Raw genomic sequence first — 72,089 nt, 5'->3', positions numbered from 1 at the left:
AATTGGTCCCCAAAATAATACATGATAAAAGTTTATCAAAATCATTCCTTAAGAAATGTATAGTTTCATTTCATATCAAAACCTCGGGATGTCATGTTCTGATACAGATCAAAAGCATAAACAAGACATTATAAACCTTTCAACAGTTATTTACAACTACTGGCCTATAATCAAAAATCTCTCATCATCTTCTGACTATGCTCGGGGTCCACTACCTGTAATCATAAAAACTGAGTGGGTCAGGCTTGGGAGCCTGGTGAGCATATAGGGTTTTCAACCCACATTAATAATATACTTATTAAGTTCACCAATCAACAATAACCCTGATTACCCATTCCCGTTGTCCTCACTTTACGTCCCTAAACACCTATCACAAGGGACCTAGCCTAAGGAATATCATCGGGATGGACACTACTGCAAAGGGGTTTCCTCAGCCATACATGTCCTAAAGGCAACCATGAAGGGGATGGAGTACGCCAATGAACATTTAATTCATCAACACCTACAAGTTGCGAACCTGCTATGTTCCACTAGACTATCTATAAAGGTATGTGGTCGTCATCTATACTCCGCTAGATGACTACAATAACAACAACAGCATCGATGCCTCTCACCATTTTAACACACATCAACTATTTCATCTACCCATGTTCTACCCAACATATTTTGTAGATAAAATACATATACAGTTTAAAACTTGTATAAAACATTTATTCAACAGTCACCTCAAATAAACACTTAATATGATTACACATAGCACGTATTTTATAGAAAATACTTCATATCTAGGTGTAAGATGAAAGTGACTACACACTCACATGATTTGATGATAATCGGGCAGCAATTCGTTGCTTAAAACGATCGTTTCTAATAAAACCGGGAGTTTTATTGAGAAATCGGGCTCTGCAAAGGCCGGGCTTCGAAACCGAAAAGATAAATTTTACGGGCTTCTCAGGCACTTCGTGGAGTATTCTGGGGCTTATAGTCGATACCGGGCATTTGGGGGATGTTAATATGAAGAAAATATGGAAAAGGGGGTTAAAAGTGGCAAATTTCCAAAGTTACCTGGGAGGTCTCGCACCCTTCTATTCATAGGGGAGAGGCTTCTAATCCAACGGCTGAGAGGAAGCCACGCGTCGCAGATCTAAAGGCACGCAGGGGGTGGCTCGCACACGGTCTGCGCATGCGAGGGGCTCGCTGGCAGTCTATGATTGGACCAAGGTCTAGGTCCGAAGTAGGGTGGGTTCGTGGCGGCTTGCGAGGGCTCGGTCTCATACAAGAGGGTACGTGTCGCCTTCTCAGTGGACCACTTCGGATAAGGCTAGGTGGTCGGATGACTCAGCATCTCGGATGACTCAGCAGGACACGTGGCGCGTTTTGAGCGAGGGTGACATGGCAACTCGTAACTATGCGAATTTTCTCGATTTTCGCGCCAAAACTTCTAAAAACCATAACTTTCGCATACGAGCTCCGTTTTTGACATTCTTTATATGCACGTGTAGCTAAAATTACGCTCTAAAACTTCCGTTTAGACTTTGTCAGCTAATTTTGACTTTAAGTTTTTTATTATTATTTTTAACAGACCGGGACAGGAAATCCGTTAAAAATTCATAACTTCTTCATCCGACGTTCGTTTTCATCAGACTTTTTACCGTTGTGCTACTAATGACGAGACCTTCAATTCTCGTTTAGTTTGTGTCGGCTAAAAATCACTCGATCTAAAATTCGAGTTTTTAGCTGTCTACCGCTAAGCTGAAACTTCGAAAAATCATAACTTCCTCATACGAAGTTAGATTTTGGGCGTTCTTTTTATCGAACTTCTCGGTTTAACGAATACTACGACTTTCGTTTAGATCACTAAGGCTAAAAAGTAGTTTATCAAAAACTCACTTTTTACGACACTCGGCACCGTGCCAGTTTAACGCGAAACTTCGACAAGTCATAACTTCTTCGTTATAATTCGGATTTTGGTATTCTTTATATCCCCGAAATCCTTGTTTCGACCACTACAACTTTATGTAAAGATATCAGCTTTATCTCACACTTTAATTTTGACGCTTATTTTTATTCTTAATTAATTAAACCCTAATAATTAAGCATAAAACACATAATTCACATAATATTCACAAAATTCCTTTTCATTTCTTCAAAATGAGTTACAAAGGTTAACCTAGACTATCACCTCAATATAAATGCCTAGGCTAGAAAAACGAGTGTTACAGTTGATATCTTTGAAGTTGAGGTGCGAAAGTCTATGATGCCACAACCAACATCCGTCTAATGAATCTTTCGTGAGCAGACATATAACTGGCATCCCTATAATGGGTTTCAGATCAAGAGGGAACATCTCTCCTTTTCGTTTTGATCTGATGATAATGTTCTTTGTTTTCTTCTCAATAATTTTAGATCCTTCATCATCAAATTGTGTTGTGTTGAGGTCCTTCCACATATGCCACCTTGCGAATTGAGAATTCGCCATTTGTGATCATTCCATAACCTCTGATTGTGCAAAGAGTATTGTTTCCAAACTTTACTCTCCCTCCATCTTTCATCATAAAGTTCGAGGATAGGTATTTATTCGTTTTAAAAATACCTTATAGGCGAGTGCCACTGATAAACATATCATCAACATAAAGACATATTACTACTATGTAATCAGATGTGTATTTGGAATAAATACACTTGTCAGCACTGTTGTGTTGAAATCCGAAAGCAGTCATAATGGTCTCAAATCTCGCATGCCACTATTTGGGAGCTTGCCTCAACCCGTATAAGGATTTAACAAGTCTACAAAATTTATTTTCCCTATGTACTCACCAGGTTTCCCAACCTGACCCACTCAGTTTATTTGTATCACAGATGTCGATACAAAGCTACATTACACTGAGAGATTAAAAGAGATGTAGATTAGTAGTGTAAATGAATGTAAGTTCTGTTTATGCTTATGTTTCTGTATTGACGATGACACCCCAATGTTTTAATATAAACAAAATACATTTATTCGGAAATGCTTTGATAATATATTTATCGTGTTTTTCTGGGAACAAATTTGTACCATCCCCAAAAATACAGCCTAAAAATTTCATTTTTAAATCATTAATAAATTGTAATTATCATAGGCCAAGTATCTTAAAATAAAGTAATATCTACCATCATATCAAAATATAATATCAAGTATCAGAGTAAGTCCCCCAGGCTAGCAAATTATGGTGTGTGCCATGCGATCATCCCGAGCCCTTCTCTTTGCTAACTGAAGTACCTGAAACCAAAACTAAGCACGAAGCTTAGTGAGCTCCCCCAAACTACCACAAATCATACAAGGCACATATAACAAATAACATAACTCTGGGACTACTCCCAATTGCATCGAGACGAATCCCAGCATCGGCTTACCCGACATCGGATTCCTCTCCGACATCGGGCTCACCCCAGCATCCGACCACATTGGGCATCGGGCTCACCCAGGCATCGGGCTTGCCTCGGCATCGGGCTTACCCCAGCACATACACAACATAACACATATCATAAACACATAACATAATCACATAATCTGCATCAGGCTTGCCCCGGCATCGGACCAAAGCCCAGAACATATAACATATCACATAATCACATAATTTGCATCCGGATTGCCCCGAAACATATAATACATAGTATAATATCTTACATACATCGGGCTTGCCCTGACATCGAGCTTACCCCGAAACACATAACACATAACATGTAACTAACATACATCGGGCTTGCCACGACATCAGACCGAATCCCGGAACACTTAACACATATCATATAACATGCATGAATCACAAAGACATCACACATACTTAACGACTTCTCGAGACCGCCCCGGCATCGGACCGAAGTCCGAAAACATATAAACTGCATCAGGCTAAACCAGGACATCGGGCTTACCCCGACATATTGTACTACTTAAATGAGCCGGCATTGGCGCCTTTGACCCATTCCTACTGGAGGAAAAACTCATCTCACACTATTGAAGTCCTGCTGATGAAACCATAGCTGCTGGATGATGGATTCTCGATTTGTCAATATCAAAATAACACCCAATTAATAATTGGGTTCCATCAAATATCCATAATCCCATACTTGGGGTAAAATACTACTTTAACCCCTTATCTTAGCTTGACTCAAGAACAGGGCCCAATCCAAGGCCCAAAAGTCTAATAATGAACCAAGGCCCAATTATGGCCCAATTTTCCAAATTGGGCCCAAACTCTACATGGTCTTGTCTTAAGGCCCAATCATTTATTCTTTGTCCAACACTTAACATTCTAATGGTCCAACATCTCATAATCATCAAGGCCCAAACTATCGCCTTTCTATGGCCCAAATTTCTAAATTGGGCCCAAACCCTCACATGGGCCTTACCCTAAAGCCATTAAATCATTCTAGTCCATTTGATTGTTCTTGGATAACCCATTATTGGCCCCAAAACCAGAGCCCAATAGAAAGGCACAACACAAAGCCCAAGTGAAATTAGGGTTTCACATAAAATGACAACTAGGGTTAAGTGTTTCTCACTTAACCCATTAAGGACTTAATCCATTAAGTCCATTACTCTACTAAATAAATGATATGGAGTAGTTGGGCTTAATATACAACCCAATCCCAATGGCCCAAAAGTGGGTCCCAATAAGTCTAAGGCCCACATATCTAAAATTAGGGTTTTCTAAACCCTATTTAGGGTTTGCTAGTGGAGCACCACCCACTACCACCTCGGGTAGTGGTGGTCAATGGCGCTTCTCGGTGGCGGCCACCACCTTATGCTGGTGGTTATGGTTCTTTTCATTACTCTTTTGCTAATTACAATTGCAAGCTTTTAATCCACAAATAAACACACACATACACACTAACTACTCTAACACACACACACACAACCACCCTAGTAGTGGCCGGCGGTGGCTCGTGGCGGCAGCCACCACCTCACGATGGTGGCGGTGGCCTTCTTGATCTATCCGACCAACAAACCCAATCATACATCACTAAAATAATACACACCCACTATTATGCTCGGAATAGTAACACAGCCACCCACCTGTGGCGTTTGGCGGCGACAAAATCCCCAAAGAGGCGGCAACAGCGGCGACTTTTGCGATAACAGCCACCACCTCACGGTGGTGGCGACAATTTCACATGGACATCAACTCGGAAGCACACCCGACATGGCTGCCTTTAATGGAGGTTTCCGTCTTCAATGGGATGGCACAACGGCGACTCGGCGGTCGGAGAAGCCAAAAAGGGTGGCGGCCGCAAATAGAGGAAAGGACAGTGGCGGTTGTTCATAATTTTAGGGTTAGGGTTAGTATGGTGAGGGTGGCGGGTCCTTAAACCCCAACCATTCTAAAACTTTGGCATATTTACAATTTCGGTCCCTCCCCATAGGATCCTTTCAAATTAAGCCTCAAACTTACCTTTTAGCCCTCCACTTAGAAAATCTTTTGCAAAACAAATCCAAAAATTACCTTTTTAACCCCGAAATCTCAATTATGACATAATTAGCCCTTCCTCCTTATTTCCTTTCAAAATACATCCAAATTTAATCAATTAGTCCCTCCTCTACGAAATAATTTCAATATAAGTCCAAAAACTACAAAACGAGCCCAATTAAATATCTTTTAGATATATTATCAAATATTCTTTCCACTACGAATCCCGAAAGCATTCTTGTTGGGTCAATATTATGGTTTATACTTTGCTTTTCTAGGAAATTGTATTTTTATGTAATATCTTATGTGTTTACGGTCAAGTTTACGGCCAGAGAGGTGTTTACGGCCGTAAACACTGTTTACGACCCATGTTTACCCGGCCCATATTCTCATGTGTATATATATAGGGGTGAGGGGTGTGAGGAGAAGAATGATGAACGAGAGAAGAGAGAAACGGGAGAATATGTGTATGTGTGTGAATCTCATGTAAAGGAGCATCATTTCAATCTATTCAATACATTGAAGATTCATATTATTCTTCTTCTCCTTCTCTTCTTATTGTGGTCTGGCATCATCCGTTTGATTGGGATTCCGCACCATCAAACGGATCTGATTGATACACGGGCAGATTAGAGACTTACAATTCTTTAGACCTCCAAAAAAAATTATAATTCCAATTACAAACTTTTTCACTAAATTCTTTATTTCAATATATTCATATGCCGGAATAAAATGATACTTAAAACGCATCTTCAGATTTTAGGGTTTGTCTTGGAAACGGGGTGTTACAACTATCCCCCACTTAAATTAGATTTTGTCCTCGAAATCAACCCTTATCATTCCTTACATGCCAAACCACTCATATAACATGGCCACAATCCTGTGCACACCCTAGTCTTCCCCAGGGTAACCATGACCATCCTTCGCAAGGCCCTAAATTTTGCTAAGGAACTAATTCCTTGCAACAAGATCACATTTACTACATCTGAAATCCGTTGTCTCGAGATGGTCTGAATCCATGACAGACCACTCATACTAAATCATTATAGATGAACCTCGTGGTGGGTAACTTAGCATTACTCAGCAATCTGTTACGCTTACCATACATGAGATCCTCAAATACCATTACTGCTGGAGACCCAAAACTGTCTGAAACACTGACCTACCTGAAAACACTAAACTGCCTGAAACACTGACTGCCTGAAACACTGAATTGCATGAACATTGAATTGCCTGAAACACTGAACTGCCTGAAACACGAATTGCCTGAAACACTGAACTGCCTGAAGTAGTATGCTGCTACAAGGCTGCTTTCCAAAATCCATCGAGACCTTTCTGGTCCCAATTCCTTCGTATGTCATCTGAAATATCGGGTTCCGGCCCGACTGCGGAGCCAAAGGACTCCTTACTTAGTCTCCTCGCACGACTTCTGAACAAAATCCTTCCCTGGAAATAGTTTCCACTAGTTATCATGCCACTGAGGCCCTGATAACCTTTTGAACTAACTAATCGGGTCAATATGTCGGATCTGGGCATCACCAAATCCAAGTCTAAAAGTGATTGCTACCTGACCAATGGTAGCCTTATATCATAAATGACCTTAAGCAATCTGTTGCTTCCATGATCTCACAACTGTAGTGGCACTCTTACAGTCTCATCCCCGGACCAACTAGATCTAAGCCATTTGGGAAATTGCAAAATCTAGTCCATGGATTTCCATATCCTAACTGCTGCCCCTGAACTGGTGGGTACTAATGTTCCTTCGGCGTCCTAACAACACACTCATGCTATCTACTAGGGGTGAGCAAATAAACCGGGTAACCGTTTTTGGAACCGAAACCGCCTTGGAACCGCCGGTTCTGAAACCAGAACCGCCTTAAGGGGTTCCGGTTCCGGGTCTCATTTTTTCGGAACCGCTACTCGCTGGGTACCCGCCGACACCGATATATATATATATATATATATATATATATATATATATATATATATATATATATATATATATATATATATATATATATTACTCCCTCCATCCCAAATTGATAGTCTTTTTTTGACTTTTGAAGTCTTTTTTCTTCAACTTTGACCTTATATATATATATATATATATATATATATATATATATATATATATATTGTGTTATATATTACTTGATAAAACTTATAACAATTAGAAAACATTTAAAATAATACAATCCATTCATAGATTTTGCCTCAAGTATTATCTATAAAAAACAAAAATATTTAAGGTCAAAATTGAATAAAAAAGACTTCAAAAGTCAAAAATGGAGTATCAATTTGGGATGGAGGTAGTGTGTATGTGTGTGTGTGTATATATATATATATATATATATATATATATATATATATATATCAACATGTTAAATACTCTAACATAAATTTAAACGTGTTATTACTTTACTTTTGGACATTGAAGAGTTAAGACATTTTCATTCACAGAAACCCCACTATGATTATTAATTTAAATGGTCCGTTAATAAGATGATAGTTATTATCTCTTAATGTTGATGTGTGTTACTACAATGAGACTTAGAGGAATAAATTGGGTTAATATTAAATAGTTGCTAATAATTTTCATTTGGTTTTCAACATTATTAACGACTTTTGGTTTTGAACATATATATAAAATGATAATCATATTGATAGCTAATTTATAATGTTTATTAATAAACACTTACTAATAAATTTTAGTTAATAGTATATTGTTAGTTTACGGTTTCTATTTAATAAATTATAAAAAGAAAATTATGAACCGGGTACCTGGTATCGAAACCGGAATCGCCGGTTTCGGTTCTGGTTCCAAAATTTCAAGAATCGCCAGTTCCGGTTCCGGTTCCAAAGAATTAGGGCGGGTACCCTCCTGTGCTCATACCTACTATCTACCAACTTAGTGAATTCTACAACTACACTCGCTGACTTATAACACTCTATCACTATCTGGCTGCTAGTGAATGCTACGGCTACACCCGCAAACTTACAACACTCTAAAACTATCTGGCTGCTAGTGAATGTTATGGCTACACCCGCATACTTACAACACTCTATCACTATCTGGCTGCTAGTGAATGCTACGGCTACACCACTTACAACACTCTAACATTATCTGGCTACTAGTGAATGCTACGGCTACACCCACAGACTTACAACACTCTAACACGATCTGGCTGCTAGTGAATGCTACAGCTACACCCGCAGACTTACAACACTCTCCATATCGGGTCGAACACGCACTCGACCTAACACACAACTGAACTTGAATCCTAACTGGAGCTCTACCCTTGTTCCCGAAACCTGTTGTTTGAGAGTCTCGAAGACTGTCTGGTGCTCAGGCCCCCAACGAAAGGCCACCGACTTCTTGGTCAGTAGGGTCAAAGGAACAACAAACTCGGAAAAGTCCCGGATAAATCTCCTATAATACCCTACCAAACCCAGGAAACTCCGAATCTTAGTTGGAGACCTCGGAATCTCCAACTGCATCATGGCCTCTATCTTGGCCGGATTGACTAGTATACTCTTTTGGTTGACAAGGTGCCCAAGAAATTGCACCTTGTGCAACCAAAACTCGTATTTGGAGAACTTTGCAAAAAGTCTCTCCCTCCTCAGAGTCTCTAGCACCTTCCTCAGGTGCTCCCCGTACTGCTCCTCAGTCTTGGAATAAACCAAGATGACACCACACTCTCCCAATCCCACAATTATTGCACCGCATCTAGCCCTGCTGGCCTCTCAAAAGCTAATCCTAAATATTGGGTCTCCTCCCGAGACCCTTCAGTATAAGCAACTGATCTGATTCCCTTTTACCAATGTGCTCCAAATCAATACCTCATTCGCATGCTCTAGAAGTCACATCATTCAGGATCTTGCACCCCGAGATATTCACGATCTCCTTGCTACCATCCTACAGTATGTTCTAATACCCTACCTTCTTCATTTCCTCATCTGCTGCATACTGTGGTACCAAATAAGCTCTTTCCCGAGACTTGGCAGTGATCTCTACCATAGTATCAGTCGTTTGGTGGAGATCTAACAACTCTTGCACCAAATGTTGCGCCTTAATCGCCTGGGCACACTCTACCCAAAATATGTTCTAAAAGTCATCCAATGACATAGCAGCAACTGCTTCATCACTCGACTCACTACCAACCTCTTCCTATCAATCTCGTGCTCTATCCCTCAGGAGACAGGAAGTAAGTCAGATCTTGTCTCCTTTCGAGACAATGTCTGGTACGAAAAGTGTTGGTAACATCTGCCAACCATCTGCTGCTAACAATGGGGTCTCTAACCCCCATGACAATCTGAAGCTTCACAAGCTCTGAATTCCTTAAACATCATCGTACAGGTCCCTATCATGACTGCAATCTCAGTGCAGAATGCACTCGACCTCTCATCACAAATCTCTATAATGCCCTCCTTGATCATATTGAGGATCACAGGAGTCTTGTCAATGATACTGCACATAATCTCAGATGGAATGAACTCCCTCATCTGATCATCGAGCTTCCCAGCTACAGAGTCTGATCCTGATCCCTCGTTGACACCAGAACTACCATCTGGTCTACCACGTAGCGTCACTATACTCGGCAATATACCATCACTAACATCACAAAACTCATCAAAACTAGAGGGATCTCACACACTACAAGTTCCCTGGTCTTATCTCAGCCTTCCTTGATTCGAGTACGGATCCTTTGCTTTCAGTAGTACGGGCCCATACTACCTTCCACATATATCCATACTTTCCTCAAGAACTGCCTTGACTCTACCAAGTCCCTTCTACTGCTACTGCTCTCTACTACTCTCATCCTAGGCTTGCCTTAGGGTAATCACCATCCCGCTCTCCGCCATCAGCTGCATATGAAGTCCCTGCTTTCTTCCCCTAACTAGCTCGCAAATATTATTACATATCACTCAGACTAGATAATTATTCGAATGAGAGATCCTACTCTACAACGGTTGGACTCAAACAAGAGCTGCAAAATAGGGCTAGACCTAACCTTCTGAAATTATTTAGTCCTTGCAATATGTAACTTAACATATTCGTTTACTAGTTAGTAAAAGACAACTAGAACTCTTAAAAGCTCAAAGCAAGCAGCATTCGGGTATTGAGTACACATAATCAAGTATATACTACTCTGGCTATCATACAAACTAATCTGTACTAGCATGCAGTTCTCAATAAGCTGGTACTCATATAACAGGCACATAAGGTATCCTTCCTAGATCCTTTGCCCTAAACTAGCATGCAGTTCTCATAAAACTAATACACATATAATAGGCACATAAGGCATCCTTCCTAGATCCTTAGTCCTAATCTAGCATGCAGTTCTCATAAAGCTGATACACATATAATAGGCACATAAGGCATCCTTCCTAGATCCTTAGTCCTAATCTAGCATGCAGTTCTCATAAAGCTTATAATCATATCATAACATAAACTTGTATGGGTAATTTGGGAGTACTTACTTGAGCTCGGTTGATTGCATGCACCACACCCTTTTCTCTTTTAAAAGTTCTTTTCTTTATACTTTCTCTAAAATTGTTTTCTTTTTTTGAAAACCTTTTATAAACATGGTTTTTCTTTGGAAAACTTTATACCACTTCCTTAGTTTGAGTTCAAACACACTCGGAAGTGTGTCTGAATCCCTCAAACCAAGGCTCTGATACCAACTTGTAACATCCCAAAAAATACATCCCAAAAAATACAGCCCAAAAATTTCGTTTTTAAATCATTAATAAACTATAAGTATCATAGACCATGTACCTTAAAATAAAGTAATATCTGTCATCATATCAAAATCTAATATCAATTATCAGAGTAAATCTCCCAGGCTAGAAAATTGTGGTGTGTGCCATGCGATCTTCATGAGCCCTTCTCTTTGCTAACTGAAGTAACTGAAACCAAAACTGAAACTGTAAGCATGAAGCTTAGTGAGCTCCCCCAAACTACCACATACCATACAAGGCACATACAACAAATAACATAACTCTGGGACTACTCCCAACTGCATCGGGACGAATCCCGACACCGGCTTACCCGACATTGGGCTCACCCCGACATCCGACCACATCAGGCATTGGGCTCACCCCGACATCGGACTTACCCCGACACATACACAACGTAACATATATTATAAACACATAACATAATCACATAATCAGCATCGGGATTGCTTCGGAACACATAATACATAATATAATATCTAACATACATCGGGCTTGCCTCGGTATCGGGCTTTCCTCGACATCGGGCTTACCCCGAAACACATAACACATAACATGTAACTAACATACATCAGGCTTGCCCCGACATCGGACCGAAGCTCGGAATATAACAAAATCACATAATCTGCATGGGGCTTGCCCTGGAACACATAATACATAGTATAATATCTAACATACATCAGGCTTGCCCCGACATCGGATCGAAGCCCGGAACACTTACCACATATCATATAACATTCATAAATCACAAAGACATCACACATACTTAACTACTTCTCGGGACCGCCCCGACATTAGACCGAAGTCCGGAAATATATAAATTGCATCTGGCTAAACCCCGGCATCGGGCTTACGCCGACATACTCTACTACTTAAACGGGCCGACATTGGTGCCTTAGAACCGTTCCTACTAGAGGAAAAACTCACCTCACACTGTTGAAGTCCCGCTGATGAAACCATAGCTGCTGGATGACGGATTCTCGATTTGTCAATATCAAAATAACACCCAATTAATAATTGGGTTCCATCGAATATCCATAATCCCATACTTGGGGTAAAATACTACGTTAACCCCTTATCTTAGCTTGACTCAAGCACAGGGCCCAATCCAAGGCCCAAAAGTCTAATAATGAACCAAGGCCCAACTATGGCCCAATTTTCCAAATTGGGCCCAACCTCTACATGGTCTTGCCTTAAGGCCCAATCATTTATTCTTTGTCCAACACTTAACATTCTAATGGTCCAACATCTCATAATCATCAAGGCCCAAACTATGGCCTTTCTATGGCCCATATTTCTAAATTGGGCCCAAATCCTCACATGGGCCTTACCCTAAAGCCATTAAATCATTCGAGTCCATTTGATTGTTCTTGTATGACCCATTATTGGCCCAAAAACGAGAGCCCAATAGAAAGGCCCAACATAAAGCCCAAGTGAAATTAGGGTTTCACATAAAATGACAATTAGAGTTAAGTGTTTCTCACTTAACCCATTAAGTCCATCACTCTACTAAATAAATGATATGGAGTAGTTGGGCTTAATATACAATTCAATCCCAATGGCCCAAAAGTGGTACTTCATAATTCCAAGGCCCACATATCTAAAATTAAGGTTTTCTAAACCCAAATTGGGGTTTGCTAGTGGGGCACCACCCACTACCACCTCGGGTAGTGGTGCTCAATGGCGGCTCACATCTGCGACCACCACCTTATGTTGGTGGTTATGGTTCTTTTCATTACTCTTTTTCTAATTACAATTACAAGCTTTTAATCCACAAATAAACACACACACACACACTAACTACTCTAACACACACACACAACCACTCTAGTTGTGGCCGGCGGTGGTTGGTGGTGGCGGTGGCTTTCTTGATCTATCCGGCCAATAAACCCAATCATACATCACTGAAATAATACACACCCACTACTATGCTCGGAATAGTAACACAACCACCCACCTGTGGCGTTTGGCGGTGACAGAATCCCCAAAGAGGCGGCGACAGCGGCGACTTTTGCGATAACAGCCACCACCTCACGGTGGTGGCGACAATTTCACATGGACATCAACCCGGAAGCACACCCGACATGGCTGCCTTCAATGGGATGGCACAACGTCGGCTCGGTGGTCGGAGAATCCAAAAAGGGTGGCGCCCGGTAATGGAGGAAAGGAGAGTGGCGACTATTCATAATTTTTGGGTTAGGGTTAGTATGGTGAGGGTGGCGGGTCTTTAAACCCCAATCATTCTAAAACTTTGGCATATTTACAATTCCAGTCCCTCCCCATAGGATCCTTTCAAATTAAGCCTCAAACTTACCTTTTAGCCCTCCACTTAGAAAATCGTTTGCAAAAAAAAAAAATCCAAAAATTACCTTTTTAACCCTGAAATTTCAATTATGACATAATTAGCCCTTCCTCCTCTTTTCCTTTCAAATTACATCCAAATTTACTCAGTTAGTCCCTCCTTTACGAAATAATTTCAATAGAAGTCCAAAAACTACAAAACGAGCCCAATTAAATATCTTTTAGACATATTATCAAATATTCTTTACACTACGAATCCCGAAAGCATTCTTAAGACCTCCAAAACAAATTATAATGCCAATTACACACTTTTTCACTAAATTCTTTATTTAAATATATTCATATGTCGGAAACGGGGTGTTACAAAATTCCGCAATAGTATTCTTTAAAAATGAATACTATGATTTTCAAATAAGCATAAATAAAACTTTTCAAATAATCGTGAATTTTAGGATGTCACAATATAGACTGCAGAAAAATGTGAATTAGCAGTCATATGGACTGGGGACGCATGCATCAACACTCATATGGATTGCGTACACATATATACGTGTATGAATCAACAATCATATTGACTGCGGACGCATACATGCATTCATGCATCATCAGTATATATATATATATATATATATATATATATATATGAACATTTTAAAAAAAAATAAATAAAAAAACCGTCAATATATATATATATATATATATATATATATATATATATATATATATATATATATATATATAGTTTTAAGTAGGAACTCAAAAAATATTAGGAACCGCAAGGGCAATTTTTTGCCTTAATATTGAAAAAAAAAATGTCAAGATTTGATTTTATTTATCGACAAATCTCACGAGATGATATGACATTTTAATAATTAATTGCGAAATTTTGGTAATTTCCTGGGAAAATTAATTGTTTGGAGGGTAAAAGTGACAAAAGGAAAAAGATTAAAAGGAAAAAAGGAAATTTGGCCCATGTGGCCTCTCCAGGCGTTGACACGTGCCGCACCCTCCATCATGACAAGTGTCCAACCTTTATTGGCTCATTGGTTTATTCCACCCGCATAGTTTTTTTGTCATAACTTTTTTATTTTTTCATTAAAAAATTATGAGAAAACCAATGTTCTTAAAATTTAATTCTTTACAAAATGAGCATAATCATGAAAATTAGAAAAAAAAAATTTATTATTTGTTATTTATAAAAAAAACTCAGAAAATGTTTTTTTTTTCCAAAAATTAGAAAAAATTAAGGAATACTTCTACTCACTATTCTAATGATTTTGTAAAAAAGATTTTTTAAAAAATAAGATGTTTTAGATACCAAACATGATTTTAAAAGATTAAAAGCTTTTTAAAAAAATATTGAACATAATATGATCCAAATAGAGATAATTCAAAATGTTTATTATTTAAAAATATTATGGTTCAATATGTTTATGATCTGAAATATTTTGATTGAAATATTTAATGATCCTTAATTATTATATTTTTTATGATTCAAAATTAAATGATTTAAAAAATATAATGATCCAAATGTTGTATTGAATAAAAACTTTATTTAATTTAGTATATATTATGATCAAAATTAATATGATCCAAAAATCTATGATTCATAATATCCTTATGATTCAAAATAATTTGATTCAAAACTTTATAATCCAAAAATAATATGATTCAAAAATAAATATGAACGGAACATATGATGATCTTGAATATTCTTCTTATTTAAAAATTTATAATTGTTAAACATTTAAAACTCAAATGGATTTTTAGTTTAAAAAATAAAATAAATGAAAAAATAATAACAAAAATAAAGAAAAAACCATACTATCTTCAAGTGTATAGTAAAGATATTAAAAAAAAACGAAAAAAAGAAAAGAAAAAGTAATAATGTAAAAAAAAAATTAAAATTAGAAAAAAATGTTAAAACCTAAAATATATCTATTAAATTTGTTTTTGAATTTTTTTAACAGAATTAAAAAAAAATTGATGAAAAAGAAAAGAAAAACTCATTTAAATGACTTTTGTGGACGTTCGTCGCAAATAATTATTCCCTCGAGTTTGTATTACGTTCCATGGACGTGTGTCGCGTTCAAACGCGCCACGACCAAGTAAATGAATTTGACGTTTGTGCCCTTGACGAAATGGTTGATGGAGAATATTCCTCACGGTTTCCTACCAATTTTTGGGTTCTATATATATATATATATATATATATATATATATATATATATATATATATATATATATATATATATATATATATATATATATAGAGAGAGAGAGAGAGGTTCAAATGTGGATTGACATCTATTGTGCGGATGTGTGAGTAGTGTTATTATATGAATATAATAAAGAAAATATGTTGTTTGTTAATATGAATACGTTCAATTTTATATAACTATTGTCATTATCATAAATTCTCACTAATTAAATCATCTATAAGGTTATTATAGATTTTTTTAATTATTCACATTCTGTCAGAATGTTTTTCTGAGTCGTGTTATGTAAGAATGAAAATAAATGAAACACGTTGCGTGAGAACAAAAATGAATAATAATCAGTGAGAATGCATTAAAATAACAATAGGTGTGTGAGGTTGAACGTATTTGCATTGGTAAATAACTTATTTTCTTAGTAACGTTCATAGAATAGTGTTGTCCACACGTCTGAATAATAGTTGTCTATCCATATTATAATCTCTCTCTCTCTCTCTCTCTATATATATATATATATATATATATATATATATATATATATATATATTCTTTGTTCTATTTGTTTATTTCTGGATCGTCATATCTTGCATAAAATAAAGTTTGTTTTTGTTCAACAAACTCATATAAAAAGTTAAATACGTATTGAAATTTTAAAAAACAATAACATATATTATAAAAGCTTATAAGTGTTATAAATATAATTTTATTTATTTAATATTATTATAATGAAAAAATATACATTATATATTTGTTAAAACCAAATTAATAGAAGGGTGTGTTTGATAATCTATGACAAAAGTGGTGACCAATACCCTCTAAATGACAAATTTTTTAGCAAGTGTGATAAATTTTACTTAAGTATTTACGTAGCAACATTTTTAGTATGACAAACATCACGGTCACTTTTTTTTAGCCTAAGTTGATATCCTTGAGAAAATTATTTTTTTTTGAACTGGCAAATCTAATCTACTCCTAAGCTAACAACATCTATTCCACCTATGTCTACAACGAGACTTGAACCCTCGACCTCAAAGAGGGAGGACACCAATATTGATATTAAAATCCTCTGATATAACAATTTCTTTTATCCTCTAAAAGTACATATGTTGTTCTTGAGGGTTGAGTTATTCAATTTTAGTTTATTGGTTTTTCTAGTTTTTTCTTTACTGATTATTTTGATTGCTGAGTTTGTGAGCATTATTTAGTTTGTAGATGGAAGATAAAAAAGGAAGTAATGGTCAATTGATTGAAAATTGGTTTAAAATAATTAAAAAATGTTTTGAAAAATGATTTGGAAAAATCTAACATTTTGGAAGTTTATTTAGGATAAATATTGTTTATTTAGATGTATATGTGAAATTCTCTTGGTACTATATGGCCACTTTATTCATTCTTTTTTAGGTATCTTGTTTTATGTTTGAGTATTAAAAAAAATGAGTTTCAACTATTACTTCATAGGATATATCTATGAGAAATTAAATATCTTTTTACTTTTTATTTATATCAATTTCCATGCTTTTTTAAATGATGATATGTGTCACATTAATATTAAACAATATCATTAAATGAACATTAAATGTTACACATTTTATCATTTTATTGAGTAGGAGGATTTGTATGAACAAAAAATAGGAAGATATTTAATTTTTCTTTATTTATATTCTGAAAAGAAAATTAGATACATACCGAAAAGGAGCAATAAATATAGTAAATACATAAGCAATTAATATTAAACTTGTAAAAGATAAGTTTAATAAATATAGTTGGACGGTCAAAAAAATAAAATTCGTAAAAAAAAATTGTGATTGAGTTCAAGGTTATACATAGATAATTATTTGGAGTCTAAAAGTTTAAATATTGGTTGCTTTCTTCTTTTAACTTTTAAGTTTGTAGAAGTTTGCCAGGATTGGCATCGTATCTTAAGACCAAAAATGAAAAAGGATGGTAGAAAATGGGAATACCTCCCTTAAGTTTTAGAGACAACACTTTAGAATCTCATATTTGGCCCCTACAAATTGACGATGTGATATTATAGTCCTTCAAATGATTTAGCAACTTGAAGATTCTTTCATGTTTGGATAAGAATCATGTTCCCTTCATAAGATTAATTGTATCTTACTTTTTCCAAAAAACGATATACTTGCAATACTTTTATTTGATGTCTGATATAGATAAACCTTGTTGAATTATGACCATAATAGCTCATATACTTAATTGGTAAAAGAATAAATTACGGAAATGGTCCTTTTGGTTACGTGGTTTTCTTGAATCAAGTCAACGTCCCTATAAAATGTACTTGTCACCCTTTTAGTCCCCCATCGTTTAAGTTAACGGGATCCTTGTTAAGTCAATGTAAAATGACAAATTTACCTTGAATCTTAAAATCTCACATAAAATAAAATCAACCAAAATCAAACATGTAACTAAAAACAAACTTAACTAGTTTTTTATTAGTTTGGCCTTTTAACTTATTTACCGTTTAAAAAAAAAACAAAAAAAATTTAAATTTAAAATACATCCTTAAGTTAAAAAAAAAATTAATCAAAAACATTTAATTATTAAATGTTTATGAATCATAATCAAATTAAACATTAACATGCTCACCAACCTTCTTCCCCCACATCTCATCTCCTCTTTTTGTGGCCGCAGTAGTGGGTATGTTTCATATGAACTAAAACGAGTTTACATCAAATTAGAGTATTATGGGCAAACATATAGTATCAAGATTCTCTATATGTGAAAATTTTGATTTTTGTTAAAAAATTTGGAAACATATTTGAAAGTTTCCAACCTCATAAAGTAGTCCCAAAAACTAATCTAGGTTTCGATATGATTCCATATTTGTTAATTTGCACGGAGTCTTCAAAGATCGATGGAGGCAAAAAATCATGCCTAAAACCAGTTACATGAAGGATTTTTTTTTTTTTTTTTTTTTTTTTTTTTTTTTTTTATAAATACCATGTTTCAATGGTAAAAAAACATACCTTGTTTGGTTATATGTCTCACTGGTTGTGTTGACTATTGAAAGTGATCATTTTACCCTTATGTTTTATTTTTTGTCAAATAAAAACTATCTATTTTTTGTTAAGTAACATTTATGTTTCTATTGTGATATTCAAATTGTGACAATTATCACCACACAATATGCTAAACGATTACATTAAAAGTGAAGTCATATATGTTTGATAGGGGTACAAGTGAGGAAAGTATATACATTTGATTTTATGACCACACAAAATGCTAAACTACAATGTTATTTAGTGAAGGTCTTAAAAAGAAAAAAAACATGAAGTACAATGCTATGTAGTTCATGTATGAAAAAAAAGTACATTGCATATTAAATAGCCTTTTACACTAATTGTTTTCAGTAACCTACATAACAAATCCATCAGACCATTTTCTCCATAATTCCATTTTTAATAGCCGTTTCCACCCTTCTCTTGCAACACTATAACCTATTGACATTAGACAATTCTCAAAACAAGTACATTTCCTATATTAGTTTCTAATAAGGTCACAATAATCTACCAAGAGCTTCTGCACCGAATAGTGAACAATCTTTATTTATATCACAAAAGGAAACTGTCTTTAGTAATGTCTCAAATTAATCTAATCCCATTCACCCATCGTATATACCCATTGAAGAAATGTGGGTTCTTTTCCTTTTTCGTTCCATCAAAATTTGAATCTAATTCCAATAATCAGATGAAAACATGTTCCTAGAACATAAATGTCAACATGAGGTGAAGTATGCAACCAATCTTCAAGATTTAAATAAATTGTTCGTGATTTTCCAACCATATTCCACAATTACAAAGATCCTACTACAGTTAAAAAAAGGGAACTCAATAAGAAAGCATGTGTTCTTCTGGTATTATCTTGACAATCAAGATTATATAAACCCTAATGGGAGTTGATCATATAGGAAAGCATTGATACAATCTGATAACATCTACTTATTTGACATCAACGTCATAATGCTCATAAAGAAACCCCAGATTAAGGTCGATTCATAACAAACTTACATGTAGTAAGGAAAAAAGATCAAATAAAGAATAAATCCCAGATCATATTATTGGATGATGGGGACACCAACAAGTCGGGTAGAATATTGTCTGAATTCAATTACGGCTTCAATTATTGAAGCAAAACAAAACATAGAAATAATCAAGCATGTAAGCTAGGTTAACCAAAAATTCTACCAATAGAGCATTACATTTGAAAGTGATTCCAAATCAGATGAGAAAAATGATTTCAGAAGGGGAGAAAAGAAGCTTACCAGTTGGAGAGGTCGCTCAAGAATGAAGGAGATCGAGGCGGGAATCGAAAAGATGTTGGAGGAGGCAACATCGGAGGAGAAAGGCACTGGAGTTGGAGGATGAAGGCTTTGGTGTGACAACTGGGAGAAAATGCATCACCAACCGCCCTTAGAAATTAGTAGAAACAAACTAATGTAACAGGATAAGAATGTAATATTTACAATATATAAATAAATATATGTGATTACATCCATACCTATTTGTAAAATATGACTATTTTAGACTAAAAGGCTCGAAATAAGTATGCAAAAATTCGTGTCATCGTATGGAAACTTAAACATATTCGGAAAGTACACGACGACACGATTCCAAAAATATAAACTTCGTGTGGAAGAGATATGATTTTTATAAGAAAATAAAAATTAACCACGTAAATAATTTTACAACGTAAAAAGATCTCGAGGAGATTGGTCAAGTTTTGGAAAAAATCATAAAAAGGAGAACGATAGTACTTCTCAAAATTGGATTTTAAGACTTAGAATGCCAAAAACGGAGCTCGTATGACGGAGTTATGAGTTTTATAAAATCATTTTAGAATACCCTCACCGTAAAAAGCAATATGCTAACAATAAAAGTTGGAATTAACTAAAACAATCTAAATTAAAGTTGTAGTACTCGTCAAGACCTACGTGTGAGTATAAAGAACGTCAAAAACGGAGCTCATACGGAGAAGATACGAAATTTCTAAAAATAATTACGTTGGACGTACGGCACGCGCACCGTGTGCAGTATGAAGCTGGATTCACAAAGATGCAGATGACGTGGCCCAGCGAGAGAGTGACACGTGTCAACACCCGGATGGGGCCAAAGTGCACATTACGCGGCACATGCTCCAAAAATTTACTATAAATAGAAAGGTGCAACAGACCCATTCTTAACACCCTCACAGTTCTCTCTCTCTCTCTCTCTCTCTCTCTCTCTCTTATCGAGGTGCCACCTTTTCCTATCGATCCCCGAGCTTCCGAGTCCCAACGATGCACTACATTAGCGGTTCACGTTTTGACGGTGAGTTCATGGCCCCACTTTTATGATTTCCAAAACTTATATATATATATATATATATATATATATATATATATATATATATATATGGGCTAGGATCTCGGAGCTACTTCGAGATCCTCATGACTAAGGATCCTCAAAGGCTCAAGATCCTGACTAATCTTTTTAATTATTTATAACGGCCATATATTCTTTTTTATTTCTCATATGTGCAGAAATAACCAGTCAAAGTCACATTCTCAACGTATACTCGTCACAACCATGCAAAAGATTCGTAGGACCAAGTCAAGCAAACGGCTATAAGTAATCTCGGAGGATCCCGGAATTGCCGGAGTTCTAGTTGTTAGGTTTTGACTATATATAACACTTGTAATCATCAAACTACACACAAGACTTGGCAGAATACTATCAATTGTACTCATACTCATTCTGTTTTCTCTGTAATCATACATTTCAATCAATAAAATCATCAAGGTAGGTGATCATTATCACCTCCCAAGGTTTTATGTCGGAGATCCTAACAAGGATCAAGGGCTTTCCTTGTAAACCACTCATGTAATCTTGTTCTAATTTCACTAATCAATTCATCAACAACACCACAACCTCTCATACACTTTGGTTAATTTTCAATTAGTCGATTTTTGACCATAACAATTTGGTGCCCATTGTGGGGCCGTGGTGTTCAAAATCCCTCTGAAAATCATGTGTACTCAATCGACTCTCTCCTCCTCCTCAATTCCTCCCATTTCCTCTAAAAACCTTCCACCACCACAGGCTAGAGCTCCCAAGAAAGTATCTGAGACTCCAAAGAAGAACACCTCTCCATTCACTCCGGGAATCCAGGATCCACCTGTGTTGATTTCCAACAACGAAATCTTTGCTATGATGAAGAGACCTGAGTGAAACGTCGCCCAAAAACAGGAGGATAACAGAACGATTCTCAAGGAAGTGGAGAGAATGAGGACGGAAATCCACAAGCCTTAGGAGGCAGCACCCTCGGTCTTACAGCCCATGATCCTGAACTTTGACAACCTAGGGTCCTCAGCGATCCGTCGCGAGATTCAGGATCCTAAAAAAACCTTTATTACTCCTAATAATAGGGATCCTGGTAACTCTATCAATAATAATAATTTTACAACTAACTCGATGGATCTTGACACCGGTTTAAGCCTGATCATGACTAAGAAGCTATAGTAACTGAGACAAATGATCTCAACCATAAACAGAGTAGTTCAAACGGTACAAGAAGTATCCCCCACAAGTCATATGGTCTACAAATTCATTCCAACGATCGCTGATATTGAAGTTCCAAAACTCTTCCAGACCCCCAACATGAAACCCTACGATGGAACTACAAATCCTAAGGAACACGTGGCACAATATAGGGAGAGCATGGAGATTATTCCCATCCCCACTCACTTGAAGGAAGCCTGCTTGTGCAAGGGCTTTGGTTCCACCCTCACAGGATCCACTCTAAAATGGCTCCTTAACGTTCCTCCTTATTCGATCACATCATTTGCTCATTTGATTAATTTATTTAATAATCAGTTTTCTTATAGCAGAACATTCGAAAAGATCACCAGTGATCTCTATCGAGTGGTTCGGGATTCTAAGGAATCCCTTAGGACTTTTGTGAACAAGTTTGGCAGGGAAGCTTTGAGCATCCTCAACCGATGGGTTTTATACAAACAATCCTATGTGTCCATGCAACCCTAGATAGGGATCTATGTTTTCACTATTAGTCATACAACATTATGAACACAAAAGAAACCTAGCATGCATCTACTATTTTCGAAATTGACATAGGAGAATAGAATACATACCTTTTGTTGTTATATAGTAATAACAACTAATTCCCTGAGTTTCCTTAGCTCTTGAAAGTAAATACCACAAGTGTAGTACCTCTAATGGCTTACAAACACACTTTGAGTGAGAGGATGAATATGAGAGAGAGGAGGAAAACTAAGCTCCAAAATTCGGCCCTAGTAGGGTTTTCCCAAGGATTTGGTCAAATTCTAGTGCCTTAGGGAGCTATTTATACTTGAGGCTAGTTAGGGTTTCAAGGTGGAAACCCTAATCCCTTAGCTTAGGGCCTAAGCAAGTCCATGGACTCCTTTCCTTAAGCCCTTGGACGAAAACTCCTAGATCCTTCTAGGATTTTCGTTCAAGCCTTTATAAAGGTGATCCAATAGCCCAAAGTCTCAACTATCAAATAACTACAAAACAACCCCTATACTTTTAATTAATTCCTTTAATCCCAAAATTAATTCCTAATTAATTTCTGATTAAATACTAATTAATAATATGATTCCAAATTAATATATTATTCATATAATATATTAAAAAATCATATTTGTAACCCAATTTATTATTCTTAACAATAAACCAACCTCTCTCCTCAGCAGTCATCCTGTCTAGTCACCAGTGTGAAGGCAACCCAAAAGGACCATGCTCATAATCGGGTTAAGTACATACCAAAATAGTTATGGACTTAGACACTAATCCAACACTCTCCCACTTGGATAAGTCTAATAATTATTCTGCGTATGACTTCAGAACTTGATCAGCAATCGTAGTTTTCAAAAGCCGCTGTCAACTTTGATCTTATCAGAAGCGTGTCCTTTAGATAAGGGATCATATATTCCTCCATTCTAGATATCGTATGAACCGAGACAAGGATTTTAATCATACTCTCTGTTCACGTGTTGTTTCCCGATTTCCGATTTATGACAACTGACAATAGACTACAATTGAACACATCAAATTAATCCCGACTTGGCCAAGTGCTTAGGATGTCAACACTAAATCATCGAGGGGGGCACAGATATCGCTTTTATCCCACTTTGGGCAAAAGGAATAGATAAACTTCGACTCAATGCTTGCTTGTACTCACTCACCAAATCACACACAACAATATGTTTTATAACACCAAGTTACTGGTGCGTTTACATATTATCAATGTGTAACCGAATCGCAAGATACAACTCACACATCTCGGTTTCAAGAATATAAGATATTATCGTCTCACCAGTCACTCGTGATAAAATCCATGAAGCGATCCAAGTGAGCATGGGTTTATTCCAATACTTTAATCTTATAGCAGCAATCATGAACCCTGCAGCAAACTTTTGCTATGTCTAAACACTTTAGACAATCTACAGACAGATTCATGGCAGTCTTCTTTCATTCCTACTTTCAAAGAATGAGCGACTGTGGAGGGTTTGAATAATCTTATTATCCGGGAAGTCAAAACATGCAAAGTGAAACACAAGAATAATACTAATTCTATATGGCCTTAAACCTTTGAGTATAAATAAAACATTTTATTTAATCACCATATTGATTACTCATTATTTGTTGTTTCGGGTAATCAACTTCTTACTTGAATTATAACAACAGTTGTCCCATGCTCTTAGCATGCACAATATGTTTACCTATGGTCCTTACTTTGTGAAATAGTATAATTGAATAACATTTTCAATCACCCTCATTTCACAATTCCTAATCCATTAGTGTAAGAATACAAAACTCTCGCCACTACTAGAATATGTTAGATTCTAACATTTTATGCAACGGTCATTTCGTAATGTCACGGCACAAAAATCACCAAGACTCGGCCAATGAAATTACAAAATGCTTTATTGGAGATTGTTACAAGACAATTCCACAGTCATGAAGTCTCATATTCAAAGTACATTTCATTAAACATCCTTCTTACATAAAAGTTTCTAATCTAGACATTTATTCTCGATATCCAACTCCCAATATGGAAACATTTCCATATTTTCCATATGACAACTCATTCTAAATAGAATCTTATCTTTAATGTCAATATGGTCCATCCATGACTATGTTGGATTAGTGTCTAAGGTTGTAACTATATTTGGTAAGTACTTGACCCGGTTGTGCATGGTCCTTTTGGGTTGCCTTCACCATAGCAACATGACAGGATGATTTGTAAAGAGAGAAGAGATATTATTGTTAATATATTATGAGAGTAATATATTAAAGGAATAATAATATTATTTGATTGATACAAGTCATATATTAATTGAGAATTAATTTGGTGACTTAAAGAGGTTAATTGAATAAAGGGGCATAAACTGTCAAATGTGTGATAGTTATGTTTTGGGCTATGTATCCTTATGGATATTAGGGTGGACGGATTTTAGGGTTAGGATACCTTAAAATCGTCCAAGCCTCATATCTAGGAGGATCTTTGGATTGCTTAGGCCCTAAGTTATTCAATTAGGGTTAAGGGTGTAACCCTAGTATCTCACAGTATAAATAGACCCCTTGGGTGAGGGAAATCGGCCATACTCTTGTAAGGAAGAGCCCTAGGGCCGATTTCTCACCTCCTCTCTATCTCAAGATCATCCTCTTGCTAGTTGGTGTTTGTAAGCCATTAGAGGAGTGACAATTGTGACTCTAAGCTCCAAGAACAAGAAATCTCAAGCAAGCAACCTAAGGTATTCTTCTAGATCTGTTTTTATATGATATGATTCAATTGTTCATACTAGATCTAGAATTGTAAGCCTTGGAAACATTGCATGTTTAATTAGAGAAACCTAGATCCAAGCATTAGGGTTTGCATGTGCACATAGGAAAGTTCTTATGGCTCAAACCCATCAGACTATACTTTCAACTGTCCACAAGCAACCAATCCTTGGTGAACCTTAGATTGTCCTTGGCAGTTGTTTAATTGTTTTAGTCAAAACCGGTTCTATTTCATTTTTTCCTATAAATGCCCTAGGCATTTGGAAATTTTAGAATGGTCAATTATTACAGCGTATGCAATTGATCTTATACACGAAGCGTATGGGATACAATTCATAATGAAAAACCTGATACTTTACCAGTTTCTTACTATAATATTGTCATAATATTTCTATTTGTTGTGTTCTCGAAATACGAACTATGAAGAGGGATGTCGTAATCATAATCGTATTTTGAGAATGCAAATAATGAATATACCCTTGACTAAATACAATTAAAATTTCTCGATCTAAGCTTTTAGATTGGAAACAAAGTATAACATTCTCTCCCTTAATTATAGCAAAAACAACTTTTCTACCCCTGCAACTTTGCAAAGTGAAACTTTTGTTTTTCTATAATTAATATTGCAAACTTGCAATACATAAATAATAATCATGCTCCCACTAACATGATGATTAGATCCATTCTAGCATAACAATTATGCTCCCACTAGCTTTGACACGTATTTAGAAACCAACCAAACTGCTAGAAAACAATACTTATTGACTTCCAAAGTTCATTGTTTCTAATATGATATGATTCGATAAGCCTTTATCTAAGCTTCTCAAAATACATACCTTTCCTTAGACAACTCACATGTATGTCTATACTAATTCATAACTTATTTTACTAAGTCCCAAATGTCCAGACTAATTGCCAAATCTTACAATTCGAACTATGAAGAGGGATATTGTAATCATAATCGAATTCGAGGATGCAATTTAAATAATCTCTATCTCCTTAAAATCTCTCTTAGTGAAAGCGTTTCCTCACAATCATTTTCATGAAGGAGAGAAACCTTATGACACTTTGATTTTGTGGTGTATGTGTTCCTATCCATGTGAATTTGCCATAACCATAATCGAAAGATAATGTTTGTGACAAATTCAAACTCTTATGCACAGAACTTGTTCATTCTTAATCTCTTACCATCAAGGGTCCCACCATTGCTTCCAAGTTATCTAGCAGCTCACCTATGCCAGTCAATGTACTTTCATTGAACAAGGTGCTTGCCTTATGCAGTCTATTGAGAACTCATAGAACTCATATGCATAATCACTCAACAGGATTGGCATAGAAATAGAATTTTGTCAACACAATAGGTTACAAACCTTAAGTCGTGTGCTAGTGTTTAATAGGTTTACTCTTGATTAATTCTTGATTTTTTTCAAGATCTTCAGACTCCCACTGACCTCTTGATATATTAGATTCTCTTATCAAGAAACATTTCTTGATAAACTAATATCCAAGAGTTAGTGTGTGTCTATATCAAGACAAAAACATTACACACATTTGGTCTTAGTTGGTCCTTGTCTTCTCCAAGACATCACAACTTACCAATTTCAAACGTGCAAGAGTAAGAAAAACAATTTTCTACTTCACATTTGATGAGTGTGTGTTACTCAATTCACAATCTTGGAGTACGATTCTAAGACTTGATTTTGGAACAAAGTATGACCCATCCTTTTGATTTAACCATTTCAACAATTTTCGATTCCTCTTCTTAGCCATACTAGTACACTAAGATGTCCTTAGAGGATCAATTGTGATATGGTTCTTAATCATTAAGATGATCATAAAACCCGATACAAAAGTACTCTCCCTTCTTCTTAGATTGGAGAAACTTTTATCTTTCTGCCTAATTGATTCTTCTTATTCGTTCTGCCATTCATTGAAACTTTTCAATGATTCAAAATTACACTTAATCTTGTAAGTATAACCACAATTACTAGACCTTTTGGTAAATTATGACGAATAGTCTTATTGTTATTTGTGGTCAACTTGACTAGTGCACAACATTGTGTTCTAGTCCTTTAGTCCTTCACTTCACTCACATACTTGTGTGCTCAAGGAATTAGTCTTAATTTCCTAAGTACCAAGATTTTCATACATCACATAATTCAAATCATATGATTCCAAGTTTCTGTCCAATTGAAACTTGGCTAATGGGAATCTTTCCTTACATAGAAAATTTTGACACTACCATAAATAACATAACTAAGAATCACATCCATTTATAGAAATACACAAACATCAATTTTCACAACGATTTCATTGCAAAGATATAAGACAAATCAAAATTTATTTTATTCATAAAAGCAACAGAAAACATGTCCTTACAATGCAAAATCAACTGAAAAACTATGTAATCAAATATTCCTAACAACTCTATCATAACTTTCTAAGCTCAAAATCTGATCTTCGAATCCCTGCGATTGTGATCCATTTCTTTGTGATCAGACTCATCTTGCTCTTCCATCAAGCTTCCTCTCTTTTCTTTGATCCTGCAAAACATTCAAATGTAATCTTATCACATTATGTATTAAGAATCAATGAATAGGAACTCAATGGAGACAGATAGTGGATATTACCTGAAGTAGAGCCATACTTCTTGACTCTCCCATCTCTTAGATTCTTTAGGTCCTCTGGGCAGCTTCGTATCCAACGCCCCTTCTCTTGGCAGCAGAAACAGGTGGCTTCTCTTGGAGCGACCACAGAAACATGGTTGGTTGAACTACCAAAAAAATATGCTCCATTACTTTGCCAAATCATTTCTGATTCAACCGCAGTAAGCATGTAAGTTAGGTCAATGAGGGTTGCGTCAAGATCCATCATATAATACTCTCTTATGAACTTATCATATGATTTAGGGAGTGATTGAAAAACCCAGTCTACAGCCAACTTCTTTGGAAAAGATGCACCCAACATTGTCAACCTATCGATGTGTGATTTCATCCCTAGGACATGAGCACACACGGATTTTCCATCTTCATGTTTCATTGCCAACAGGGCTTGAGTGATTTTGAACTTTTCAATTCTTCGATCTTGTGGGTTTGGGAGAACAACATGAGGAGGTGGAGGAAGTGAAACCAAGCTAGTCCACAATGCAGGGATCGATCTTTCACCTTCATTGTGTAACAGACTTTCACTTTGAGCAGGAAAACCTTTTCCATGGGATTCGGAAAGACCATGGTTAGATTCAAACATCTACAAAACAAGAGAAAAATCAAGTTAGTTGATTGATTGAGTCCTTAATAAAACACCCAAATGAGATATTAAGGCTAGGACCCAACACAATACTCTACAACTTGGGAGAGGGATGTCGTAACCTAAATTACAGAACATTTGAAGGTAAGTGAATGACGATTCACTAATTTTCCACCATGAAAAACAAAAAAGAGATTAAGTTTTAAATGTATTGAAAAACTCCGAGATCCTTTGAGATTCATTGAACTTTTCAATGGCAAGGATCACAAAACATGGTGTGAATAACCACGCAAACTTACATGGTGCCCTGAATGTTACAGTCACCTATTCGATGTGCCCGTTAACCATACATGCTCCACTGAACCATGACAAACATCGAGTCACCCTTTGCTACCTTTGCTTAGAACCCATTTAGTGTGTCGGTTAACCACATACGCTCCACTAACGTCTTCGCAAGGGTACAAAGTGTAATTTCACGGAATTGTATCAAATTCACTTTTGCCTAAATTAACTAAGATTAGGAATTTTGTAAAAACATTTAGTTATTTTATACTTCATTATACTTTTAATGGAAAGGGTTTGCCCTATCCTACCCATTCGGCTAACGACCCTCCACCAATCAAGGAAGCGGTGGGCGAGAGTGGACACCCATTAAATGACCATTTTATAGGCCATAAACTTATACCCCTCTTATAGATCGGCTTCGTGAATGAGGCTAACTAACGGTAAGACTAGCAGTTTAAGTTATATATATATATATATATATATATATATATATATATATATATATATATATATATATATATATAATATTAGACTTTTAATGTTATATATATTATAAGGGTGTATTTTACACTTTTAAAATACTAGGTGGTTTAATTTAATAAATTACACTTTTAATTAAATATAAACCATATGATTATGGATTTATTAATTCTCTTTTAATTATACTTTTAATTAACTTAATAAAACCATAAGGGGTGTAATTTGAACTTTTCAAAAACTAGGGTTTTAATCAAATTTAAAATTTCTAAAATTTAAAACTTTTTAATTTAAAATTTTAAATATTAAAACTTTGATTTAATAATTATCTCAAAATTAAACAATTAATTTGAATTATCAAATCTTGAAGGATTGTCTATTAAATTAAACAATTAATTTAACCTAATCCTTTAAATCTCCTAAAATTCGAAAATTGGGATGGGATAATTCAAAAGATCTTTAATTATCTATTTAAACAATTAAGGGATAATTTCAAGATATGGCATTATCCAAATCCATAAAATTTGGGAATCTTATCATGGGGACAAGGCAAATTTCGAAATCCAAGAGTTAGACAACCCTAATTTCGAAATCTTGGTGGCTAAGGAAAAAGGGTTTGGGAAACCCTAATACAATTCGAAAACTAGGGTTTTGTAACCCTAATTTCGAAAATCCAAGCCATAGGGTTTATTAACCATAAACCCTAAATTTTCAAATTCATAAATTTGTATTAAAACTAATTGAAAACAAAAACCAATGGCTCTGATACCACTTATGGGTTTTATACAAACAATCCTATGTGTGCATGCAACCCTAGATAGGGATCTATGCTTTCACTATTAGTCATACAACATTATGAACAAAAAAGAAACCTAGCATGCATATACTATTTTTGAAATTGACATAGGAGAATAGAATACATATCTTTTGTTGTTATATAGTAATAACAATTAATACCTTGAGTTTCCTTAACTCTTGAAAGCAAGTACCACAAGTATAGTACATCTAATGGCTCACAAACACACTTTGAGAGGATGAATATGAGAGAGAGGAGGAAAGGTACTAAGCTCCAAAATCCGGACCTAGTAGGGTTTTCCCAAGGAGTTGGTCGAATTCTAGTGCCTTAGGGTGCTACTTATACTTGAGGCTAGCTAGGGTTTCAAGGTGGAAACTCTAATCCCTTAGCTTAGGGCCTAAGCAAGTCCATGGACTCCTTTCCTTAAGCCCTTGGACGAAAACTCCTAGATCCTTCTAGGATTTTCGTTCAAGCCTGAATAAAGGTGATCCAATAGCCCAAAGTCTCAACTATCAAATAATTACAAAACAACCCCTGTACTTTTAATTAATTCCTTTAATCCCAAAATTAATTCATAATTAATTTCTAATTAAATACTAATTAATAATATGATTCCAAATTAATATATTATTCATATAATATATTAAAAATTCATATTGATAACCCAATTTATTACTCTTAACAATAAACCAGCCTCTCTCCTCAAAAGGACCATGCTCACAATCGGGTCAAGTACATACCAAAATAGTTATGGACTTAGACACTAATCCAACACCAACATCGACATAAGGCAACTGCTGTCGAAGCCTTTAAAATGGGATTAAAGAAGGATTCTCCCATCTACGAAGATTTGGTAATGACCCCATGCTGGAGATTGAACAAAGTTAGGAGCGGGGCATTAAGATTCATCAGACTCAAAGAAGACAAGGAGATCCAAAAAAGGAACAACCCACCAAGATCTTATGATCACCTTAATAGGAAGGTTGACTCCTCGGCCCAAAGATCCTATTAGTTAAATCCTTACTCCAAACCCGACCTTCACAAGGTTAATGCCCTTGAAGATGAGGTGGAGGAAGAGGATTTCCCTAAAATTATTGACTATTGTTTTTATGTGGAAATTTCAGGTGTAATCTTTGCCAATGCAGGATCTTAGAGACAAAGCCAGGTGGCCAAGGAAAGGAGAAAAATCCACTTCTTGGAAGGACAAGTCCAAATGGTGTGCATATCAAAGAAATCATTGGGAAAAGAAAGGAAAAATCCAAGGAAAAAGAACAGGATCCTCAGAAGACCCTCGAAAGACCAAGATTCCTCCCAAGCTTATGAGGTATATTGAATATTGTTGGTAATTGTTGCAAGAACTTAAAGCCGTTTAATGATTTGATGAAAGAGCTTATTTGAATCAAATCAATTAAATGAAGTTTTATTTGAAGAACATGTTTTGAATAAAATATTTTTTTGGTCAACTTGGATATTAGAGTTTATTAGTATCTAAATTACCAACCTAGATAGAACACAATCATATTCATTTTGCATCTTTCAACATAATACAAGTATCAGAATCAGAATCGGAAATGTATTTCTTGTATTAAATTATGTTAACAATCTTGTTTATTTATGAAGTTTTAGTGCAAATACAATGCCCCATTTTAATATTATTTGTATTATGTGTGAAAATATGGCAAGATAAGAAGTCTTGTATTCCTGTGGACCAACCCTGCTTACTCTATACTATCTTTAGTATAAGAAATAGCAGTGATTTGAGCTTTATTAATATTATTTTATCCCATTATTTGATGGTTTGACAGCCAAAAAAATTGGCGCCGTTGCCGGGGATTCGATAGTACTAATTGTTTATGCCAAGATCTTTTCGCACAGGTACACCTATACCGGTTGATTTGGAGATAGAGAAATCTGCTAAACAAAGAAGGAAGCAAGCCAGACTTTTAAAGAAACAACAACAATCCAGAGCTTCTTCATCAAATCCATCAACCACATCCTCTCCAACATCCAAAAGTATCACCCCACCATCTTCACGTACTCCTACCATGGCAGACAACCATGGAGGAAATCAAAATCCTCCACATCCACCACCTGAACAAACCTTTAGACAATGGGCCACTCAAGATGTCACCCAACAACCTTTGTGCATAAATTATCCTGCAGCAATCAACTTTGAACTCAAGTCTGGACTCATCCATTTGTTACCCTCATTCTGTGGTCTTGAGAATGAAGACCCACATAAATTCCTTAAGGAATTTCATGTTGTTTGTGTGGGTATGAAGCCGCATGAAGTTACAGAAGATCAAATCAAGTTAAGGGCATTCCCTTTTTCTTTACAAGATTCAGCCAAGGAGTGGTTATATGACTTACCACCGGGGTCAGTCACAACATGGAATGAACTTGCAAGGATGTTTCTGGATAAATATTTTCCAGAAATGAGAGCTTCAGCTTTACGCAGAGAGATAATTGGTATCAAGCAACAAAAGAGAGAAGCCTTGCATACTTATTGGGAACGGTTCAACAAATTGTTCTCAAGATGTTGACAACATGGGATTACAGAATATCAGTTGTTGCAGTATTTTTGTGAAGGAATGATATCTTGAGATAGGAGATTACTCAATGCATCAAGTGGTGGATCTATAGCTGATAAGACTCCAATAGAAATCAGAGTTCTTATCAAGAACATGGCAGAAGAGTCTAAGCATACAGTCCAAGAAGAAGAATGGTACAGTGATGCACCAAGAGGAGTGAAAGAAATTTCTACCCCAAAAATTGAAAGTCAAATTTCTGAGTTGACTAAGGTAGTAATGATGCTTGCAAAGGACAAGGGCGTGCAACCACCAACAGTTAGACCTTGTGGTATTTGTACACAAGTTGGACATCCCACTGATATGTGCCCAATGTTACAAGAATATGTAGAGCCAGTTCAAGCTACAGGATTTTCAAGTCAACAACAAGGGAACTTCCAACCAAGAAGTAATCCAAATTGGCATCAACCTAATGCCAATTTTCAGCCAAGACCACCACCTTATCAACCTAGACCCCCATTTCAAAATCAAATGCATCACCAAAAAAGTTATCAACCACATTTCCAGCCAACTCAACCCCCTCATCAATCTCAATTCCAACCTCAAAACATGCATCAAGGAAGTAGTACAAGCGGACCAGGAATGTCTTTGGAAGACATTGTTAAGAGTTTAGCCACAAGTACTCAAACATTTCAAAATGAGACCAAGGAGAGCATCAAGACTTTGGAGCAAAAAATGACTCAACTCGCCACTTCTGTGAGTAAATTGGAGTCACAAGGCAAACTACTCGCGCAAACCGAGAAGAATCCAAAACATAGTGCATGTGCCATCACTTTGAGGAATGGAAAAGAATATGAAGGTCCTAAAATGATTGAAGAAGAAGAAGAGATGGAGCTAGAGAAAGAAGATGAAAAGTCAAAAACACCCTCAAAGCAAGTTCCTACTGAAGCAAAAGTCACTCCTCCTCCATTTCCTTCAAGATTAAACAAGTCAAAGCGTGAAAGGGAAGACAATGAAATCATGGAGATGTTCAGGAAGGTTGAGGTAAATATTCCTCTTATTGATGCCATCAAACAAGTCCCTCGGTATGCTAAATTCCTTAAGGAATTATGTACATCCAAGAAAAAGTTGAAATGGAATGAAACTGTTAAAGTAGGAGAAAATGTGTCTGCAGTGTTACAAAAAAGACTACCTCAAAAATGTAAGGATCCCGGTGTTTTCACGGTTCCTTGCAAATTAGGTAACCTTCATGTTCCACGAGCTATGCTAGACCTTGGAGCTTCTATCAATGTTTTGCCATATTCCATCTTTAAAACTTTAAATATTGACACATTGAAGAAGACCAGGGTAATCATTCAATTGGCCGATAGATCTTTAGTACATCCCAAAGGTGTGCTAAAAGATATGTTAGTCCAAGTGAATGAACTAGTGTTTCCAGCAGATTTTTATGTCCTTGACATGGATGATGATGACTCACCAAATTTGAGTTCAATTCTCCTAGGAAGACCCTTTTTGAAAACAGCCAGGACGAAAATTGATGTTTATGATGGTACATTGTCCATGGAATTTGATGGGAGGTGATAAATTTCAATATTTATGATGATATGAGATATCCAAGTGATATTTCATCTTTGAATTTTGTGGATGTCATTGAACCATTGACAGAGGAGTGTTTTGATTTGTCTAATCTTGATGTGTTGGCTCTCATTTTAGACAGGAATCTTCAAAAGGAAAGAGTGGAAAAACTTTCCAATCAATTTACAATTGATAAAGAGATTATGGAGGTCGTATCTTGCATGGATGAGAAGAAGAAAATGAGGTTTGATGTTCCAAAGCTGAAAATACCAATGTCTAATGAGAAACTTGTTCCTTCTATTGTGCAGACACCGGAATTGGAGCTCAAAACTTTACCCGAGCATCTCAAGTACGCATACCTTGGAGACAAAGAAACTTTGCCAGTGATCATCTCCACCAAGTTGTCAACAAAAGAAGAGGAAGAGCTTGTCACCACTTTGAAAGAGTATAAGGAAGCTATTGGGTGGACTATAGCCGACATCAAAGGGCTAAGTCCTTCGCTTTGCATGCACAAAATCCATATGGAAGAAGATTACAAGCCTTCCCGAGAAGCTCAAAGGCGTTTGAATCCTCCAATGATGGAGGTTGTGAAAAAGGAGATTTTAAAGTTATTGAATACGGGGATGATTTACCATATATCAGATAGCAAGTGGGTAAGTCTGGTCCAAGTTTTGCCCAAGAAGACAGGTATTACCGTTACAAAGAATGACCAAGGTGAGTTAGTCCACACCCGTGTGCAAAACGGGTGGAGAGTTTGCATTGATTATAGAAGACTCAATTCCTCAACCTGAAAAGACCATTTCCCACTTCCCTTCATTGATCAAATGTTGGAAAGGTTAGCGGGAAAAACACATTATTGTTGCTTGGATGGGTATTCCGGTTTCCATAAAATACCCGTTGCACCCGAGGACCAAGAAAAAACTACTTTCACATGTCCCTTCGGAACATTTGCATATAGGCAAATGCCTTTTGGACTTTGCAATGCTCCAGCCACTTTTCAAAGGTGCATGGTAAGTATTTTTTCGGAATATTCTGAGGAAATCACTGAAGTTTTTATGGACGACTTCACAGTTAATGGTAATTCTTTTCATGAGTGTTTGGGTAATTTGAAAAAGATTTTGCAAAGATGTATTGAGACCAATCTTGTTTTGAATTATGAAAAGTGTCACTTTATGGTTGACAAAGGTCTCATATTAGGTCATATTGTGTCTTCTAAGGGTCTAGAAGTAGACAAAGCAAAAATAGATGTCATAAAATCTTTACCTTATCCCACTTGTGTTCGTGAGGTACGCTCATTTCTTGGTCATGCAAGATTTTATAGAAGGTTTATCAAAGATTTTTCCAAGATATCTCATCCTATGTGTGAGCTCTTACAAAAAGATGCAGAATTCGAATTTTCCAAAGAATGCAAGCAAGCTTTTGATCAGTTGAAAGAGTTGTTGATAACAACACCAATACTTCAATCACCGGATTGGAGTTTGCGTTTTGAAATCATGTGTGATGCCAGCAATCATGCAGTTGGTGCAGTGTTAGGGCTAAGAAAAGACTGTGTTCCTAATGTCATTTACTATGCCTCAAAAACACTTGATAGTGCACAAGCCAATTATTCAACAACTGAAAAAGAATTGCTATCTATTGTCTTTGCTTTAGACAAATTTCGTCAATACCTGCTAGGTTCTAAAGTCATTGTTTATTCTGATCATGCAGCTATTAGGTATCTACTTGCAAAGAAGGATTCGAAGCCTAGACTCATTCGATGGGTATTACTCTTGCAAGAGTTTGACATTGAAATCAAAGACAAGAGCGAAAAGTCAAATCTTGTAGCTGATCATCTTAGCAGGATTGTTTCTCCCGATGAATCAATTCCCATTCATGATGCATTTCCTGATGAGAACCTATTTTCAGCAAAAGTTGCCCTGTGGTATGCCGATATTGTGAATTACATCGTCACAAATCAGTTTCCACCAGATTTGACTCGATGGCATATAGACAAGATCAAAAAAGAAGCCAAGAGGTATGTTTGGGATGAGCCATATTTGTGGAAATATTGTGCTGACCAAATGATTAGACGATGTGTGGATCAATATGAGGTACCTTTTATCTTAACATTTTGTCACTCTTATGCTTGTGGAGGACATTTTGGTCCTCAAAGGACTGCAAGAAAAGTTTTAGAGAGTGGATTTTATTGGCCAAGTATTTTCCATGACTCTTATCTCTTTTGTTCAAGCTGTGATAAATGTCAACGGATGGGCTCTTTAAGCTCAAAGAATCAAACGCCCCTAAATCCCATAATAGTTTGTGAAATTTTTGATGTTTGGGGCATTGATTTTATGGGACCTTTTCCATCATCTTCGGGTTTTATTTATATTCTTTTGGCTGTAGACTAGGTTTCCAAGTGGATGGAAGCAAAGGCTACCCGTACTAACAATTCAAAAGTTGTGATAGATTTCTTGAAGGCTAACATTTTTTACAAATTTAGTGTTCCAAAGGCCTTGATCAGTGATCGTGGTACACATTTTTGCAATCGTATGCTCGGGAGTGTTTTGAAGAAATATGGTGTCACTCATAAAGTTTCCACAACATACCACCCACAAACAAATGGACAAGCTGAGGTGAGCAATTGACAAATCAAGGGAATTATGGAGAAAACCGTGAATACAACAAGGAAAGATTGGAGTACACGCCTTGATGATGCTTTGTGGGCATACCGCACTGCATACAAAACTCCAATTGGAATGTCTCCATACTGTATTGTTTTTGGAAAGCCGTGTCGATTACCCGTTGAGTTGGAACATAGGGCCTATTGGGCAATCAAGCAGTTCAACATGGATTTAAGTGAATCGGGAAAGACGAGGAAGCTGGACATACAAGAACTTGAGGAAATCCGTAATGAAGCGTATGGGAATGAGGTTCTTTATAAGGAAAAGACCAAAGCATTTCATGAAAATATGATTACACGCAAGGTATTTCACAAAGGTCAAAAGGTACTACTTTACCATTCGCATTTTAAATTGATTCCTGGTAAATTAAGGTCCCGTTGGGTGGGACCATTTGTTGTCACTAATGTTTTTGAGCATGGTGCAATAGAAATCACATGCAAGAAAACCGGGAAGATTTTTAAGGTAAATGGTCACCGTTTGAAGCCTTATTATGAAGGATTTCAAGTAAAGAATGAAGAGGTGGAGGAAGTAATGGATCCAAAGTATCAAGATTGACAAATAGTTGGGGTCCAAGTCGAGCCAACGACATTAAAAAGGGGCGGCTAACTTGGAGGCAACCCGGGGGTATTTTTGTCATTTCGTATATTTTCATTGTATTTTCTTTGTTTTCAAACTTCCAAGTTGTTTTTCATGCTAAAACAGGGTTAAAAATCATTTTTCGGGCAGTAGTGGTTTAGCGGGTTGCAATTTGAAAAAGTGAAAAAATCAAATTTTTTTGGCCTTCTCAGAGGTTTACACGGCCGTGTAAACTTATGCCTATAGTTTCCACGGGCCGTGTAAACGACCAAACACGGTATATTAGATTCAGGAGTTTACGCTGCCATGTAAATGCTCCCCTTTATGTTACACGGGCCGTGTAAACGTAAATACAGAGCTGGACGATTTTAAGGCTAAAACTCGATTTTTTTAACTCATTCTTTTCACATAACCTGCGATTCCTCTCCTCCCAACTGCCCCCCCCCCCTTCGAAAAAACCCTTCAAAATACTCAATCTTCCTCAATTTTGCATCAAAAATCACGCTCCAAGGTATGGATTTTTTCTCTTTTCTTCATCTTCTTTATCTTCCACCTGTATTCTACCCTTTTCATGGTCGATTTTGGGATTTTTGAGCAAAACCCTAGAATTTTTGAACTTCAAAATCTCGACCTAATGTTTGAAATTTCTTGTAGGATAAGCTTGGGGATAGCTTGGGGAAGCATTGGATATCCTCTAACCACCATTTTCAAGCACAAATTGATATAATTGTTCCAAACTCTTACTTTATGCATTTAGATAGAACCATATTCCTTTTTGGGTGATTTTTGGTGAAACTTGCTAGTTCTTGTGCTTCAATTGTCCTAAATTGTGTGCAATGCTTTGTTGATTCATTTGGGTAATGGCTTCCCAGGGTAAAAGACCTAGAATTGGAACTTCACATGTTGAACAAGACCCACATGCCATGGACAACCCTTATAAATTTGGTCTAATTTTTTAGACCAATCGACAAGAAATCTTGTATGTAAATCTTGTTAGCAGAATAATAGGTGCTCAAAAGTTTGTGGACATCCAGCCCTCAAGTATTTACATATCTATAAGGGTGTCCACAAACTCTTCAAAAACATAGGATGGGAAGGTCTTTTGAATCTACATGCAGTTAGTTATCAAACACCAATGTTGGAAAATTTGTCCTCCATTACCTTTAACTATCAAACCCATCTCCTGACTTTCTGTTTGCTCAATCAAACCCATCAGTTTCATGCTGACATCCTTTGTGATATGAATGGCGCTCCCAAAGCAAGAAGGGATGTATACACAGCAAAGGGCAGAAAAAAATGTTGTTTTTGAGCAAAACTGTGCAAGTTTTTGGAGAAGCATCTCTTGTGAGTATGAGTATCAGTCAGGCACAGCCAAAGCTTCTAGCATTATCCATCCGGTCTTGAAAGTCGCCCACTGGATCATTGCTTCTCTCTTATTCCCTCAAGAAGAGATTAGCAAGGCTAATAAGAAAGAGCTAGAAGTCTTGTGGTGTATGATTAACAAGCCTGCAGAAGTCCCTCATTTTGGGTGTTGGGTGATTCAGAAAATGCTTAGAATTGCTACGAGCAATGGTGGGCAGCTACATTGTGGAGGCATGGTTTCTATTATTGTTGAGCATCTTGGCCTCAATCTACCTAATAACCCAACAAATATAGTCATGGGCCGTACTCGTCTATCAATTGATGTGATGGAAACAATGCATCTTTTCCACCGCCTTCCCACTGGGGATGTTCATTGGAAAGTAGATGGGAAAGAGTATCTACGAATAGACAGCAGAAACAAGAAGATAGTCAATTTAGCCAACGACATTCCATCAACCACTTGGAAACTCAAATCCAACTTAGGTGTTACAGTCGATCATAGTCCTCCACCCTCTCCTCCTCCTGCTCCTACTGATGGTGCCTCTAGCTCATCTCACCCCATTCCTTCTTCTGGACACAATCTTTATATGGGCGAGTTTGCACGCTTGAACCATCGTTACACCAGCCTACAACTGGAAGTCGGAGAAATTTATACGGGTGTCACTGAAATCACTTCTGATTTTTAGGACTACCGTAACTTGCAAGAAGAGAATTGGGCCCAACAAGAGCTGCGGTGGGCTGAACAGGATCAGAGATGGCCGCCCAAGAGCAGCACAACCGCAACATTCATCACCTGCTGAGCGATATCCATAGAGTTCTTGTGCTCCCCACACATCTGCAACAACCATCATCATCCAAACCCCAATGGCCTCCCTATTATCCAGCAAATTATCCTTCACAGTTCCCTCCATATCTACCGCCCGGTCCTCAATAGGACGGCTATGCCTCTCTCCAATCATCGAGGACGATGCTTATTTTAAGCTTGGGGAGGGGCATCCATCCATGCATTATCCCGTTGCATGTAATGTTGTATTTTACATTGCATTATTTTTCTTCATGTAATTTTGTACATTTTGCATTGCATTATTTTTCTTTTCATTTTTATTTTTCTTTGTCATTTTAAAAAAAAAAATTCAAAAATCCAAAAAATTTTCTTTCTACTCTATTTTTATTATACTTTTGCATTTTTGCATCTAAATTTTTGTATTGCATGATAAAAAATAAATAAATAAATAAATAAATAATAATAACAAAAAAAATAAAAATAATAATTATAATAATAATAATTTGATCCAATCCCAAGCAACCGAATCTTTTCAAAACAGTTGAGCTGGTAAATAAGTCATGTGCCTTGAAATTGGCTTGCTCTTATTATTGAAAAATCTAAAAGCAAGTTAATCACACATGAGCACATCTCCCGAAGCTATTTGTGCAAAATAGAAAATGAGAAGATTGTCAACACTGGAGCATAACAGCAGGTATGAGTTGATACTTTGGGACATATGACCGGTCTTATGAGTAGTAATGCTCAATTGAACTTAAAATACCAAATTCAAAAGTTCATAAAAAGAATGCAAAATCTCAATGTCCCGCCTTCCAGCGCTCTAAAAAGTCTTTTCCACTCATTCCCTTTTATATACCCTGCTTGAGGACATAGCTTTCAACTATACTTACGGGTCTTTGCATGTTAACATTTAGTCCCCCGAATAATGTCTAGAAGTCCCTCACGGTAATAAACCGTGAGATGTCCCATAATAGAAAAGTCAATGACGAAAATATAAAGAAATTGGCCAAATAAATAAATTAATAAGAGTGTTATGTGTTAACTTAGTTATTTGTATATGTGTTACATAAAATAAAATAAAAGTGAAAAAAAACTATTATTAAGTTAATCTGTGACCTTTGGGATTCGAACAAGTAAACTCCGATGGGTGTTTTACACCTAATCGCCTAAAGCTGAATAGTTTAGGACTGATTGAGTTGAAAATTCGTTACATGGGTTCCATAGAAAGTCATGAACATAATAATAGCAAATAAAGCTAATATGTGGCCTTTGAGGTTCGGGCAAGTAAACCCGAGGGATCTCTTTAAATCTAGCACACTAAGGTCATTTGATTTGGATGTGTTGGTTGGAAGCCCGTTACACGGATTTCAAAGAAAGCCATGAGCTTTATTTGTAAAAAAATATATATAATTAAGAAGTTTGTATATAATTCTGTTTATAGTTTAATTGAATATTGTGTTTAGGAAAAATACTTGGCTGTTAAAAGATTCCCTTGGACTTGGATTTGAATTTATGACATTGGACTGAATGTTAATTACTTCGATTGGTGTAAGTGGTTTGAAGTTTGCAACCAATCTGGATAAATATTAGGGAATTTGTATAAAAGATTTTTCAGAAAAAGATTGTTGTTGACCAACAAATAGCTGGAATCGGACATTGTTATATTTTATGAAACAAAGATGGTTGAGCATGTTTTGTCACATATAATTTCACGAGAGTAAGACCACAATTTGTTCCAAGAATTGACTTGATGTTATTGAAAAGGAATAAGTGTTGTGATCTTTGATTCTGTTGAGTTGTACTAGGGAGTGACCAAAGTCTTGTTTCCATTATCATATAATATTTTAAGACTAAAGCCAAGTTGACTCAAGACATCACAGGTACATTCTCAACTATGGTACAAAACAGGGTAATGGGGTTGGATCTTTTCATGTTTGTTTTGATTTCATGCATTAAGTTTCAAATAGTTTTAACTTTAATTTTCTTTTCTTCTATTCTATTTTATTTTCCCATGTTTAAATCTTCTTGTTCTTTCTTGAGGACAAGAAAGGTTCAAGCTTTGGGAGATTTGTTAGGTGCATTTCATGCATTCATTTTGTAGTTTTAGTTCATAAAAGTGCATTGCATGTAGGTTTAAACTCATGCATTTTGCATATTTTTCGGGATTTTTCATGATGAAATTCCATTCACACACTTTTATGATATTTTAGGGATTTTTGAAGGTTGGATTTTGATGGAGGAAGTTATAAAGAGTTGGAGACAAAGTTTCAGAAGTTTTGGAGCATTGAAGAGAGAGAGAATGAAGAAATAAAGAATTTGGCTTCACAGGAGTTTACACGGCCGTGTAAATGATAGCTTATAATTTACACGAGCCGTGTAAATGTATATACAAGAGCATTCTACTTCGAAGGCATGGAAGGATTGAGCATTCTACTTTTATTGTTTACACGACCGTGTAAATGGCACCCTTTAAATTTACACAGGCCGTGTAAACGTCTCGACAGTTTTTAAAGAAGTTTTACTCTCACATAATTCAGACAATCAGTTTAGTGGGAAGTTAGGTCGGATTTTGGGCAGAGAGAAGGCGATTTTCAGAACTTTTGGAAGTAGATTAACACTTGGAAATACTTTAATTTCCTTTTTTGTAAGTCAATTTGAAGTTTAAACTTGTTTGATTTGTAGTTTAACCTAGACATGTGTGGTTGATTTCATTATCATTTCCGAATCTGAATTCTTAAGTATGTGTTGTTAGGTTGTAACTTGAACTTGATTTGTGTTTAACATATAGTAATCTTTGATTTGATCTTAATCATGTGTTTGGTTTATTCTCTTTTTCACTTGATCAATGAATTAGGGATTTTATCAATCTAGTTAATCAAATTGTAAAATTCGTATATGTTTTATGATTTGATGTTAGTAACATACACTTAATTGATTGTAATTAAATCAAAATGAGTGTAATCAAAGATTAAATGTTCATAATCCCAAGCTTACGAGGTATATTGAATATTGTTGGTAATTGTTGCATGAACTTAAAGCCATTTAATGATTTGATGAAAGAGCTTATTTGAATCAAATCAATTAAATGAAGTTTTATTTGAAGAACATGTTTTGAATAAAAAAAAATTTTTGTCAACTTGGATACTAGATTTATTAGTATCTAAATTACCAACCTAGATAGAACACGATCATATTCATTTTGCATCTTTCAACATAATACATGTATAAGAATCAGAATCGGAAATGTATTTCATTTATTAAATTCTGTTAACAATCTTGTTTATTTATGAAGTTTAAAACTAGTGCAAACACAATGCCCCATTTTAATATTATTTGTATTATGTGTGAAAATATGGCAAGATAAGAAGTCCTGTATGCCTATGGACCGACCCTGCTTACTCTATACTATCTTTAGTATAAGAAATAGCAGTGATTTGAGCTTTATTAATATTATTTTATCCCATTATTTGTTGGTTTGACAGCTAAACATGGAGTAAATTATGTTCAACGTTTTTGTGTAATTGACACAATATCTTCTTATAATTTCATATTAGGTAGACCATGGATCCATGAAATGAAGGACGTCATTCCATCAACGTATCATCAATGTGTAATGATGTCCACCCCATGGGGGACATCGAAGATCATAGGAGACCAACAAGAATCCAAGGAATGGTACAAGACCTAGATGAAGTCCTCAACAATACCACGAAAAGCATAAGAATTAAGGCAGGGGGCACGAGGCGCAATAGAACCAAGCGAGCATGACATAAAAGAAGTACCCCTGAACCTTGTGGATCCTGAAGCCAAAGTTCTCATAGGAACCTCAATGCCTGAACAAACTGAACAGGATATTATAAAGTTCCTCAAGGCCAGAAGCATAATGTTTGTGTGGAGACATGAGGACATGACATGTATTGGAAAAAGCATAATAACTCATAAACTTAACATTGATCCATATTCCAGGCCAATACACCAAAAGAGTAGGAAATTTGCACCCGAAAGAAACCACTTTATACAAGAAGAAGTAGAAAAACTTCTCAAAATTGGCATGATCAAGGAGGTGAAGTTCCAAAGATGGCTAGATAATGTGTTTATGGTACAAAAGAAGTACAGTAAATGGAGAGTATATGTGGATTATAAAGATCTTAACAAGGCCTGTCCCAAGGATCCTTTCCCTTTACCGCACATTAAATCCATGATAGATGCAACAACGGACCATGAATTACTGACGTTCATGGATGCATCAGCAGGATTCCAAAATATCCAAATGGAGCCCTTTGACCAAGAGGACACAACATTCATAACCCCAACATGTATTTACTATTACACTGTTATGCCATTTGGTCTTAAAAATGCAGGAGCAACATACCAAAGATTGGTGAATAAGATGTTCAAGGAGAAACTGGGGGACACGATGTTGGTCTACATCGATGACATGGTGGTCAAATCCAAAAAAGTTGAGGATCACCTCAAGGATCTTGAAGCAGCCTTCGACATCCTAGACCAATATAACATGAAGCTGAATCCCTCCAAGTGCCACTTTGGGAAGAGATCGGGTAAGTTCCTGGGATAGATGGTTACCAAAAGAGGAATCAAAGCAAGCCCGGAACAAATCAAGACCATCCTTGATCTAAAATCACCAGCCTCGACAAAGGATATTTAGAGATTAACAGGAACAATGGCAGCCCTAAACAGGTGCATTTCAAGATCCTTAGAAAGATGCGAGGCTTTCTACGACATCTTAAAGAAGAAAAAAAAGATTCGAGTGGACCCAAGAACATGAAGATGCTTTCCAAGAGCTTAAAAAATAGTTAATCTCACCACCTCTATTGGTAAAACCACTAGATGGGGAACCACTCCTTTACCTCTCAGAATCCTCAAATGCAATAAGCGTTGTATTAGCCAAGGATCTCGATGGGAACCAACATCCCATATACTATGTAAGTAAAAGTCTCTTGGATCCTGAGACCAGGTGCTCTCATCTTGAAAAGCTTATACTTGCATTGGTAACAACTTCTACTAAGTTAAGACATTATTTTGAAACACACCGTATAATTGTAAGAACTAACTATTTAATTAAGAATGTTATGAAAAAACTAGAAATGTCAAGAAGAATGGTGAAATGGTCTGTGATGTTAAACACGTATGACATAAAGTATGAACCAAGATCAGCCATAAAGTCTCAAGCATTAGAAGATGTTGTGGTTGACTTTAGTGATGATGTAATAACTGAAGTTAAAATAGAAGCCAAATAGCTTCTAGAAGAGCACAACATGGGAAGGTGGAAGTTATTCATAGATGGAGAATCGAAACAAAGAGGAACTGGCTTGGGGATCATACTAAAATCATCATAGGGGGACATCCTACCCCAGACAATCATTTGTGAATTCAACGCAACCAACAAGGAAGCGGAATACGAGGCATTGATAATGGGACTACAGTTAGCCAAGGATCTTCAAATTAAGGATCTTATGGTATTCGTCGATTCTTTACAACTAACTAACCATTTCAATGGATCCTACATAGTAAAAGGAGAAAAGCTAGCTCTATATCTCCAAATCTCAAAAACCTGGCCTCATAATTAAAAACATTCAACCTAAACAAGGATCTCAAGGTTCGTTCTAAAATTCAGGATCCTCGATCTAACCCATCATGGAATTCCTCCAAAATGGCATGATCGCTAAGGAAGAGAAAGTGAGAGAGCATTCAGAACAAGGATCTCAAGGTTCGCTCTAATACAAGGTAAGTTACCTTATAGGTCTTCACTCCTTCTGGTTTATCATTCGACCGAATGTTAAACTTATCAACATGCCTGGCATGAAAAAGATTTAGCCTTTAAAATTCCACGGGAAGTCTTCGATCATCAAGAATGGTGAGCTCAAAGGATTGAAAAACATGGAAGTACTTGGAGTTGGATGAGATATGAATATCCCAATACCCATCATGAGGAGGTTCTGCATAGGTGAGACATGGAATGTTTTCTGAATCCAAAAGTATTCGGGTAGGATTCACCCAAGAGTTTTGTAGCTCTCCAATCTTGTTTCCTTTAAACCATGGTTGGGGAATCATCAGAGTGAATTGATGAAACATCTTCCTAAAATTTTTGCAAGTGAGGAGGATTTTGAGGCCAAGGAGAAGCAGGAGGTGTTGAATGTCAAGGAGAGGATGGTTGAGGAGTTGGTTCTTTGAAGTGTTCTGAAGGAGATTGATGTCGACGAGGAGTGTTGTATTGGTTTACCGAGGGAGTTTTTGACTTTGAAGATTTTGAGGATGAAACATTTTCAATCCTTATTCCCTGATTTGGATTACTTCCCCTTTTGAGGAAGCAGGCTCCATCTTCTCCACAAACCAAGCTTTTAATTGATGAAGCTTCTGGAAGGTGGTATTGAATTGGGTCGCCATCTGAGCACTCACTTCCTTGTTGTTCGACATGTCAAGATTGAAAAGTGTTTAATAAATTCTCGTGGTAAGACAAAGGATTTCATCAACACTTTCTTTTGCTATAAGAGATCGCCTCAACCCTTTGATAGTGTATTGAAGAACTGAATAACCCGTTTCATAAGTAGTGTGAGTCTTACTGATTAGTTGCTGAGACTTGTTTTCTTTATCTTGGATGGTTTCCTGAAGCTCATTCTTATGATCCTTCACCTCGTTGATAAGAGATGTGGATTTCGAGATGAATTCCCTATGATTAATAGTGCTTTGACTGTCAAGCTGACGAATTCCTATTTCCAAGCGTAGAACCACAAGAAAACTTCTCTCTTGTTTCCAAGGCTTGAACTTGGTCAGCCAGTAATTGCTGAGCCGAGTCTGCAGTTGTGTGCGAAGTTGATGTCGTGACTGTGGCTAGAATTTGACCACCCTTCGACTAAATATCAATGAATTCTTTTCTAGAAACTGCCAACTTTTTTTTGCTTTGGCTTAGAGGTGGAATGGCGTGACCCAATGGATTCTTCCTCACCAAGAACCATAATAAAGTCATCGGAGGGTTGAGGTTGTTGGACTTCATCGTGATTTTCACCATCTAACCCGAAGAGTGGTTCAAAACTTATTTCAATCTTTATTCCTCCTTCATTTGAATCGTTCAATTTAGTGTTGGTTGGAGGAGGATTTTATCCATTGTTATTGTCTTCGATAGCTTGAACCCTTTGAAATATGTGTTCCATATCAGATATCCATTTCTGAATTATTAGAATGGCATACACAGTTTTAGCATTGTTGATGGCAATGACCTAATACTTGGCAACATGAAGAAGAGGCTACTCCTTTTGTTATTGTTGTTGAACTTTCCATGCTTTCCTGGCCTGGAGTTCCCTTTTGAAGGCTTCAAATTTCCTTAACCCTAATTCAATTGTTGGTCGATACCGAGACCAGGTATCATCAGAAGCATATTCGTCAATTCCTTCTCTCACCAAGGTGTCCCTCAGGTCCATGGATCCTTGCACAATGGTGCTCACCATGCCTATGCCGCTTGGTCCTAATATTGACGGTGAAGGATTTCAAGAGCTTTCTCGGTGTCCTTGGTCTAAAACCAAGGGTGTCATCAACTTTATTCTTGCAAGGGTCTCCGACAAAAGGACCTTACAGTGCAAATTGTGTTTAAAGTGTATGTGTGATACGAAGTAAAATAAAATTGAATTCATCAGGAGTTACAAAGTGCAGACACGAAGTCCTAGAGACCTTAGGGCAATTATTGACATCCGGATCCACTTGGGATCCAGATTGGGTTTTGTCTCCATATTATAATGAAACTAATACACTTACTGTATCAGAGTGCATGGAGAGGGTTGCTTCAGGTGATTCAGTATGGACTTGAATGGCTGCTGGAGTCTTTTAAGAGACTCCAACATCTGCCTTGTTTCGCTTTTGTTAATGGGTAGGGTTAAGATTCAACTTCTTCCTTCTAAAAATGTCTTCAGAATCCGAAGGCTCATTCAGACTATTATCAATCACATTTACTGGTGGATCAAGAGCCTTGGGAGGAGAAAGTTGAACACAATGTGTTGACTCTGTGGTGGTGGATTTTTTTTTCTTCGAAGCACCCACACCCTTTGATACAACATTTGAAGGAGTGGGTTTGATAGCCATGGATTTGACCCTTTTTGGCTTGGGATGCGGGACTTGGATCTCAGTTAGTTGTGGGGGGATTGGAGGGGTAGAGCGGTATGGGGCAATACCGCTAGTATCCACAATATGATCAGCTAATTGAAGATTACTGAGTCCAATAGACTCGAGGATGTATATAGGAAGACGTTTAATGGGACCGAAGAGAGATTGGTCTTTGGAAGGATTGTACCTTTTGAAATCTCTACATGAGAAGAGGTTGGTATCATTGTCGAGACTGAGCTTTGCATCTTTGTGTAGATCGATCAAACACACAGACCGATACCTTGCAGAGGTGAGTTCCATCATCCATTCCTTCGGGGTCCCCTTGCTAACATATTGGAGGAAATCATCCTAGAGGATGTTTCCATAGTTCATAGGGTTTCCAGTAAAGATGCTCCACATGATTTCGAGTAGTGGCTTGCCCATGTTATCAATACCACCAGTTATTCCAGACAAACATTTGATAACATAGTGGCAAACGTATTAATAAACAGCCGGTAATTTGCCCTTCTTAAATTAAGCTACCATTTTCAGTTTAGATTGGTACACCATCTGGTACAAAGCAACAAATATGTCGTTGGTACTGGGAGTGTAGAACTCAGTGAATGGTAAAACTAGTCGGTTGATGGCTTCCAAAAACTTTTCTTTGGTTAGAACAACCAAGGAATCATCGATCAATTGGAGATGAATTTCTTGCAGTTTGTCCAAAGGCCTCAATGCAGAAATGGCACATTTGAATAAGATCGCTTGTGGTACTGCTTCTGTAAAGGAATCAAACGCACCAAATAGTGGATGTTTTGGAAGCTATTTGATCATAATTTTGATGGATACATTGTAGATTTCATGATCATCAAAGATTCCTCTATAGTTGCTTGTTGCGATGCAAGGAGTGATGTTCTTGATGGTTGATCTAGAACCAATAGGTTTAGCAGAGCAGGAATCCTTGGATTGTTTCATTGAGGCACCAAATTTCACCATTGTTATTAAAAAGATTTGAAGAACTTGCACGAAAAGTTTTTTTTTGCGAGAAGATGATGAAGAAGAAGATCGCCAAGAGAGTTCAGAAAGCATAAACTTTCCTGGAGAAGAAAAGGGGTTTTTATACTTCCGTATTTCAAAATTGATTAACATCAACTTATTGACAACTGGTAAAAACCTTTGGGTTTTTATCTTTATCGGTTAAAAAAATAAAAAATGTTTCCGGAAAAGAGGGAGCATTAAATGAAGTTGCAGGTGCGTGGTGATACACCAAACAAACATCTGATAACATAGTGACAAACGTATTGCCAAAACCGGTAATTTGCCCTTCTTGAATTAAGCTAGCCCTTTCAGTTGAGATTGGTACCCCATCTGGTACAAAGCAGCAAAGATGTCGTTGGTGATGGGAGTGTAGAACTCAATAGATGGTAAAACTCGTAGGTTAATGGCTTCCAAAAACTTTTCTTTGGTTAGAACAACCAAGGATTCATCGATCAATCGAAGATGAATTTCTTGCAATTTGTCCAAAGGCCTAAATGCAGAAAAGGCACATTTGAACAAGATCGCTTGTGGTGCTACTTCTGTGAAGGAATCAAACGCACCAAATAGTGGATGTGTTGGATGCTATTTGATCATAAGCTTGATGGATTCATTGTAGATTTCATGATCATCAAAGATTCATCTATAGTTGCTTGCTGCGATGGACGGGGTGATGTTCTTGATGGTTGATCCAGAACCAGTAGGTTTAGCAGAGCAGGAAGCCTTGAATTGTTTCTTTAAGGCAGCAGATTTCACCATTGTTATGAAAAAGATTTGAAGAACTTGCACGAAAAGGGTTGTTTTTGCGAGAAGATGAAGAAGAAGAAGATCGCCGAGAGAGTTTAGAAAGCGTAAAATTTCTTGGAGAAGAAAAGGGGATTTTATACTTTCGGATTTCAAAATTGATTAACATCAATTTAATGATAGGTGGTAAAAACCTTTGTGTTTTTATCTTTATCGGTTAAAAAAAATAAAAAAAATGTTTCCGGGAAAAGAGGGAGCATTAAATGAAGTTGCAAGCACATGATGATGCACCAGACAATCGTGGGGTGAATGGTTTTATCCGTTGAATAAAATGGGGAAGTGGAGCGGATGTGACCCTAACAGTTGCTTAATGGTATTGGTTGAGTAAAATTCGAAAAATATTTCTTTTAAGGAAAATCAAATTTTTTATCCTTTTAACCAAAAATGGACCTGGTTGAGAAAAGTCCTTTGAAAAGCAACTATTGTTCATGTGCGACAAATTAAATGAGAAGAATATAACATTTTCCTTTTGAACTATTGATGATTCAGATTCATTAAATAGCACACAATGAATTTCGATAAGTCTGATGAGAGATGACTTTAGATTGTTGAGTAAGTCTACGGAAGATGATACTGAAGAGCAACTTGATCACAAAGGTTAGAAATACAAATAATAAATAGACCCGAGAAGTACATAGATCATAAATGATCTTTGGTATACAGAGCATACCAAGGAGCAACTTATGAAGAATGCACTACATCAGTTATTCTAGAAATAGATAAGGTAAGTAAAATGCTTCAAGAGATTGATTATTTGAAATTTTTGATTAACAGAGAAGAAGCAAATTTAACTACACCCGAAGATTATGATATCCTCGGTCGTTATCCTTTCAATAAGAACTGAGGTTCTGGGTTCATCATTCCTAACATTTCTAAAAATCCATTAATTTTTATGGTGTGGAGTGCTTTTGTGAAGACATCAGTTATTTTTTCGTGAGATGGAACAAAATTTTGTTCAATATTACCTTTGAGGATATGATCCTTGATGAAGTGATACTATAGCTTAATGTGTTTCATCTTTGAGTGATGAACAGGATTATGTGAAATGACAATTGCACTCTCTAAATCACAATAGATGGGTACCTGTAGCATGCTATATTCGTAATCCATAAGCCGTGTTTTCATTCAGAGGACCTGAGAGCAAAAACTGGCTACGACAACATATTCAGCCTCTACGGTGGAAAGTGAAACACAATTTTGTTTCCTTGAGGACCAACTCACTATTCGTCCACCTAGAAATTGACATCCTGCTAAGGTGTTATTTCTATCAAGTCTGAACCCTGCATGGTATGTGTTAGTGAAAAAGACTATAGACTGAAGTCATTTCCCGTTGGATACCAGAGACCTAATGCCTTACTTCCTTTGAGATATTTAAATATCTGCTTAACAACGGTCAAGTGTGATACTTTGGTATCAGCCTGGTATCTAACACATAAACCTGTGGCAAAACTGGTCTACTTGCAATGAGTTACATCAATGAACCAATCATTCTTCGGTATATATTGTGATTGACTGACTCTCTGGTATGGTCAGATGAGATCTTGTACCCGAAGGCTATGGAGACCTTTGCCGAGGAGCAGTTGTTCATTAAGAATTTCTTTAACAGTTCAGTAGTATACTTTCTTGATGGATGAAAATTCCTTGAGAGACCCACTTGACCTGAAAACCTAGAAAAAAAAACTTAATCTCTCTATTAATGCTCATTTGGAATTTTTTGGTCATGAGCTTTGCAAAAACATCCACCATTCTTTGATCAGTTGAACAGAAGATAATATCATCCACGTAGATTTGCACGAGCATCAAGTGTTTTTCATTTACTCGTCTGAAAAGATTAGGACCTATCACACCTTGTTGGTACTCGGAGTTGACAAGAAACTCTGAAAGAGTTTCATACCAAGCTCTTGGTGCCTATTTTAAACCGTAGACCGCTTTCTCTAGCCTAATGCAATGGTTGGGAAAATCTGAATTTTTGAAGCCTGTAGGTTGCTGTAAATACACTTCTTCTTTCAATTCTCCATTGAGGAGATCACTTTTGATTTCCATTTGATGGACTTTAATGTTCTTATGTGCCGCATATGCGAGAAAAATACGTATGGCTTCCATTCTTGCTACCAGAGCATATGTTTCATCATAATCAACTCCTTCTAGTTGACAATACCCTTTGGCAACCAGGCGAGCTTTGTTGCGGATCACGACACCCAATTCATCTAGTTTGTTGTTGTAAACCCATCGGGTTCCAACTACAGTATGGCCTTTAGGCTTCGGTATCAGTTTCCAAACCTTGTTTCTTTCAAACTCTGCTAGTTCCTCTTGCATTGCAATAATCCAATTAGGCTCCAGAAGTGCATCTTTCATTGGTTATGGGCTCAATTGATGACATAAACACTTCATAGTGACAATGATTAGTTAAATCAGAAGAAGAATAGGTTTGTATACCTGGAGATGGATTTTCGATGATTTGACCAGGTGGGTGATCTTTCGTCCAGATTTGTAGGCGATATTGTGGATGTTCAGCAGCTGCATTAGAGGGAATATCCTTTACTTTAGATGAGTCTTCGGGTCTATCTATTGAAGGTTGTTCCACTCCCCCCCCCCCCCCCGGGGTTTGTGTGCATCCCGTAGATAAGCTTTGAACTATTGGGATTAGCTCAACAGCTGAAGATGGAGGTTCCTCCTGGACTGCTGATGTTTCCAACGGAACCTATGATGGTTCCCGTGAACCGATGAGTGATTTACTATTCTTAGCTCCCCTACGGTATCAATGTTTTCAACTTCTTCATCCTCGAAATCTTCAGAGACAGTTGATTGATAGGTCACTTTGTAGACAGGTACCGGAGTAGCATCTTCAAGTACTCGAACCTCAATGATTGTGATTTCCAAAGGATTTGAGCTTTCCCCCTCAACCGACGAAGTGGAAGTATTAAATTAAGTTCCTTTAGATATAGTTGGTCCAAATGCCTCTAAGCGTTGTTGTTGTGCTAACAGAGACGCCAGTATCTCTGAAAGATGTACAGTCTCTGTGAGATCAAAGAGATCGTCATAGTTAACTTCAATTATGTTTAAGGGCCCAAATGAAGGTGGAATGTCATCTTCCATGATGAACTTGGTTTCTTTACTTGGAGCAGTACTGCGGACATAATATTCACCAAATTTAAAGCCGAAGCTTTCAATTATTAGTATTGTTCTCCTGATAAGATCATGATATACAACCTTGTTTGTTGAGTAACCCAAAAATATGCCTTCATCAAATTTCGGTGCAAATTTGTTGAGATGATCCTTGTTGTTGACCACAAAACACCTACAACCAAAAATATGAAAGAAACATACATTGGGTTTTCTGTTTTTTAGACCTTCATATGGAGTTTTGTTGAGATGTTTGCAAATGATACTTCCATTTTGAAAAAAACATGTTGTTGCCACCGCTTCAGCCCAAAAATAGAGAGGTAAGATAGCAAAGTTAAGCATTGATCTATAAGCTTCGGCCAACGTACTGTTCCTCTTCTCCATTACTCCATTCTAATGTGGTGTGTATGGTGCTGAGAAGTTGTGGCTAATTCCTTTGGATACGAAAAATTTATTCAAAATTGATTAGTAAACTCGGTGCCATTGTCACTTCTTATTATTTTAACAGGCAGCTTGATCTGTAGCTCTATCTCTTTGATGAAGTTGATTAGAATCTACAATGTGTCTGACTTCAGTCTTAGAAAGAAGACCAAGTGAAACGAGTGTAGTCATCAACTATAACCAAAATGTATTTTTATGATGAAGTCTGGCTACAGTTGAAGGACTGCAGAGGTCTATGTGAAGGAGCTCCAGATGTTCAATAATTGAAGATTCAATTATTAAAGGATGAATTCCTTTGGTTACCATAGTCACACGCTGGACACAAAGTATCGTTGTTGAAGTTCAGAATTGGTAGTCCTCGGACCAGTTCTCTAGTCACTAAATTGTTGATGTATCTGAAGTTGAGATGTGCAAGCTTCTGATGCCATAACCAACTGATCTCGGAAACTGCCTTCGACAAGAAACATAGTTGTGGTTTGTCGATCATTAGAGGAATATCTAGTGGGTACATTGTTCCTTAGGATTTGGATTTGATCAAACACTTATTTCTATCATTTGTCATGATGTAACAATACTGGTTTTTAAATTCTACCTGATGACGTGCTTTACAAAACTAACCGACACTAATCAAGTTGTGTTTTAAGCCCTATATGTAAGCTACTCGTTGAATGGAGAAGCTTCCCGTAGTTAATACACCATATCCCCTTATTATCCTGTTTGCATTATTCCCGAAGGTGATGTGTCCACCACCACTGACTGGCCTGAAGTTACGAAGGTATTTTAACTAACCTGTCATGTGCAAGGAGCAGGTTATATCAATCAACCATTCTTCTTCATGTTCCTTCTCACACATAGCTTGCATAATCAGTTGATTAATTTGGACACCCAAACTAGTTTGAGGCCGGTAGTAACATGGGAAGCATTCATATCAAATGTATGCATATGGGAATGATGAAGAGATTTTTCTTTCCATATTTGTTTGTGTCCATGATGTTTCACAATCTTTTGGACATTTCGAGTTGGGATTTGACGTGTACCTTTAGACAGTAGGTAGAAGCCAAAAGTGAAGTTCTTTTCATTGACCCACAAACCGTACTTGGTCAAAGGTCAGGAGGGTGAGGTTTGATTCTTTTGCATGCTCCTTGGGCTGCGCCTTACTGAAAAGTCCATTATATTTGAAGATGTCTTGCTAAAAGACTTAAACATAGGTTTTGACTTCCTGATTGGTTGATGGGATTTTGAAAAGTGTGGAGTGTGCAAAATACCCTTTATCTTTTATTCTTCTAAGGAAGTTTGTGACAAGGACTCGACCTTTTTGTGAATGGGTACAGTGTTGTTGATTTTGAAAGATTTAGCCACTGTACATGCTTTTTGACAAGATCCATTAACTGCAGTGTCATTTTGAAAAGTTTTTGCAGTGGTGAATTTGTCCACATTCCTTTTGTTTGAAAATTTGGATTGAGTTTTGAAAGATTTAATTTTTGACTCAGCTTCTCGCCTTTCAAATCGGGATCTGACTTCGTTTTTCAGATCCATTTTGCCTCAAGTTTTGGTGTGACTACATCAAAAGCATTTACTTGTGGTTCTTTGAGGTTCTTTGATCTAGACATTGACCTAGGGGTTGAATCATCAGAACTATAGATTTCATGATTTTGGGAGCACTGTCCAAACTCAAAATTATTAATGGGAACTTCATGTGTGAAAAGCTAAAGAGTTGATGGGGACTTAATTGGGGTTTGCATGATGTCATTTGTTGGTAATGAAGATTGAAGTACTGCAGAGTAAGTCAATGGAAAATCTTTGTTGTCACTTGTCTTAGAGGGCAAATATGGTTCATCTAAGATTATTTCTTTATTAACAGCAAAAGTTGAGAAAGATGGAGGTCCTTCCATAAAAATTTCCTCATCCATTATAGAATTGGACTGGGAATCAGGACTAATCGTACCGATGACATGCAAGAAACTTTCTAAGTTTCCTGAGGATTCTGGATGAATCTCCTTGATCACACAATTGTGACTGAGGTCATGAATTTTACCGAAGTGACATCGAATGTCTTCGGGAAAAGTGTTGTCATTGACTAGGTAACGAAAGGTCCAGTCTGGTGGGACATAAGAACGTTCGCCATCAAAACGATGAGGAAATTTCTCTTCGGTAGAGTACCCATTGGACCATCCCTAATTATATGTTTTATCAACCGTCCCATTATTAACTAAGTTTTCAATGGCCTTACTTTCTTTGAACAACTTTTCAATTAAACGATTTAGATGTACAATTTCCTTGCGGGCTAAATCATGTTGATTGAAAGCAATTTCTAACTGAGTCTCACTAAGTAACCTATCATACTTGTCTAATAAAAAATCATTTTCTAACATTGTGACCTTAATCTTCTTGTCTTCTAGTCTTCCTGTCAAGTGATACAGATCTTGGGTCGCTATGTCTTTTTCATCTAAGGTTTTGTTGAAGTCTGTAAGGACAACAACACATGTTTCATTAAGTCTTTCTAAGTGAGATTCACAATCATGCATGCTATTATTATTAGACTAAATCATAAGTTTTACTTATTCAACGATGTTAAGGGTACCTTTCCTTTCCATGTAGCAGTAGTTCTTCTTCAGGTTGGTTGATCCATCTTCTTTGCTTGCTACCACCATGCATATCTTTCCTCTCTTTATTTTGTTGTTAGGCTCCTCATCTTCATCACCCGAAGACCAAACCTAATGATCCCTACGAACTTGAGCTACACACGCTTTCGCTCGTTCCTTTTCCTTATCTTCCATCTCCTGAGCCATTATAAGATAGAATGCTTTGTCTCTCACCAAATTTGCTTTTCAGACTCTTGCAAATTGATTTTCCGTGTGACGTTTGTGACATAAAAGAGCTCCATCTTTGTTGTTTTCGGTAGCAGTACCGGAGTTTGGTGATTTGTTAGTCTGCAGAATTTCCTTGTAATTGGAAATCATCTGAGGACCGTTCTGAGGCTGAGGTTGGCGATGCGGGTTTTCGGGATATCGTTGATGATTGTTCTGCGGGTTGAAGTTTTGGTTGAAAGGTGATTTAGTGAACTATTGATTTTTGCGAAAAGTGGGTGATGGGAGTCGATTGAACATCTTGACTGACGAGGGCTATTGTATTTTGGCACTCTTCCTCATCATCTAGTTCTACATCTACCTCATATGACTACAGTGAGTTATCATATGGATGTTGATATGATGACTCTCCAGGATAGGGATATTGTAGTGCTTTCATGGCATACTCAGGCTCTTGAGCCATTAAAGCAAGTGATCCACCCATAACTGCACATTCTTATAACATCATGGATTCTTGAGCCTGAAGTTCACCGTAGAGTTTGAACAGTGAGAGAGTGTGGATCTTCCTATCTCCTTGAACTATCATTATTGCAATCGTCCAATGTCTTCCTAACCCATTCAGAAATTGCAGATTTGTTTCATGGTTGCTTCTGACGGTACCAACATTTGAGAGTTTAGTGATTATGAGATTAAATCTCTTAAAGGAGTCATCAATACTTTCACTAGGTAGATCATTGAGGTTCGTGAACTCGTTGAGAGCAGTGGTGAGCTTTTTGTCTCGTGCTTGTTCAAAACCTTGGTAGAGGTTTGTTTGTAGATCCCATATCTCTTCTGCAGATTTACAGTTGATGATGTTGTCAAAGTTGTCTGGAGCAACGCCACATGTAATTTCGTAGAAGGCAATTGCGTCTTTCTCCATCTTATCGAGGTCATCGTTGATAGGTTTGTTCATGGCCGCTGGATCACCTCCAAGTCTTGCTTGAGCACCATCAGCTGCAATGGGTGTGAGAATAGGGACATGAGGTCCTTCTTCTATAGATCTCCAAACATCTCTTCCAAGTCTCTTTAAATATCTTTCCATTCTTTGGTACCAATAATGATATTTACTTGCAACAGTTATTGGACCTCTATTAGAACCTCCAATACTCTTTGAAATGTTAAAAAAATTACCTTGTGCCATTTTCCTATTTTAATGACCTTTTAGTGGTATAGAAGGCCTTTTAAATCAGAGTTTTGTTTGAAAAAGTTTTGATTTTCTAAAAGGAGTTAAAAGGAAACCGCTCTAGGTCTAATACCAACTGTTGAGAGAAGAAACTTAATAAAAGTTAATAGCGAGATAATATATTGTGGAATAGTAAGTTAATCTCAATGGATCTTTGATAGCTCAACAATAAAAGTTAGATTGTAGAAAAGTAAGGAATGTAAATAGCAGCAAGTTATATCAATAAGCATACACAAGTAGACACTTAGTTGAATCGTAACATGGTTTGCACTCAAACCATGTTAGTAAATGATGAACAACATAAGTGAAGAAGGACTCGGATAAAGTATCAATCAAATAACTTTAGATAGTATAGAGATGAAGAGATCTTATATTGACAAGTTCAGAATTGATAATTAAACATGAAGCGGAACCCTCTATTTATAGAGGTCTAAAAGATACAGGGAAATGATCAACAGTTACAAAGTGACTGACTTGGGTGACTCTAAAAGGTACACCGGATAATACTAAGTTTACACGCATAGCCAGTAAAGATAACTTGTCACAGTCTTCATGTTCAAATATGTATTTGGGTCTTTTTCTCGTCTTCAGGTTCCAAACAGTCTTCAACAATCTCCACTTCGGTTCACAAAAGCATTGGTCTTCGAGTCCATTTTTAGCTGTCGATGATCACTTTCTTGTATCAACACATCAATTTTTAATTTAATTTTAGAGTTATAACACCCTTTGGAAAGTTGGAATGCATTGGTGAAAGGATTAGGGTTGCATGCATTAAGATGTCCATTTTTACGTAAGTCACGACGTGACCATTTGGTGGTCACGATGTGACGAAGGGACATTCCTCGACTGTCTTGGATTGGCTCTGTTACGATGTGAAGGTTTGGCTATAGAGACATGTCGATGACTCGGATTGTTTATGAGTGGAGCTAAGTTGAGTTGAATCGTAACGGAGTTAGGGACCGGGTGGAATTTATTTTCAGGACGTGATCGTAAGATGCTCACGACGTGAGGGTCAGCTGAAGGAAAGGCTGACCGTTGACTTTGACCATGACCGTTAACTTTTGACCTGGTTTAATTTCTAGTCAAAATGACTAAATTTTGGAAGTTAGTCTAAGATGGGACCTTATTTGATTCGATAGGTGTATCGTAGTGCCGTTTGCGTGGCAGTGAGCTGTGTTTTAGTTGATCCTATCAGACAGGTGAATCTTCTCACTATAATATGTAGGATGCTAGCCGTCTTTTTGACTCTTGCATTGTATGTTGGGTAGGCCCTAATTTTTATGTTGGGTTGGGCCAGATTTATATGTTGGTTTGGGCCCGTATTGTATGATGGATGGGCAGGGCCCGTCTATATCTTGGTCGGGGCCTGGTGTGAAGGGTGGGACCCGATAGGATGGGTGGGGCCCGATGTTATGAATGAGATGTATTATTTTGGGGAACTTACTAAGCTTTGTGGTTTGACATTTCCAGTACTTGTGGTTCGAAATGGAAGGGCTCGGCATGATTGTGCAGCATTCCGCTTGATTTCATTCCACATAAACATTGATTTTACTCTGATGTTGACAATACTTCACTATGTTTGATTTGGAACAATTTTCTTGTATTTTTTGGTGTTTAAAAAGTGAAACATTTCGTCACTATTTTTGAGATGTTACAAATTCGCTCAACAATAATGATGAAATGAGCACTCTTGATCAATCTATCAATAATGACCTAGATAGAATCAGCCCCACGTACCTTCATCAGCAACTTCGTAATAAAATTCATGGTGATCTCTTCCCACTTCCACACTGGAATGGGTAATGCCTGCATTTTGTTGTGGGGTCTCTAATGTTCGTCCATGACTTTCCAAAAAGTCAGACTTCGCTCCATAAACCATGCTATCTACCTCTTCATGTAAGGCCACCAGTAGCTTAATCTCAAATATCTATAAATTTTTGTGGCCCCCGGATGGATTGTAACCTCCGACTTATGAGCTTTCTTTGATAATATCTGCTTAACACCACCAGCAACCGGAACCCATATTCTACCACAGTAGGTCAATAATCTATGACTATCCCTGATAATTAATGAGATATGGCCCTTAATTCTTTCTTTGTTCCAATTCTCTCTCTCTCCAGTCCCATTATTTTTGCCTTCATGATTCGATCCAACAATGGTGAAACAATTACCATCCTCAAAAATACATCTCTAATGGGTGTAATCACTTCCTTGTGACTCAAGGCATCGGCCACAACATTGGCCTTCCCATGATGGTATAGAATCTCGCAGTCATAATCTTTCACCACATCCAACCATTTGCGCTACCTCATGTTTAAGTTTGGATGATCCATCATATGCCTCAGACTCTTGTGATAAGTAGAAATAGTGCACCTGGCCCCTTACAAATAATGTTTCCAAATCTTGAGGGAAAAACCCACAACCCCTAACTCCAGATCATGCGTAGGGTAATTTGCCTCATGAGGCTTTAAATGTATTGATACATAAGCAATCACGTGGCCCCTCTTCGTAAGCACTATGCCCAAACCCAAAATAGATGCATCGTAGTAAACCACAAAGTCATCCATACCATTGGGAAGGGTTAAAAAATCAGAACCTCACATACACTCTATCTCAATGTCTCGAAAGTTGCATGCCGATCAGACCCCACCAAAAGGTAACATTCTTTTTTTGTCATATGGGTCAAAGAAACTTCGAACCTCAGATGGTGTCCTTGGAACATCCTACCGTATCACTGCCTCAATCTTGATTGGATCGACCAATGTACCCTTCTAGTTGATGATGTTCCCTAAGAACGGGACCCCGTGTAATTAGAACTTGCATTTGGTGAACTTGGCATATAGCATCTCCCTTGTCAAGGTCTCCAAAACCTCCCGTAGATGCTCCTTATGACGCTTCTTGGTTTTAGAGTAGAAAAATATATCATCAATAAAGATTATCAGTGATTGATCCAACATCGACCTGCACACCCGATTCATGAGATCCATGAAAGTTGTCGGTGTGTTGGTGAGCTCGAATGGCATCACCAGAAACTCGTAAAGGCCATAACGAGTCATGAAGGCTGTCTTCTGTACATCCTCATCTCTGACCCTCATCTGATGATAACCTGATCTCAAATCAATCTTGGAGAACCAAGATGCACCATGAAGTCGATCAAATAAATATTCTATCCTTGGAAGTGGATAATGGTGTTCTTCATCTCCAGCTTTTTCAATTCCTTATAGTCAATGTACATTCTGTACGGACCATCCTTCTTTTTTACAAACAGAGTTGGTGCTCCCCACGATGACCTGCTCATTATGATGAATCCCTTGTCTAACAGCTCCTACAGATGTGGATACAAGTCCTGCATTTCCAGAGGAGCTAAGCGATAGCGTGCCTTGGCTATCGGGGCCGCACCCAAAATCAGATCAATTCGAAACTCAATCTATCTCTTAGGAGGCACTCCTGAAAAATCCTCAGGAAACGCATTGGGGAACTCCCAAACGATGGGTACGTCATCTATCGTGTTCTTATCCTCCTCTCGTGTATTCACCACATAAGCTAGGAATCCGGACCAACCCTACTGAGTATACCTCTTAGATCTCGCAGCTGAACAAACAGTTGGCCCATACTAAGCACCCTCTCCATGAATAACTAGCTCCCCCCTCCCACATGGGGCTCAAACTCTGACCAACTGGTGCTCACAAACAATAATATTCCCATTAGGGCCCAACCAGTCTATACCCGCAATAACCTTCGACCCTCGCAGAGGAATCTAAACCAAATCAATTGAACATCTCTCACTGAACATATTCAAAACACATCCCCAACAAACTCTCAAAGCACTCACTGAGCGATCATCGACAATCTCCACCTCCAACGGATAATACAAAGTCCTTGGACCATCGCTAAACTTCTTGCTAAGCTCAAGAGAAACAAATGATCGGGTAGCACCCGAATCGAATAGAACATGAGCAGTCATACCATTGACTAAAAACGTCCCTATACATGATCAGATAAAACATAATCATAAACAAAGAGAGCAGTAAAAGACATGGTAAAGATACATACCAGTAACCACATCTATTGTTGCTCAAGCCTCTTCGGCTGTCAATTAGAATGCCATGCTCTTCACCACCAGAGCCTCCACCTTGAGCTATCGGCCATCAGTAATCCTCAAGGTAGCTGGTGCGGTCTCACCACTGCTCCTCCAATCAATTTTGGGAAATAGGCCGTCTTGTGGCTCGTTTGATTGCAATGTAAGCATATTAGTGCTCCTCGAGTGCAATCCCTACTAAAATGACCAGTCTAGCTGCAATTGAAGCAGCCCCCTTCTCACACTATCTTCCCTCATGAGTCATCCCACACTTGGCGCAACATCCCCTTCCATGATGGCCTCTCTATTGAGAATCAAAACTCTTTGGCCTCTTGAACTGGTCCACTATTGTCTGTACCCGATAACGCTTGCGCTTCGTCCGAAACTGTAACTCAGTCTCCTGCTCCTGCTCTCTAGCTATCATTTCATCCAAGCTCTTGCAGCTCAACATACTCACAAAATCTCAAATATCATCCATGAGCATGTCATGATACCTCGTCTTCTTCATCTCCTCATCTGCATCGTACTGCGGAACCAAAAGTGCTCTCTCCCAGAATTTGGTGATGATCTTCGTCACAGTCTCAGTAGTCCGGCGAAGGTCCTAGAACTCCTTCGCCAACTATTTCACCTCAATATCAGGTGTGAACTAAGCTCTGAACCTCATCACAATATCATCCCAAGTCATGGTCGTCATGGCCTCAACTCTCAAAGAGTGTCCAACCTCCTCCCACCAATCGTGGGCTCCATCCCTCATAAGGCAAGATTTAAATCCTACATTTAACCCCTCGGGGTAGAAACTCTTCTGCCGAGCATTCTCCTTGTCAGCGATCTATCTTCGGCTAGCAGTAGTTCGAGTACTTTGGTTCATCTCAAAAACTAGCAACCCGAATGGAAAAATTCACTTCAGGTACTTTAGTTCGTCTCGAAAACTAGCAATCTGAATGAATAAATGTTGTTTTTCTTCTATATCCTAATAAATTTGTTACTTATTTTAATTATTAGTAATTATTTTCTAATTAGAATTATGTTCCCTGTTTTTGACAACCAACTTACTTTTCTATATTAGAATTGGACTAGGGTACTGCCTAAGTGCATTTTAACTAGTTAAGTCGGTTAGGTTTATAAATTTAAAACTAGCAGCAATAATTTTCCACTATCAAGTGGATATTTACTCGTTATTCACGGATTTCTAAATTGACTAGTTTTCGGGTATAGATAACTAATCCTTTGATTTTTGATACTCTTAATTGTAGTTATCAAGTGAACTAATTATCCTAAAAATCAGTGTTCAATTCATATTATGAGAGACTCGAATTACTAGCATCAAAGATCATGCAACTACTACCCTAGGTTTTGATCAAAAACTAGTCATACAAATTAATAATTCATAAAATCATATGATTCAAGCATATCAAGCTAGATTGTTCATCTAAACCTAAAAATACACATCAATAAACAGAAAAGAATTAAACTTTCACACATAAGGATCTTTTATCAATCAAACATAATAAATTTAAAAAGAATAAATAATATGAATAGAAAATTAATTCATAATCTCAATGATTCACCTAGTCTAACACAAAACAATAGGTTTTTGAAGCCCTAACTCAAAAAGTAAAACATATGAAAATCATAATGAAATGGTAATCGTGGTTGGAACAACAAACCGAATGATTTAAGGCATGAATTGGCTCATTAATCCTTCAGATCTATGGTCCATATCAGCTTAACGGCCCTCCGACCACCTTTTAGACCTTCAAAATGGTAGATCTGAGGTTTATTTTCGTAAGGAACGAATTAGGGTTGAAGATATGTCATTAAAGATCATTTTTGGCTCTATTTACGGGTTTCAACATCGCCACGACATGGAAAAAGACCTGCCATGCATTGGGAACTGGATTCAGAACGTTCACGATCTTTTTAATTTTCCATGCCGTGGAAATGGCTTTTTCACAAACACGAAATTTGTCCGAATTTTTGTCTAGTTTTAAGAACATCTTGAATATCGTCAATTGGAGTTACGATTCATGAGATATGACCAAAACACTGAAGAGAGGTCAAGGTGTCTAGCAACATCTTTTTTGCGTCTTTTAACTCCTTTCTCTTCCTTTTGCATTCCAAAATTCCATTTTAACTGTAATTGAACATTTCAAAGAATATTAACTATCATCTGTTTTAAAATATAACATTTTTACTCAAATATATTAGGATAATGACCTAAAATGCATAGTTAAATAAGGTCATATCATAGTTGTCTATGTGACTCTTTCATTGATATGCTGGGTTGGGCGCGCTTGTATGCTGGGTTGGGCCTATTTGTATGTTGGGCTGAGCCCGTTTGTAAGCTGGGTGGGGCCCGATATGTGGTTGGGGCACGTTAGGATGGAAAGAGCCCAATATGTGGGCATGGCCCGATGATATGTATGATATGTGATATTTTGGGGAACTCACTAAGCTTTGTGCTTACAGTTTTGTGGTTTAAACATTTTCAGTTACTTCTAGTTCCAAAGGAAATGGTCCGACTTGAGTGCATAACATCCCCCAATGATTTATTGCACTAATGAAAGTTATTTCACTCTGATGATTGTGATACATTTACTATGATTAATGTTGAAACAAACATTGTTTGAGTTTGATGATTTAAAAATGAAATTTTTTATTAGTTTTTTTCGGATGTTACACTAGAACATTAGACTTCTGTGGAATAAGAAAAATGAACATGCCTAGTGTATCTTGTGTTAATGAACATTTTTTAAAGATTTTTCTAGGAATATACTTCTATAAGACCGATTTATTGCTCTATGTCAACTTTTTTTTGTCTTTAAAAAAAAATATCAAACAAAAAAGTTCGCATTTTAAGAATGGTTCACAGGAAAATAAAGGTTCGCAAAATATTCTGATATTATATATATATATATATATATATATATATATATATATATATATATATATATATATATATATAGAGAGAGAGAGAGAGAGAGAGAGAGAGTTAGTTTCAAATGTTTTTAGCAAGTATTGTGTGCCTAAATGCACCAATGAGAATTAAGGAAATAATTAAATCACTAATAAATAATAAAAGGGTATAAGAGTAATCTACACTATAATTAATTATGGTAAAAGAAAACAAAATCAATCAATATCCCACTAATTTAGGTTACCAGTTTAATATAATACCACTACCGATTCCCCTACTTCTCTAAAAATCATCGTTCTCTCTTCACAGACCAATAAATCCTTATCCTCTCTTTATTTCGACACCACCAGAGCAGTAGCACCACCCCACAGCACCGTAGAACCACCAACTTTATGGATTGGAGAAGAGAATGGGTGGAGTTTGCCCTTTCGTCGGTGATGACGCAACATCATGAAATTCCAAAAGAGGATCCCAATGACAGAAATAGAAATCAAGGTGTTGAGGCAGTTGACAATGATTTTACCATACTTAATTCACCTACAAGTGAGATAAAGATAACCGATACAGGTAACAACGATTATACTTTAACCCTTTTTTCTTAAACCCTAATTGATGAAGCAACCTATTTTAATGGATGTTAAGTTTTGCTGAGTTGTACACTCCCTTAAATTCGCATCAAATGAAGAATGAGGATATCTGTTTTTTTTATACTTTAAGCTTTTGATTCTCTATTATTTATATATGTGTGCACAAAAGGTGTTTGAGGAAATGCCTGAAAGAGAATTTGGCCATGTTGTATGTATTCTGTCAAAACTTTCTGAATGCTTATTATTCTGTGAAGATTTGATTTCAATCTTCTTATTTGTCAAGATAGAAAAGTAAAAAACATTGTTAGATAGGAAAATTAAAAAACATCTTGGTAGAATATGTTATCATTCTCTATTATATCGTTTCCGGTAGAATATGTTACAAATTCTTTTAGAATATTCAAAACCATTCTGCAAGAATACTTTATTCTATAAGAATATTTATTGTTGTATTCTATTATAATGCATTGAATTGTTTAATTTTTGAAACATGATTATCTTTTCTTTGTGGATTTAGGTTTTGAAGAGGCTAACATTGATGTGGGAAGGAAGAAAATATATAGAACGAGAGTGTATTATACCAGAATGTGTTATGCTACAATGTATAAAGTGTTGCTTAAAAATAATATTCTTTCATAATAGATTAATGTTTTTGTTAGATTTTGATGTTTTTTTTTATTTTTTCTTTCAGAATGTTGTTATTATTCAATGAATCACAATCATACGATGTAATTATTTATTATATTATTAGTTCAAGAATTGATTTGTGTATTCTTTCAGAATGTATTTACTGGTTTATGGTTAACATTCTGTCATTCTGCCAGAATAAAATCGAAAAATATATTCACTAGTTTATGGTTGACATTCTATCATTTTGACAGAATAAAATCAGATTTTTAAATTTGAATTAATTTAAAATATTCAGATTTTTAAAAAATAAAGGAATTAATCATCCCTAAAAATCCAAAAATTTCCTTTTTTAATATAGGTTAATTGACTAAAATGCCCTTATGTTGAAATTTGTGTGATTATATGGTACATATTATCCTGTTCTACTATCATAAACCCTCAAGTCATGACATTTGATTATATTTCATCCGATGGTCTAGATCTGTGCATTCTGGCACCCAATAATTACTAAAAACAAAATAACCTAAACCTATATATATATATATATATATATATATATATATATATATATATATATATATATATATATGGGTGTTCATGGTTCGGTTTGAAGCCGTGAAAGCGGCCAAAGCGGACATCAGTTTGGTTATGCAATTACTATTTCTATTGATGGTTTGGCTTGGTGCTTCAAACTTTTGAAACCACAATAAATGGTTTGGCTTGCGGTTTAAAAATTTTCAAGTCATATAAAATCCGACCAGACAGTAGATATATATATATATATATATATATATATATATATATATATATATATATATATATATATATATATAACAACTTCTTTATATGTAATTTAGATAGTTTTATTATATATTAGTTATTATATATAAATAATAAAATTTAAAGCCTTCATAACAGAAGTCGAGTCTTATGAACAAAATATATCGACACAATCTTTGTGTTGTGAAGCCCAAACTCTGGTAGTTTTTATTTCCTTTTACGTTTGACAAATTTTATTTAATAGTTGTTTTGATAAAATTAGTTTAATGGATTGATAAAGAACTGCTACTGTAAATGCATGTAGGGTTTTCAAAAGATTACTAGATACAGTGAATGCATGCACCTTAAATAGCTAAACCCTAATAATAAATAACGGGTGGACAGGTCCAACCCAGATACAAAACATATTAAGCTGTAAGCCATAATGACGCAACGCTTAAGGCCCAACACTTAACACCTGAGAAGCCTCGTTATACCAACGATATAATCTTTAGACTATCATATACACAAGCTAGAGATTGATCATCTCTCCTACGCTTAAGGGTACAAAATTTATCTATGGTTTAAAGAGCTAATTACGTCTTTCACATGAGCTAAGGTTTATACACCTCGCTTGGACGCACGAAATCCAGCTATGGGAAATAGATAAGGGGATCATTTCATGATTCAGTGGCTTGACAACCCTCTTATCTTTGACCATAAGTTGAGATCCTTAAGGTTTATAACATTTTCATGCTATCAAAAATCGGGATCCTACCCCAGTAATTACTTATGGTTTATAATATTTTCATGTTATCAAAAATCAGGATCCTACCCCAGTAATTACTTAAGGTTTATAAAATTTTCATGTTATCAAAGATTAGGATCTTGCCCCAGATTTTACATAAGATCTATAACATCTTCATGTTATCATACGTTGGGAATTTTCCGCAGAGTATATAATCGAGTTGTAACGTTTTCATGTTATTATAAGTTAGGATCTCTACCATGAATTATATCACAAGTTCGGATCCTCCCCAGAACATAACATCAACATGTTATCTATTGAATCTATGGTGTTACACAAAATTTTTGTCAAAGTCCATGACCTAAACAGTTTATCCTAAGGAGAAATTTACCCCATGCGACCTGAGATCCTTATCTTTAAGGATCTCTAAGGATCATTGCTCTTAAGGATCCCTATCAACCTTCATTCGTAAAAAGCCTCATTATCGGCAGTAAACTGGAGTTCTCTCCTAAACTGAGATTTATCCTCAACAAATTTCAAAGCTTAAGAAAAAACTTGAAGACAATCAAGTTCCATCTTTCCTTGTTCTTAACTTTGAAATTTTAAGTAAAGGATCCTAAACTTTCCGGGATCCTAAATCAATCACTGATTTATGAACTTTCATGTTTTAAATTGACATCTTTAAAGAAGTTTTGAAGATTAGGAGTTAATCATCAAACTTCTGAAGAAACTTTCAAACTACTTAAAAAGTTAGTTCTTATCAAACCATTTTGTTTTAAAAATTGTCCACTGTTTTTAGGATCCTAACTATGCAACGATCTTAGTATTGTATTTTGCAGGAAACAAAGAAAGACAAAAGAAAGATTAGCCATTATATTCAAAATAAAAGGCTTACAGCCTTACATTAGTCAAATGATTACATCAAAAAACTAACCTAGTCACCTAAAAAAGGCCTAGACCTTATCCTAGTGATCATCAACTTTCTTCTCCCCTCCCTTAGTAAGCTATAATACAGGATTGTAGTTGGTGGTAGCAGGCTTTCTAGTCATCTTGGCCAGTGCGTCGAGCCAACCGTCCACGTCCCAGGCACCAACATTTTTAAGATCCTCCGTAAGATGAATATTGGCCTCCCAAACAGCCACCACATCGCCGACCTTCACGTCAGAGATCACCTCCTCCTTTTCGTGTACGTGCTCCTCCTCTCTCTCGGCCTTCTCCTTACTGAGTAGCTCCACCCTCCTCAGAAGATCCTCGTTGGTCGCCTTCCACATCTTTTCCTGACCCTGGAGGGCTTGTTCAGCCCACTCTACCCGAATCCTTAGGTCGGCGGAGACAAGATCAGAGACCTATGATAGAGATGTAGTGAATCAGCAAAAAACAAAATGAAATATGAAGCAAGAGTAAAATCAAGACTTATAGCTTGGGAGAAAGAGACCAGCTGTTAGAGAAAAACTTGACAAACACACTTGAACAAACGTTAGAATAAGTTTATATTGTGGAATTTAAAGTTTAACTCAAAGGATCATAAAGCTCAACAATAATAAAAGTTAGAGTTAGATAGTTAGATGATTAGACGTGGAAATATAAGGAAATATAAATGACAACAAGTATTATATCAAGTATACACTTAAGTTGATTCTTAACAAGGAATGCAATCAGACCAGGTTAGTAAGTGAGATCAAACTTAGTGATTAAGTCATGATTCACTTGCTCCGTAGGAGAGATTTAGATCTATTATATTTCAGATCATGTTTAGTTGAGTTTTGAGAGTAAGAAGTAGATGAGAGAGTAAGTTATGAATTTCAAGAGTATGAGATTGAAGATGCGTAGATGTATATTCATTCAGAAAGAGAGAACTCATTTTTATAGAGTCTCAAAGATTACAAAGGTCCTATTTGTTTAAAGTTACCATGCAAGGCACATTGGATAAAAGAGAGTACAATAAGAAAAACAGATAAAAGAATCAGACTAAGTGCTGATGACGATGACTGAGGTTGCGGTACTTGACTGCGGATGAGAGAGTGGTTGTAGATAAGTTAGAGGTTGAGGTTTGAATGAAGTTTAAGAGGGTCACTTCTATGTTTGAACACCAACTTTTGGAGAGCTTCCTCAGCTCCAAGACTCTCCAAAGATAAACCTGTGGATTCAACAGTTTTTGTATAATCAATTTTTGCAAAATCACAAACAATGTCTCTCAAAAATGTGCTGGCCCTTTCAAATGCAATTTTCATCTGGGGATCCTTCTCTAACTTGTTCCGAAACACACTTGCTATCAGAAAGACTTCATCCGGGTTCATACAGGGAAAGTCAGCTTAGGTTCGGACATAGTCCTAATTTCTTCTACTGAGAGTATACTGGATGAAATCTGCTTTCATGAATTTTTGAGGCTTGAACTTCTTGACTGCAGTGGGCCTGTCATTCGACCAGATTTTCTCAATTGTAGACCCATGCTTGGCAAAAATATGTAGTGTCTTTCAAATTCTAAAGGCAACCTCTTATCATTGAAAAGATTGCGGTCAAAAGATTCAAATACTGTGAAGCATTTTGCGTTGGGAGAGATGGGAATGTCCCAATAACCTTCATGAGGGGGTTCTACGTATGTGAAGTAAGACTTGTAATCGTCATCAAGTAATCTTCTGTGTGTATTGACCCAGGAGTTGATGAGGGATTCATCCATTGTGATGTCAAAGTCATTTTCCCTCCAGATCAAGTCAACAAATTTAGTTGATTTCCAGTTAGCTTTCTTTTGTTTGGTTGCGAGTGAGTCGAAGGAGTGTTCGGATGACATATGAGAGGCTAAGTTTTTGAAATGGGGGGTGTCACCGGTCGTTTCGCATAGGGATGAGATTCTCGAATTCTTTGTTGTTGCGGTGGTAACTGATGGCTTGGACTCTTTTGAGGAGAGGGAACATGTGTTTTCTTTTGTGGAGATGGTTGTGGAGTAGGATCTATTCTTGAATGATGGGATGCTGATGACTAAGATTTGTTTGAATGGGAGAATTTAGATGTTGGTGCGGATGAGAATGTTGATGAGAGATGCAATCCGAGTCTTGGTCTTCACTTCCCCCTCTTGAGGATGGAGCAGTTAGTACTTCCTCAAGCCATTGCTTAAGACCATCAATCTTCGCACACACTTCGTTGAATTGAGCTTTGAGTGCATCTGCAAGTTGTTGAGTTTTTGGAATTGTGGTGTTGAAAAGCAGTTTATGGATCTACTTGGTGAATTTTAGAATTTCCTGGCCATGAAAGTTGGATAATAAAGAACGGCGTAAGTTGTTAATGGTTGACTGCAGGACTGAAATGGTGGACTCATACGCATTATGAGTTTCTTCGACAAGTTTCCTGGATTGAGTTGATTGATCTGCAATTATCGATTAAAGTTCTGACTTGATTGTGGATACCTCTGAGATGAGTCGCTTTGTCGTTGCCAAGAATTACTGATGATCAGCTTTGCGGTTGGTATCCAGGGCTCGAATACCCATTTCAACTTTAACTGAGATTCACTATGTAGTAAGACGTTCTCTGGCTTCTAGTCGTTCAACGCGGTCAATGAGGAACTGCAGTCCAGGCAAATCTTCTGATTACGGTTGAGTAGATTTCACGACAGCTAAGATCCGATCAACTTTGTCTTGCAAACTCAAGAATTCTTTTCTCAATACAGCTAACTTCTTTTTGTTCTTCTTCTCCTTAGGCTTAGAGGTTGAGCGCTGAGAACCGCTTGATTCTTCGTCTTCATCAAAAATCATGAGATCATCAGAGGGATCAGGTTGGTTTACCTCATTTATGTCGATGTCGTCAAAACTGAAGGTTGGCGCGGAACTAACTTCAATCCCGGTTCCATCATTTTGTGATTCTCTAACATTTTGAGTTGGAGGGGGCTGAGATGGACCTGCACCACCATGAATGGACAGAGTATTGCAGATTGTCTCAGCCATTGCAGACAACCAATCCTGGACCTTTAGAATTATGGTTATAGTGTTTGCATTGTTTATTGCATCAACCCAATACTTGGCTATAGTGAGAATTTCCTGCTGCTTTTGTTGAAGTTGCTTGGTTTGTTGATCTTTCCTTGCTTGAAATGACCTACGGAAGGTGGCATACTTCTTGGCTTTGAATTCAGTGGTTGGTTTGTAATGTCCCCAAGAATTATCAGATTCATTACCGTCAATTCCTTGAATACGCACCGAGTGTCCCTCGGGTCCACGGATCCTTGCACATTTGTGCTCATCGTGCCTAAACCACCTATATTAGATGTAAGCAGAGTAGGATTACTAGAGCTTCCTCGGTCTCCTTGACATGTGGTCAAGTGTGGCCTCTTCTCTGTTCTGGCATGGGCTGAAGAATTGCCATGCGGTTGGGAAGGTGTATTGAGTGTTTGGATTACATGATCTAGAATGGAGCGCAACTCCTATTCCTCAAAGAAATGAAGTTTGGAAGCCCTGGAGATCTTAGGGCGAGAAGAGCCAATTAAATCCTCTTGGGATTTAGCTGGGGGTGATTCTCCACTTTTGGATGAAACAGACACACTTGTTGTGGCTAAGTGGTCATGAAGGGTTGAAGCAAATGGGTCTGCGGCAACCCCAAGGACTAGCGGAGCCTTTTGAGAGACTGTGGTATCTATCCGGTCATGCATTTGGCTAGAGGTGGGTTTTGTTTTTCTTTTCTTGAGAACAAGAATTGGTACGGAGTCACTATCAGAGTCATCATCTATATTCACTGTAGGAATGCGATTGGATTCATCATCTGAAGACACAACATGTCTAAGTTTTCGTTTCTTGGAGGGTTCAGCTTTTTTGGATGCTTTACTTTTCATGGATGTTTCACCCTTTTGGGGTGTTACATCTTTCCTTGCCTTGCTGTAGGGGCCTTTCTTGGATTTAACCAGCTGTTTGAGCCTTTTTGCTAAGGGAAGATTGGATAAAGTAGTAGAAAATGGAGCTGCGGAACGCTCTAGTTGATTGGGTGTTGTAAAGGCTAAAATGTTCTAACTGAGTAGAGGCGGGGTAGAAAGGTATGGGTCAATACCTTCCATAGCCT

General features: G+C 36.8%; 2 protein-coding genes across 2 annotated transcripts; one reads left to right on the top strand and one right to left on the bottom strand.

Annotated features, from left to right (window-relative positions):
• The first annotated feature begins 37,067 nt into the window (after positions 1 to 37,067).
• LOC145050412 (uncharacterized) lies at positions 37,068 to 37,643 on the top strand. The gene has a single exon (XM_078998669.1). The coding sequence runs from the start codon at positions 37,068 to 37,070 to the stop codon at positions 37,641 to 37,643; it is 576 nt and encodes a 191-aa protein (XP_078854795.1).
• Positions 37,644 to 56,607: 18,964 nt separating this feature from the next.
• Positions 56,608 to 57,291, bottom strand: LOC145050411 (uncharacterized). Its single transcript, XM_078998667.1, has one exon. It carries the CDS (start codon positions 57,289 to 57,291, stop codon positions 56,608 to 56,610), a length of 684 nt encoding a protein of 227 aa, XP_078854793.1.
• Positions 57,292 to 72,089: the final 14,798 nt, after the last annotated feature.

This window comes from Lactuca serriola, chromosome 5 (genome assembly GCF_051521515.1).
Source record: "Lactuca serriola cultivar US96UC23 chromosome 5, Lser_US96UC23_V15, whole genome shotgun sequence".
In the NCBI taxonomy this organism is placed as follows: domain Eukaryota; kingdom Viridiplantae; phylum Streptophyta; class Magnoliopsida; order Asterales; family Asteraceae; genus Lactuca; species Lactuca serriola.
The sequence above is the reverse complement of the archived record's forward strand: the minus strand, read 5'-3'. Positions and strand labels throughout refer to the sequence as shown.

Excerpts from the sequence above, each read along its gene's own strand:
- LOC145050412 (XM_078998669.1), top strand. The coding sequence starts at position 37,068 with ATGGAGAAAACCGTGAATACAACAAGGAAAGATTGGAGTACACGCCTT.
- LOC145050411 (XM_078998667.1), bottom strand. The coding sequence starts at position 57,291 with ATGGCACAAGGTAATTTTTTTAACATTTCAAAGAGTATTGGAGGTTCT.